This window comes from Thalia democratica, chromosome 3 (genome assembly GCF_965202585.1).
Source record: "Thalia democratica chromosome 3, ktThaDemo2.hap1.1, whole genome shotgun sequence".
NCBI lineage: Eukaryota > Metazoa > Chordata > Thaliacea > Salpida > Salpidae > Thalia > Thalia democratica.
The window spans coordinates 4980799-5052887 of NC_139167.1; the positions used below are offsets into that span (position 1 = coordinate 4980799).

The 72089-nt window shown below is 23.1% G+C and overlaps 1 protein-coding gene across 1 annotated transcript; it reads left to right on the forward strand.

Moving 5' to 3' along the window:
* The first annotated feature begins 30054 nt into the window (after positions 1-30054).
* On the forward strand, positions 30055-36476 carry LOC145831687 (uncharacterized). The gene is made up of 3 exons (XM_082939000.1): positions 30055-30081; positions 32510-32935; positions 36387-36476. Exons 1-3 carry the CDS (start codon positions 30055-30057, stop codon positions 36474-36476), a joined length of 543 nt encoding a protein of 180 aa, XP_082795126.1.
* The last annotated feature ends 35613 nt before the right edge of the window (positions 36477-72089 follow it).

The window sequence follows — 72089 nt, forward strand, 5'->3', positions numbered from 1 at the left end:
CTTCAATTTCAAAGAGATGGTCGTTAGAAACGGAATGAATTATCAAGGTTTTGTTTCTCAAACTTGTTATGGTGTCACACGACAGCGTTTTGTTTGAAAGCAAGATATTTCTCCACGATTCTGCTGTACATGATGTTCCTACACAATTTAATTCACCCATAGTAAGGTGAGAAATTTTCTCAGTTACAATGTTTTTTGTTACCGACAATGAAGTCAGTCGAAAATTAATTGTAGCGATTGTAAGCGTAGTAAGATATCGATACCTTGGTTTCAATTGATTATTGGTGACAAGTGTCTTATCGTTGGAAGGGATAAGGCTTCCTTCCGTAGTATATCTGGTCTTTGCTGCCAGCTTACATGATTTTGTATCAACAACGAAAAATATTTGTTTTGATTCAACGCCAACTTGAGATCCAAAAAATAATAAGTACACTCGTTAATAATGGTTTCTTTCCCACAAGTAATGGCTGGAATTTTAACCGTGACTTTGTGTGGTTTGTAGATTGTGATACCATCAATTCTCGTAACATTTTTCTCGGATTACATCATCCTGGAATATCCAACTTGTAATTTCGAACAATCTCGGTTGTGCACATTGGCTTTAACGACGCTTCAGCTTTCACTGACATCGTTAACATGAACAACGATAGTGCTACTCTTATCATGGTATTGATGAACAAATAAATGGGGTAACTGAAAATTTGACGTTATATGTGAATCGATCGAGAAGAAGAAAGATTTCCATGTTGAGAGAACATGGGAGTGTTGATATGACGTAATAATCCATGTTGTATGTTTATTTAATCATATGCAAACAAAAAGCGTTAAATATAGCATAAGTATTAAAATAGTTTAACACTATCGTCTAGTTTATAAACTAAACAGTGTATTTATAATGACATTTACTATTTTATAATTTAACGTAAAAAGATGAAGTAAGCATTAATGTCAAACAATAACTGAAAGAATGCTTCAACTGGCCGATACAATTTTTGTTTTAAAAATTAAATCGTAGTCTTATTGTTTTTGAAATAAATTCAGTTTCACCTTTTCAATAGTTATCTAAATATCACAACAATAATTATCTTTCAATTTGCTTATTAAGGTATAATATTTATTTAAAAATTGCATCCATCATTGCTACATGTCGTAAAAACCAATCCGCTGAAGCATTCTCGCAATAATATTATACAAGAAAAGATAATATTTACGGACAAAAAAGGTTAAGGATTTACAACTCATTTCCTTTACTTTGAACTAAAACAGAAAACAACTCTGACTGATTGTCTAATAAGCTTAACAATTAAGAAAGTGATTTGTTATTCAAGAGAATAAAAAGTTCAATCATTGTGTTTTGCTAGAAACACTGCTCTTAATTAATTCAACCAGAATTCTCATCGATCGCAGTTCAGAATTGTTGTTGCATAAACAATGTATAATAAATTAATTTTTTGACTGAACTTATTAAGTTTCAAATAGATTTTCATTACTTAATTCATAGTGCGTTTACATTTAAATATGTTTCCTTTAATTAGAAGTAAAACAAAAATTAAGAAATAAATTGTCAAAAAAACATATCAGTATATATAAAATGTGGGAGTTAAAATCAAAGCAATCGTTCTGCATTAATTTTAAAACAAGTACAGGAAATAAGTTATTTTGAAACGATAAATTAACAACAACTCCTATTTATTTGAAAATATATCAAAAGTAAATATTTGATTTTTGAGCAAAAAAAAAATCTCAATGTATGCTTGTTTACTTACGTACATAGACTTGTCATATACTTTTTAAACATGACTTGTTTAACAATTTCTATCTATATTATAGTATAAATTTCAAATATTAACAAAATTTGGTAATTCAAGGTAAAGAAAAAATTCTTATTAACTACACTTGAAAATTGTAACAATTTCAAACCTATTTAAGGCTTAATTCCATGTTAAAAAGTATATATCGAATAAAAAAATAACTTATAACGTTTAAACAAGAAGAAGAATATAAACACTAATGTTTAAAAGGTAGAAAAAAAGTAACACAAAACAATAAACAATACTGGTTTATTAAAAAAACTTGACCCTTTATTCAAGGAGAATGAAAAAATATATATAGCGTTGATTTCGTTAAGACTAAGCTGTTAGTAATGCTTGTTTGTAAGAAATAATTTCAAGTGCGTTCGATGTCACATGTTTGAGAAACGAGTGTTAAGGGTGATTTATAAATTCGAACGTGCTTATTCGATCTATGTTTATTTCAACTAAAACTCGTTTTCGCTCGATTCGTCAGCGTAATTTATATCAATTTATCGCTCTCGTAAGTTATAATCATGCTGTAAATTCGTCGAAGAATCAATTGTTGTTTCATTATAAATTTCTTCATGCTTAACAAATGCTTTTAAATTCATTATATTCTCTTTTACTAGCCTCGAATTTTTACAAATTATTAAACTCTGATTATGTCTCGCGTGAACTTTATAAGGCCCGTGGTAAAGAGGCTTTAACTTAGTCCTATTATGCTGCTTGACCCAAACATACTGACAATTAAAAATATTTGGTTCATAGTATACGTTTTCACTACTACGTCACTGAAAATTTCTAGAAATTTTAGACATGTTATATAGAAAGATTCTTGTGTCGCTATCGTCGGTAATTGGATTTAGGTCGTCTTCGTTGTATGTGCGATTAAATGATACTCGACCCGACAAGTTCGTACCTGTACCATAGGTATACTGCGATGGTGTAAATGGAGAACCTTCAATGAGTGTATTATTTATGTTAGCCGTCAACAATGGCTAGTGCGACGCCCACTCTTTTTTATTTCGCAAGGAACGCAAATAGACATTTATTACGGCATGCTGCCGCTCGATAAAACCGTTACACTGCGGAGTATACGGCAGTACAGGTCTATGATCAATTGCGAACATATCAAAAGTTTATGTTAAAAAAGTATTTATGAATTCCCTACCATTATCGGAAACCACAATCTGTGGAGTTCCTAAATGACCTACCCAATTTTGTAAAAACGCGTCTTTTACTGTACTAGCTTATTATTCGCGATGGGCACGGTGGTTACAAAAAACCCTGAAGCCCTATCTTTAGCTGTTAGTATATATTGAAACCCAGTGGATTCGATATTTAACGGGCCCATGAGGTCAATATGCACGTATTGGAATCGCTGCGTCTTTCGCGGGTAAAAGCCAATACTTGGCTTATTATGTCGCTTTACTTTCGATGCCTGACAAATAAGGCAACTACGGACCCAGTGACTCACGTCTTTAATTAACTCAGGCCACCAATAATTTTGCGCGAATTTCTCAATTGTTTTATCAATACCTAAGTGGAAACGGTTATGAATACTATCGAAAACGCTAAATCGTGATGATTTTGGGACAATTACTCGTCGATTGTTATCATCTTTGATGACTGCTATTTTTTGTGGACCGACATAATCGATTACTTTATTTTGCGTTTCGGCGCAGTTAATAGCTTCCGGATCTTCGGTTTGTAATTCTGTTATTGCGGCAACGTCACAAGTTAAAAATCGATTATCACTCACCACTGCGTCATCCTTTGTGTTTATTATTAAATTTTCTTCTGTCTCTCCTATAGTGTCGTTCGCCGAACTATCTGAACCGTTATCACTTTTAGAAGTATACGCTTAATCACTATCGTAACTGGCATTGCCGAACATTATCGATACTTGTGGTGGTCTGCTTAAACAATCAGCAACTACGTTCATTGAGCCGCTAACATGTTCTGCGTGCGGACTATATTCTCTTATTACGCACAACTAATCTTGTTTACTCGGGGGTTACCTTTTTGAATTGCGTTTACTACCGAAAAACTATCTGAAAAAATTGTTAACTCTCTTCCTATTATTCTGTGATGGAAGTGTTTTAAGGCAAGGTGAATGGCACGCAACTCTTTCTTTATAAAAAACACTACGGCTTCTTAGAAGCATATTTAAATTTTTACTGTAAAATGCTAATGGACGCATTACGCCTTCTTCACTCTCTTGTTGTAGGACAGCCCCAACATGAGTGTCTGAGGCGTCCGTATACAAGGATATATAAACTTCTTCAGTAAAATAACTTTTAATGTGAAATTTTGATAGTAATTAGTTAAACAAAAGATTTTTTATTTTTTTCAAAACTATAGTAGCTTGATACATTTGAAACTCTATATGATACAATGCTTTAAAATTTAAGTCATAGTAAAAAAACAAAAATGTTCTTAAGTTTTATTTTTTACGTTTCACGACTTTTCATATTTATGTAATGAATAAAATTTAGTACTTTTTGTTAAACGTTTAATTAATTATTATCAGGAATTGTTATAAAATTAATCTTGACAATATCAACTGTTTCAAACATTATTAGCTAATTTATATTTTATGCAAAACAAATAAATAAAACACTCTCTCAAGTTTTTTTCTGTGATAGTTTATACGTATTACACTATTTTTCGTCAGAACTTAACAGCAGAACAAATTTAAAATTGTGAAAAGTTTTTAAACTAAAACACAAAAAGTTAAAACTAACAAAGTAATAAGCACAAAAAATAATCAGTGTAAAGTAATAAATAATAAAACTCAAATACTACTAACGGATAAAAAAATAAATAATTTAACTAAATAAAGACACTTTGTAATCAAATTCCTAAAACTAAATAAAGACACTTTGTAATCAGATTCCTTGATTACAAAGTGTCTTTATTTAGTTTTAAATTTCGATCCTTTAAGTCAAATTCACAATGATTTTTTGAAGATAATTCTACTAACGTAAATCGTCAGGGAACGCGGAAGTTTAGTTCACAATTGCAACCTATTAAGTCGCCAAAAGAGCGCAATTATTTTATTTTTTTAAACATAAAAACGTAAAATAAGAACCGCATTAGAATTTAGAATTACAACAGCAGAAAAGTTGTTATCGATGACGTCTGAGTTTTAGTTTATAAAACAAATTTTCCTCTGTGTTAACATATACTATTTTATTGTTTTGATGTGCTAAATGATTGATCTAAAATGTAGATTGTATTTTTTAAATCAGAATGTTGCTGATGTTTAAAAAATATGTTTATATGGGTTTTTATCTTTCTAGTCGTAAAATGGCAAGTCATTTTCCAATTTTTATTACTCGATTCAAGTTCTAGTACAAAAAGTTGTGTTTAAGTTTTTCCATTTGAAAGAAATCAAAACGAAATTCTTCAAATTCAAACTATTATTTGTCGTTTATAAAAGAAAAGCTTTTAAGCACACCTAACACCTTTATAAGTACGACGATGGACAATAAAAAGGTATAAACTTTACGTTTTTCAATTTATTTTATGAAGTCATAATCAAAAATTCCTGCGGTCTTTGTTTTAAAGTTAATCAGTTTCATTGTTGCTGATTTTACAAAACCAGTTAGAAAACAGGAAACCAAAAAGTTTCTAGAAAAATAAGATCGTTGTCCATACCAATGAACATTGAAGTTTCACAAAAAAATCGTTCCCTCGTTGATATATTGTATATTAATCAATAATGAGTCTTTTGACTTTGATTTTATGTTTTGTAGAAAAAATTATCAAGTAGACGCATTATAAAAATAGATTTATCTATTAGATATGTTTTCGTTTTAGTGTATCAGTACTTCTTAAAAATATTTTTTAGGTCTACTTCTTTTTAGTATGAATATTTCTCAAACTAGCTCAAAGTCTATGTGTGATATAAAGCAGCATGTTTGTGAAACTTGTGAAAAAAGTTTTAATTCTAAATCGCACCTGATTCGCCACGAAAGAATTCATTCAGGAGAGAAACCGTACATATCTGATGTTTGTAACAAAAGTTTTGCATGGAAACGTAGTTTCAAAAGACATCAAGTTATCCATTCTTGTTTGAAGATTTATCAATGTGATATTTGCAAAAAATGTTTTGCTAGAAGACAAGATTTAAAAACACACGCAGTAATTCATACAGATGATAAACCGTTTAAATGTGAACAGTGTGATAAACATTTTATTTATAGGTCCAATTTGACATCACACATGTTGATACATAGTGGTAAGAAAGACTTCAAATGTAATGTCTGTCAAAAGAAATTTACTAGAAACGGTCATCTAAAACGACATATGATGATTTACACAAAAGAAAAACCTTATGAGTGTGTAACGTGTAAAAAGAAGTTTGCACTCAAACATCATTTAAGCACTCATAATAGAATTCACACTGGGGATAGACCTTTTGGATGTGATGTTTGTGGAAGGAGATTTACAACAAGTTCAAGCAGAAACAGACATTTGCGTATTCATTAACAACAAAACTGATATATTAAAGTAATTGCTGTTTTTGAGAAATGCCTGCCTATATTTTAAAATATATACTTAAACTAAACTTTTTTTTATATATTAGCTTAAAAACTCTTAAGTAACAACTGTATGCTAAAAAAAAAAATTTAAACAAACTATTAAATGCTTGTTTTTAAATATATAATATATAAATTTTGTCTATAATTAAAACAAATTTTTAAAGACTTCGGTATAATTTTTAAGTTTGACTAGAGTAAAAATGAGTAAAATACAAACAATCATTAACATTATTATATTAGTCTTAATAGAAAATTAGTATAAAGATTGTGCCAATATAAAGAAAATGCCAATTACTTTGCACTTATTCATTTATAAGTATTTAAGTACAAGTTTATTCATTAGTTTAATGGGTTTTTCAAACTAATAAACTGTGTAAGGTTTTTTTATACATTAGTATGGTTTATTATTAATTCTTGGTTTTATTTCTATAGTTTAACTCATCAGTTAAAAAAAAGTATTACTAATAATCAAAAAATTGAAAAAAAAAAATTTAAAATTTTAATCTCGCTACAGTTTTCAACGATTTAAGATGTTAGCTGTAAAAACATAATCTTATAATAAATATAAAATAAATTACTAAATTAGTATACAAACGTATACGTAAACACACTAAGTTCTAACAAAGTTTTGAAATAAAAGTTATACATCAAAGTAAATATATTTAGTTGGTAATTTTTTATTTATTCCATAAGTTAAAACTCGTAAAATCATAAATATATCTAATACCATTAAGGTCTTTAAAAACTAAAATTATCATTTTTCGTTAACTTTAAAATATGTTAAAAAAAGTGTTTAGGGGATGTAGAGTTAAATATAATAGATTAATATAAGTTATAATAATAATTAAGTTATATTAAATAGAATTTGTATCCACATATATGCATTTTCGGCTTTTTAAGATACTACTAGTAAAAAATACTTATAAATACTCCGACCAATTATAATTATTTTTGATAGCTAATGAGCTATGTACAATATATTTTATTTATGCTTTTAAAGTAACATTAAACAAGTATTACTGTATTTCTTTTACAATATTTTTACTGCTTATTTCTAATTTATTTAAATCTAAATCAATAAAAACATAGTTTGTTGTTTTAGTTAAGTTATTTTTGTTCTTTAGATGATCAATGGAAATTTTATACTTTAGGTGAAACACTTCTATAAAAAAATTTGAATGATTTGATCTTTCTCATTTTCAACATCAAGGAGCTTAAAAAAAAATTAAGTTTGTAACGTCAGATTGCTTTGAATAAATTAAATTATTTTCATTCTTATATAAATAATTTTTGATAATAAATAAGGGAAGAATTAGGATAAAATAAAGTAATTACATATTTATTAACAGTTTCATTTAAATTACAATTAGCTATAAAACTTTAGCATAAAAATAAACAACTAGTTTTGAAAAATAAAATGAGTATAAGACTTAGTTTTTAACAAATGTTAAACGACATGAACAGAACTGATTATTCACACCAATCTCGTTTCAGTATAATATGACTCATAAAATTTTTAAGTTTCATTCTGAAAAATTTACAATTTAGCTTGATTTAATTGTTTTTAAACAATATTAACTAGTTTTTGTATCTTTTACATCAACTTTGAAGTATTTTCAAGTTTTTAAAATGTTTAATTTGGTGTATAACAATTAACTAACTGAGCTATATATTTTATGATTTCATTTTCCTTTATATATATATATATATATATATATATATATATAATAAGGTTAATGTTTAAACATAAACACTTTCAACTGAGCCCACTTGAAGGGCTTTTAAATAATTTATTCAAATGGCGATTTTAAAAAATTCTGGAACATATGTTTCACAAAGCTTTAATTTTTCATAAAGCTTTGATCATCAGCCAGTTAAATTCAAAATACAAAGCACTGTACTAAACAAAGATACAAAAGTTATGCAAAAAACAAAAAACAGTATGACGTAATATTGTACATTACAAATATTCAGTACAAAAATCGATCTACCTTCTAACTAATTAAACAACTAAAATTAACGAAAACAACAGTTAATTGACTATAAAATGCTTTAAAATTTGTTGTGTTATATATATATATATATATAAAGGAAAATGAAATCATAAAATATTTAGCTCAGTTAGTTAATTATATATATTTATAAATATATATATATATAAATATATATATAAATATACAAAAGTGTACATAAAACATATAATACAAGTGTTTTTATTCACTACATTTTTATTTAACTTTAGTTTATTTGTAATTTATCAAAAACAACTTTCTAATTATAGTATTTTTAAGTATGAATTTAGCTCAAACTAGTTACACGTCTTTTAATCACGTAAAGAAGCTAGCTTGTGATATTTGTGGGATAAGTTATAAATCCAAACATTATCTAACTGTAAACAAAAAAGTTCATTCAGGGGAAAATATGTTTAAATGTGATGATTGTAACAAAAGTTTTCAATGGAAATGTAGTTTGATAAAACATCAACTTACTCATTCTGGTTTGAAGATTTATCAATGTGATGTTTTTAAGAAATGTTTTTCTCAAAGAAGTCATTTAAAAAAAGCATGCAGTAGTTCATACTGATGATAAATACTTTGCATTTAAATGTGGTTTGACACAACACATGTTAGTACATAGTGGTAAAAAAGATTTTCAGTGTAATATTTGTGAAAACAAATTTGGTCAAAATAGTAGTCTGAAACGGCACATGTTGATTCATACTAAAGAAAAGCTTCATGAATGTGGTGTTTGCAAGAAGAAATTTTCACCGAAATCAAATTTAATTGCTCACATTGGAATTCACACTGGGGATAGATCATTTGGATGTGATGTTTGTGGAAGAAAATTTACAACGAGTTTTAATAGAAATTCACATTTGTGTATTAATTAAAAATAAAACTGATCATGAACAGAAACATAATTGTTTATGATATTTGTCAAGTAAATATTTAATCAAGTTTTCATTTTACTCTATTTAAGATTTTATAAAAGAAGTGAATAATATTATAGAAAAAGAAGTTTTAGTTAAAGTTGTTTCTACAGTAACTTTTATAAAAAACAATAAGGTAGAATCAATACTATAAATTTCATCAACTAATAACGTGTAGAGAAAACAATGCTTCAAATTTATCACTTGTTTTGGATAACTGGTTTTCAACTTTTTAAAAACTTTTTCTTATTGTGAATACTTATAGTTCAAGATTAATAATTAATAAATTGGATATATAAATAATTAAGTTGTTATTTATTAAATTTTTGAAGTTGTTTCTTGTCTTTTCGAAATTACTTAACTACTCGAGAAGTAACTAAGGTTCCTTAAAATTTTCTAGTAATTAAAACAGTAGTTAAACATTTGAAAAATATCTTTATACTAGTACTACATATTTTATAATAAGTATTTAAAAAACAATGTTATTCACTAAAAAAGGTAAATAAATAAGCAAAATAATTCTAATTCTTTCAGCAGTAGGCAATGTTTTAAAAGTTTACTGTAGACACAATGTGTGTAGGTTCGCGAGAGATGACAAGTTAAGATACTAATTGTAAACTTTTGACACAAAAACTTTTTTTATTACTGTAATTACTTTGTGTTAACAAATACCTTGCAAGTAGTGTTTAGCCAGACGGCTGTAATTTACGGACCACTGCTCTATACTAAAAGATTTAAATTAATTATGTATTAAAAATATTTACTTTTAACTTGTTCGACGTTTATTTTTAGATTTTTATAAAACGCAATCATTCTTTGACAGTTCAATATTTTAAAAACAAAATGTTTATATTAAATTTTCCTAAAAACACATTAATATGAACTAAACCTTATACAAACGTTGATTAATTTTTTATTTGTGATACTTTTTCAATCTATAACATCTAAAAATGTACACAAAATGAACTTTATTATAGCCATATTTTCAAAAAGTACAAATTAACTTTAATTACAACTAGTAAATAAATAAAGTTAAACTGTTAAGAATATAACTAATTTGATGGCTTTCACCGAAATAATTATAATAAAACTTAAATTAAATGTTTGAAAATTTAGGTCTTTTACAACTTAAAAACTTCAACTTATTAAAAGATAGAAACAATAGTCCAACTAGTTTATCATATATATCAAAGGTAGGAAACAGCTTTCAAAATAATTTTTTTTTAAGAATAATTTTTAATTAAATTAATAAATGTAATAAAATTTACTAAAACTGTCGTTTTTTACGGAAAAAATTAAATTATAATTTTTTTTTAAACAATTGTGATACCAATGGTAAATATTTTACATTTTAACTTTATCTTAAAACTGTTAATTTGTTTTGCATGGTTTATAACTCTTAGAAATTGACTTAGTTATAAGCAAAAAATAGTGTTTAACTGCTAGCGTAGCACTAAAGATGACTTACAAACTCAAAACAACAATCTAGGTTGAAGTTAATTAAAAAGTCTTAAATACTGCATTGAAACTTGATTGTATATTAAAAATAAATAGCTAAAATAATCAAGGAGTTATTTATATCCACATAAGTTTTTTTAAGATATGCATTAGTACTTCTCAATCAATACTAAACTTTTTTATAAAAATTGTAAAACAGTAAAACTGTAATAGTTATGAAAATTTAAGTATAAATAAATCTTTTTTTTTACATACCAACTTTGTTTATTTACCCTTACAGTATATAGTTATACATTTAGTGTACAATAGTGTACAATGTATTTGAACTAAAAATTGTTTGTGTTTTGCATGACTTGTTTCAAAATAAAAAGCATTGTAAAATTGAGTCTTAAAATAAATACTTTTAACTAAGCACAAGTTTTTTTTAAAACTGGTAAACAAAATAAGTAAAAAACTATCTCTAATGAATATTTTTGTAATTTTATAATAGTTTTTAACACATAGTAAGGCATTTTTCTATGCGCACTAATGCTTAAACTTAAAAAAAATTATATTGTTTACAAGTTAATTCTTTTTTTTAATGAAAAGTTATGAAAGTCAAGTATGTTAGCATATTAGATTACCATTTTGTTATATATAACTAAATATTTAATAAGTTCAGTTTTGACAAGCAAGTTTTAAGTTATATGAAACAACAAAAAACAGATGAGCAAAAAAAATTGTAGAAAACTGATTAAAACTTGTTGAGTTATAAATTTGTAAATTATAAATTTTTGGTCGAATTTCTAATTAAGAGCGCAATAAAGTTTCATAAAATTTGGCCTAAAAACTTTTACTAACATAACAAATTTTAAACGTAGAATTTTGCAAAGTAACGAAATATATATTCAAAGTAGAGTTTGCGTGATTAAATTTCATTATGACACGTTAAAAATGAGAGAATTTATTTTGATGCCGTGTAAAACGGTCATCCAAATAGTATACACCAGGGACGAAGCTAGCTCATAAAAGTTACAAAACTGCAAAAAAAGAAGTCAAGAATAATGTGAGAACGTCATAGCGAGAATAGAGTAGTTTTAACTACCTTTAATTTTATATGAATGTGTGCAGTTTTGTTAAAAATTTAAAATAAGTTAATTTTGAATTATAATGAATAACTGAATACAAGGCAATTTATACTGCTCTTGACCCCCTATAATTCTTAATGTGTTGCATCTTTTATGAACCTATAAAACCTTTCATTTAAAATAAAATATTAATAAAGAGTTTATTTTTAATAGTATTACTGATAGGCCTAAATTATATAACTTTGAAAACAGTTTCCCCAATTTAGAAAACATTTGCAAAAATTGTTGCTTTTATTAGATAAAAATCATAAACTTTAGGAGTTAAAAAAACAAAGAGCTATAAAATAAAAAAATTCACAACATTAGAAAAATTCAGATATACAATTACTTTATTATTGTCAACAATAATTCAAAAAGAAATAAAGAGTACACGTCTTTGTAAATGTTATTTTTAGCTTTGGCAGCAATTTAAAAAAAAAACTATAATTTGTGTATATTATTCTTGAAAAAATGTTCATATGTTTATATTATTGAGTTTTTCAGTTTGTCTTCTTGTTGCAAGCTATATGTCTTATGGTGTTATTTTTTTTCTGATTTAATAGATTCTAATCTCCATGATAAAACTTCAGGAATTTATATTATCATCACTGTCCTAAAAGGTTTTCATTTTTATATATTTTTCAACCACAAGGATTTAATCTTAAAACATTCAACTCAGAAAGTCAATTTGATTTAAAACAAAAGTTAATTTTTATGTTAGTTTACTTTAAGGTTCATCTACTTTAAAATTCATCTTGTTATATATCTTCAATCTGTATTTGCTCTTTTGTAACACAAAAAAATAATATAAATTAAATAAAAATAAGTTCTTTTTGACTCACCACAAAAATTTCAATAGTACAAGATCCTCTCTCAAATTTTTCAAATCTAATCTAAAGCTTTTAAATTGATTTTTTTAACAATAGTTTGCTATTTGATAACAGAAAGCTACACCATGCAACTTGCATACAACTTAGATGTATTCCATTTGTTTACTTCGTACTAAAGCCCGCTTGTTTAAGATCACAATAGCGGTTTCTCGCGACTATTCCTGCCTGATGAGTCCTAATAAGGACGAAACCGGTCGTAGGATTGTCTCGGATGCTGTTGTTGTTGATCTTGCGGTAAAGTTCATTGTTTATTATCGATTGCATAAAACATCTCAACTTCGTTGATGATGGCCGAAATAAATACTGGCTAAAACTGATCAAACGAGTGCAGACTACAATCTCACAACAAGCTGACAATGTCTGAGACGTTGGGCTGTGAATGATTTAGCTGTGTCATTTTTTCAACTTTACCCACAAACGATCGCTTCAGTACTTCGTACTAAAGCCCGCTTGTTTAAGATCACAATAGCGGTTTCTCGCGACTATTCCTGCCTGATGAGTCCTAATAAGGACGAAACCGGTCGTAGGATTGTCTCGGATGCTGTTGTTGTTGATCTTGCGGTAAAGTTCATTGTTTATTATCGATTGCATAAAACATCTCAACTTCGTTGATGATGGCCGAATTAAATACTGGCTGTTTACTTATTAGTGATCTTTTTTTGCTTTAGGACTAAGTATGAATTTGTTAATGATGTGAAATCAAAACGGTCAATCGACGTAACATATTTTTGTGGTTTGTTATATGACACATCTAATTAAGTAGCTAGGTTACATCTAAAATTCATGATTTTCCACTTAATATAACAAAAGTATTTGATTTCTCCTAATGTTTGTTTGAACTCCGTTATCTAAATAGGCCTATGCAAGTTGGAGAATAGTTTGTATAATAGAATAGAATGGTTTTTAGAATTTATCAACAATTTTGTAGATGACAATAATATAAGATAAATAGACACATATTAATTTTACTATGGCTTTGTTAGTGATTAAACCAAGTTTTGATGTATTGCAACTAGCATCAATATGATCACAAAGAATTTGTTGATAGATTAAAGCACTAGTAAATATCAAAAAGCACCCTGTGTAAAGTTTCAGATGATTTGAAGAAACTTTTATCTTGGCTGAATTCGATTATCTAAAAACCACCCCAATGGGACCCAAAGAATGCGACCTTAGAGTTTTAAGTTGGTTTTTATTTATGCGTCAACTATCACATAATACGTGAGCCCAATTAGAGACAACTCAAAGAAAGGTTTATGATGAAACGTTTTGATTAAAAAAAAAAATAAGTTGAGCCGTTTTTAATTTTAAATCCTCCGACTAGGTTTTGCTCATCCGGATGACTTTTCCGCTCTGAAGAGTGGTGAAAAAAGCTTGCATGTATTTCTTAATCAATTCGCATTTTTGATTTTATTATACGTAAAACTTTAAATCCTGAAGGTGCTATGAATTTAAATAATATTTATATTAGCTGTATACATATAAGTTTAAAAAAGCGCACACTGGCTGAAAAGGCAACTGAATTTAAGCCTGAAACTTTTTTTCAAAGTATTCTAATAAAACCAGGCCGATTAAAGCTAGGTTTAAGTCATTAAGAATAATTTTCCTTTGCCTTAAAAAAGTGTTATTCCTGATCTTCTTAAAATTGAATTCAAATAATGCATATTACTTTACACGAAAATTTTATTTTATAGCACAACAATGTTATAGAACAACAGTTTCTTGCTTTGTAATAAAAGTATACGAAACTAATTTTACGAATAATAAGAATATATATTAACACAATTTTAATAGCATGCTTTTGTTTTTAAATTCTTTTTAAAGGTTTAAAACAGGTTTAAAAGTACGAAAAAAAAATTATTGTAAATATGTCATGGTTACCACATAGTAAAAAAAAGTTTTTACAAAATAAATCAGTAAAAAAAGATGATACAACATAAAAAAAAGCCACTTGTTTCTATGTTTAAAACTAATACAACTTTTAAAATTTATTATTTTTTTATGGTTTTAGTGTATAATCATGTGAAAATGAATTTTGTTTAGGATAACTGTGTAATAGATATAGTATATAAAAAAGTCATAGTTTTTAGTGTTGCTTTACACTTAGACAAACTCAGACTTGGGCTAAGTTTTGTAGAAATATTAGTTTGAACTGAAGGTTTTTTTTTGAAATATTCAGGATTTTTTATTACTTAAATAAAATTAATAAAACCAGTTTTCAACTGAATAGTTATTGGAAATTGAAAGTAAATCATGCTTTTGTCTTTCTTTAGTTAATAAAGCATTAATATTCTGTCGTTGGGTCGCAATCAAATATTTAATGTATTAAGTTTTCAAAATAATGAATAGTGTAGTAAGACTTTTGTTAAAGTAAATTTTAATTCAATTAATGTGTAAAGTTCAAAAAAGCCTTCTGTGTATAGCTAAAAGTCATTTTAATTAGTGAATAAAATTGAATTAAACTAAAACAATGTTCTCTTGTGTGTGATAAAACTAAAATATAAAGATTAAGTTTTTAAATGTGACTAAAACTAAAACTGCGACCCGCGAAAGTTTTTAAACTTAAAATTTGGCCTGCGATCACCATTTGCCTGCCGACCCCTGCTCAAAATTAAACTTTATTATCTACGTTGGGGGTAAATTTGTTAATAATCTTTCAAAAAAAGATAAACTATAAAAAATGTTAAAAACCACTGTTCTTAAGCAGATGTTTTTACTTTAAAGTAAAATGTGCATTACTTTTTTGTTTTGCATAAGTTAATATACTTCTTAATTAATATTGGTCATTTAAATACATTTTAAAGAACTTTATCGGAGCTTCACTGCTATTTCACAGATTTAGATAGGCTGTAGAGAATATATAATACTCATATACAGCTTATACTTGTTTTGTTAATTTTTAAATAAAACTCACAAACGCCTCTAGTGGGTGAAATTATTAGAAAAAGTTTGAATTTAAATGTGAATTACTTATATAAAATTTTTTTTTTATAATTACCTTGAATTTGCTGCATTAAAAACTTCAAGTTTTGAATAGTGTTTTGAGCTTCCTTATTAGGGAATATATTAGAAATATTTTGATAAATACAATAAAAAATTTAAATACTTTCAAGAAATTTTTCTCTTAACAAATAATTAAAAAGAATTTAGTTTTGTTTCTTTAAACAAATAAATTTTAATATTTTTTTTTTCTAAAAGTAACAATTATTTTACATTTTCCATTCAATGATGTGTATAAAAGAATAGAAAAGTTAATTTTTACATTTAAGTACAGTGTACATTAGGGTGCATCTGTTTCCCCTTAAAAATATTTTTTTTTAGTAGAACTTAGTTTAAATTGTTGTGAAAATCACATAAAAAACAAAACAAAAAATATCTTTTCTTGATTTAAAAATGTAAGTTGAGCAACTTACATTTTTCTAAAATAAACCTTTATTTAAATTATATAGGACTTTACAAACTCGACCTTCAAGTTTTTGGTTGAAAATATTTGCACATGTAGCAATTACCAAAAAAAAAAAATTATACTCGTTTTTAGATAATTTGAAAAAATTTACATTAATATATCTAAGATTTTCTGTACTTTTTTTAATTGTTCATTTTTTTTATTGATAAAAATCAAGAAGTTTTCCATAAAACTTTCTTCAAATCGTATTAAAACTAATAAACTGTGTTTTTGTGATGATTGCTTCATGTGTAAAAATATTCAGCCAAAAGCTCGAAGGTCAAAAACTTTTAGGGTCTCATTGAAACGAACAGAGTCGTGCTTACTAATATATAAAAAAGTTTATATCTAATAGTAATGCTCTATCTTATATGAAAGCTAATCTCAAACAATTTTTTAAAACTATTTTCGTTATTTAATTTTAAAGATTTGCTAAGTATTTATTAAATGCTTTCTTGACTTATATTATTGCTTTTTTTTTATTTTAATTTGATGTCACATTTCTACGTGGCTTTTATTGATACTATATGTACTACATCAAAACATTGGTGAATGCCCACAAAATAGGGTTATCGCAAATATAATATACGCTTTTTTATATGTATGTTTTTGTTTATAAATAGTTTGAAAATTTTTAAGTTACTTATAACACTAGTTTACTTAAGCTAGCTATGCAGTAAAACTTATTTTTTCAGACATTTTAGTACAGCAGTAAGGTTGAAAAACAGAAAATAAATACTATTTGCTTGTTTGAAACTTGCTTTGTTCTATTAAATATTTTGGTAATTATAAATAATCTTTCTTACCATACCAAAACATGCTAAACTTCATCTTGTACAGTATTGTTTTATATTGTAACCATAAGTAAACATTAAAAAATAGATTAAAAATTAACTAAACAGGTCTTTATGAAAATGATGAAAATTTCATTGAAGTTGAATGTTAGTTTAAGCGAAATACTATTTGGTTTTGCTGGTCTGTCTGTGGCAGTTGGAGCTTTACATTATTTTTCTGCAAATAAAAACAAGCATGTTTGTTACAAAGATGAGAAAAGAGTTTCTGGTGATGAGGAAAGCACAAAAGTTGTTGAAATAAAAGAGAGCAGTGAAAATAAAAGCAATACTGTAAAAAGCATGAGAACTGCTGATGACAAATTTACAGTATTTAGTGGTGGTGACAAATCTTTAGTATGTAGTGGTGGTGACAAATCTTCAGTATTTAGTGGTAATGAAAAGTCTTCAGTATGTAGTGGTGGTTATAAATCTTCAGTATGCAGTGGTGATGCCAAATCTTCAGTATTCAGTGGTGATGACAAATCTTCAGTATGTAGTGGTGATGCCAAATCATCAGTATATAGTGGTGGTGACAAATCTTCAGTATTCAGTGGTGGTGACAAATCTTCAGTATTCAGTGGTGACGCCAAATCTTCAGTATTCAGTGGTGGTAACAAATCTTCAGTATTCAGTGGTGGTGACAAATCTTCATTATTCAGTGGTGGTGACAAATCTTCAGTATGTAGTGGTGATGACACATCTCCAGTATTTAGTGGTAATGACAAATCTTCAGCATGTAGTGTTGATGCCAAGTCTTCAGTATTCAGTGGTGGTAACAAATCTTCAGTATTTAGTGTTAGTGACAAATCTTCAGTATGTAGTGCTGATGCCACATCTTCAGTATTTATTGTTGATGCCAAATCTTCAGTACTTAGTTGTGGTGACAAATCTTCAGTATGCAGTGGTGATGACAAATCTTCAGTATGTAGGTGTGAGGACAGAAATGATTCTTCACTTAATTCTAATCTTTCTAACAAACATAATTGTGAAGTAAAAATTATTGTCAGTAGCGAAAATAAAAACAATAATAATGAAAATACTTTGATGATTTCGAAGAAAACAGACCAAAACGCTTACAACAAGTTTGGGGACTGTGTGAAAACAGAACGTTTGAGTGGTGATGCTGAAAGAACAGCAAAAAAGAAAGATGCGAAAGAGAACACTTGTGGTAAAAGTAAAACATCTGAAATAGACAATCTAGTTGCTTTAAACAATAATGTAAGCAGACAACAGTGTGAAAAGATAAATGAAGAAGTACCTCTAAAAATAAACGAAGAAGTTGATAATATTCCAATAACTGCAACAAATAAAAAATCAGAGTTTGCCACTAACACCATTTCAAATAGAAATGAATACAAAAACACAAATACAGAAAACTTAATTGAAGAAGATAAGAGTAAAATAAGTGTGAACAGTAAAAAAGCTGATGTTAAAAAACTTGTACAGAATCTTTAAAATGTTTAAAACATCTTAAACAACTCGTAGAAATAGAGTACGGTTTATTAAAAAGTGTACAAGATAGTAACAAACCAGGTATAACGCTTAGAGATCTGTGCAACGCAATTGAGAAAAGACTAACTCACATAGAGTCTAGCAGTAATGAATTTATCACAGAAATGTGTCAGATTGAAAAATATGTTTTGGAAGAAATAAAGAAATATATGATTAATAATAGTTTTGTTAGTTCGGAGAGAAAACTTTATGAAGCGATAAGTTTTAAAGGCTTTTATTTGATGGACAATATTTACGCTAGTATTTGTGCAGTTGTAGAGCAATTTGAAGAATTGTTTATTCTTTTGTTAAATGCATTAGAATGTGAAAATATTAAACAACAGATGATGAATGTTGTCAAAAAAGAATTTGTAGAAAAAATCAAAACTTTGAGCGAAAATTCAAAAAACGTGTTTGATATACTAAAGACAATGCAGCCTGATTTCAATAACCATGGTCAAAAGTTAGTTGATGATACTGTAAAATGTTTAAGAGACTTTATTAATAAGCATAAAAGATATGCAAAATGTGCAAACAATCTGATTTGATTTTCCAAATTTACAAAATTTATTTGTTAAATATAAAGAATTTTTTTTACTTAAATAAAAAAAAAATTTAAGTTTGTTTGATGAAAATACTTTTGTGTTTGTCGCAAATTCTATAAATATTTTGTTTTTATCTTTTTTACGTTTATAAAGTATCACAATTTGTTAATAAAGTCCTAATGTTATGCAATATGATCTATTTTTATTTTTACAGTTTTATAATTATAAACAATAACCGTGTCTATTTATTAAGATAAATGAAGTAAATTAACTTCGTTTTTACAACAGCTTATGAAGAAAACACAAAAAACTGATAAAATTCTAAGCAATGATGGTAAATGAATAATAAAAAATGTTATACATAGGTTTATTTTTGATATTTATTTTTGTTGTAAGTTTGCTGTTCTTCGCTAAACATAGTTGCACAACTTTTTTTTTAGAATTAACTTAAACGATCCTCAATAAAACTAAAACAATGTTCTCCTGTGAGTGATTAAAACTAAAATCTATAGATTAATTAAATGTGACTTAATTTAAACTCAGGCCCCCGAAGATTTTAAAACTTGATATTTGGCCTGCGAACATCATTTGCCTGCCGACCCATGCACATAATTAAATATTATTTTATACATTGGAGGTAAAACAAGAAAAAAAAAAGTTAAGCACCACTGATTTAAAACGAGTGTATTTCATTTAAAGTAAAATGTGCCTTCATCTTTCAATTTTTAAAAGTTAATTTATTTTTTGAGTTGTGGCTTTTAATTTTTTTAAAGAACTTTGTCGGATTTCAATTTTCATTTTACTGTTTTGGACAGACCGTTGCAGATATAGAGTACTCCTACTCAGTATATATTTGAAATTGTTTTAATATTAAATGAAACTCAAAAACGCCTCTTGTGGCCAAAATAAGTACAAACGATTTCAATAAAAAGTTGAACTATTTATATAATTAAAACATTTCTTTTATACCAACCATGAACTGCAAACTGCAGACAGACCAGCAAAACCAAATAGTATTTCGCTTAAACTAACATTCAACTTCAATGAAATTTTTATCATTTTCATAAAGACCTGTTCAGTTAAATTTCGATCTACTTTTATGTTTACTAAAATTTACTATTTGTAAGTAATACTAAACAAGACGAAGTTTAGCACATTTTGGTATAATAAAAAAGAAAATTTGATAGAATAAAAAAATTTAAAAATATTTTCAAGTGACAAGTTAATAATTATTATAGTAGCTATATAATACAAACTGAGTGTTTTTTTTTTGAAACAATTAATTTTAGAGCTAAAGTAAACTAGTGTTATAAGTAACTTAAGATTTTTAATTAATTTTGTAGAGAATAATACAAGATAAAAAGGCACATAAAAGTTGCTATAGCTATACTTTGTTAGTTATTAAACCTAATTTTGATGTAGTGCAGCTATAAAACCACATAGAAAGGTGTTGATGAAAAAACATAAAAAATCAAGATTGGTATTTATTAAATCAGGTACTTTGGTAAATTATATTTATAGAGTTACTATATTTAATCATTTGATGTTATTATAAAAATAAAAAAATTGACTAGGTTTTATCTTAAATTTAGAGTTTTTACTTTTGTGACTTGGTTTTGCATTAATCAATCTGAAATGTAAATCAATCTCAATTAATTTTTAGATTAAAAACATTTTTTGAAACTTGCTGTAACAAAAATAAAGTACAGACTGGTTTTAATAAATAAGCTTTTGTATTTTATATTTTTATCGATTTTTCTTTCAGTTTGCTTAAAAAACAGTTTAATTTTTTTGAGAAATACTGCAACTGACTGTAAAAGCTTTAATTTATTTATTTTTAAAATAAAGTATAAGTTTTTACTTTATTTTATTCAAACTACATATGAGTTGCTGTCTAAATTGCGTGAGCGTACAAAATTGCACGAAAACACAAAATTGCACGAAGACTAATTTGTACAAGAGCATAAAAAAGCACAAAATACTGAATAGTTTTTAAAAGGTTTTTCAATCAGTTTTGTACATAACTTGTATATCTAAAAAATTTATAAGTTAACAGCTGAAAATAAAAACGTTATTATATATATAATAGTAGAATATATTATGATAGTATCAAATATAAGTTTTTTGTCATAAGGGTTTTAAAAATGTATTTTTCAGTTTATTTTTTTTTTATTTTATTGTTTTGTTGTTACTTGTTCAGTAACATTGTTTTTACTAATAACAGTGTCTTAACATTTTTTACAAATTTTTTTTTATAAAAACAAGTCCATATCAAGTAAAACTCAATACTTAATTTTCTTATTTTAGTATATTTAACTATAATTTTTTTATTGTTTGTAAACTGTTTTTAAAGTTTAGTTTATAATTTTTAGTTTTTACAAACTAAAAATTGTATAATTAAATCTAACTTTACTAAAATGAAATGTATAAAATAAAATAATTTGTTAGGTTGAATTGGTATGTAATTCTTGTGTAAAAATTATGAAGGAAATCAAAACCAATAGAAGATTTGTTATTAACTTTTAGTAAATCAACATGTTTTCTAAATAAAATTTGTTAGTCTAGAAATAATATGTTTAAACATTTAATAGTGTTAAATATTTTCTGTAAATTAAATAAAGGTTTATTTTTGGTTTTGCATTATAGTATAAAACTTTTTCTAATTTTCTTAAATTATTTTAAAACCATAAAATAATTAAGTTAGTAAAAGTACGCATGAAAATAAATTATTCAGCAACTAACGTAAGTAAAAGCTGTTTATTAAGCGAGTTTTCGTGATCCTGAACATATATAAATTCTCGTATAATTCGTTTAAACTAACTGTATGATTTGATTAAATAATTTAATTTAATAAAATGTAATCATCCTATGTGCAAATAGTAGCTTATTAAAAGTGCCTAAAATATAAATTATGTTATTTCTATCGATTAACATTGAGCCATTAAGTTTATAGTAACTAATAAAATTAAAATGAAAGTTTCAAACAAAATAACTAAACTTTAGTTTATATTTAATCTCAAACTAATTTACTATTAAAATATTTCCTTTTTGAGTTTTCTTTTCTCAGAGAAAAGTTTAAATATAAGAACTAAATAACCAAACTTTAATATTGACAAATACATTTGCTTATAGTTTTAATAACATTTTATAATATTTTTTTTATTTTATGAAAAATGAAACTAGCAAATTTAAGAACAACTTAAAATATATTCTAAATAATTTTGTTTTCTCATTAAGTATACATAACTAAGGGACGTTAAAAACCTTGAACTAGTTTGTGACATCCGAATTGTACGCATAAAAGTTTTCATTTTTTAGAGTTTTTTTACTAATCTTTTCTAAATAAGATAACTAATAAAATATTATAAACACCCTTTTTTCCTTTAATAATGTTTTTTATATAGCATTAAGCTATAAACTAAATATCATTGAAATAACTTTTTTATTAATGACCAAAATTAACATAGAATGCGAACAAATTTTTGTAATTGTTGTATAACACAAAAAAAAAAACCGCCATTAACAAAACACATCCAAAGTATTCAGTTTTTAGAACTAATCTTGTTTTTGAGAAAATTAAATTTTTAAAAACTGTGCAAGTTTAATTATGCTATATTTGTAATGCGTTTGTCAAACAATAATAAAAAATACTTTTTTTTTTTCATATTTAAGAATAGTTTTATAACATTTTTCATTTTTAAGATGTTTAAATATGGTTTTTTGATACATTGTATATTAAATCAATTAGGAGTCTTTTGACTTTGGTTTTATGTTTTGTATAAAAAAATTTTAAGTAGACGCATTATAAAAGCAGTTTTATCTATTAGATATGTTTTCGTTTTAGTGTATCAGTCTTTTTAAAACAATTTGTTTAGGTCTAATTCTTTATAGTATGAATAATTCCCAAACTAGCTCAAAGTTTTTGTATGATATAAACCAGCATATATGTGAAACTTGTACAAAACATTTTATGTCTAAATCTCACCTGATTAGTCACGAAAGAATTCATGCAGGAGAGAAACCGTACATATGTGATATTTGTAACAAAGTTTTGCATGGAAAAGTAGTTTTAAAAGACATCAAGTTATCCATTCTGGTTTGAAGAGTTATCATTGTGACATTTGCAAAAAATGTTTTGCTAGAAGACAAGATTTAAAAACACACGCAGTAATTCATACAGATGATAAACCGTTTAAATGTGAAGAGTGTGATAAACATTTTATTTATAGGTCCAATTTGACATCACACATGTTGATACATAGTGGTAAGAAAGATTTCAAATGTAATGTTTGTCAAAAGAAGTTTACTAGAAACGGTCATCTAAAACGACATATGATGACTCACACAAAAGAAAAACCTTATGAGTGTGTAACGTGTAAAAAGAAGTTTGCACTTAAACATCATTTAAGCACTCAAATTAGAATTCACACTGGAGATAGACCTTTTGGATGTGATGTTTGTGGAAGAAGATTTACAACAAGTTCAGGCAGAAACAGACATTTGCGTACTCATTAACAACAAAACTGATATATAAAAGTAATTGCTGTTTTTGAGAAATGCCTGCCTATATTTTAAAATAAAATCTTATACTATTGTCTGTACTAGTAAACTTGACTATTACTATTCAAGAGTGCTCGATTTACAAGTGTAAAGAGCTAATAATACAAATAGAGTGCTATAGTTTATTTTGTTTAACAACAGCTGTTTCGAAAGACAGATAGTCAATCTCTTCAGGCTTCAACAAAATAAGAATAAGCACGTTTTAGGCAACTATTAATATATACAAAATAACTATTCATGCGTAAAAAGAAAGTAAATGAAAGTAAAAAGAGAGAGAAAAAAGAGAGAGAAAGTAGAAATGCTTTTTGTTATTTATTTTGATTAGATTAAGTTAGCAATTAGAAAAATATATTGTGTTGTAATTATAATAATAATAATAATAATAATAATAATAATAATAATAATAATATCAGAATGTTTGATTATAGTTAAAGGTTTTGGCAAAAGGATTGGCTTTAATTCTTAATATACTTCGAAATAAAACAAAACATTTAAAAGCAACATATTAACTAGTAATGGTTAAACACAATGCATGAATTTAAGTTGAAACGGAATATTTAACATTTAACAAAATAATAAAAAAAATAATAAAAAACAACAAATAAAACTCAAAATTCAAAACCCTAATTTGAACATTTGTTATACTAGCTAATTGCTTGCTTCCAATTCATCAACATAAATTTGTTCCTATGTCTGCAACTGCCCATAAGTTCGGATTTTTTGTTGATACAGTTGTTGCTTGCTTGTAATATCTTGAGGGCTTCTTTCAAGCAAAGCTTGCATGTTGTTTTTCCTGGTTGGTGTTTGTTTACTCTTTCTAGGATCTTCCAATTTAATTTGTAATCCTCTCCTTCGTTTTTTAATTTGTGAATTAGTTTTGATAGTTCTGTTGAATTTACGTATTTCTTGTAGTTTCTGTTATCAGGTTTGCAATTGATGGTTGTATTGTGCGTTGAAATTCTTTTCTTTAATTGGTTTGCTGTTATTCCAATATATGTTTTGGTTTCGTTTTTTGCGCTTACTGAAGCTTCATATATGGCGTTTTCAGTTCTACAATTGCCACCTTTCAGGGGGCATTTATTTTTGTCCCTACAATTGCACGTCTCATCTGTGATTTTTTCTTTATTCAACAGTTTTTTGTTGTGGCTTTTGATTGTCATTTCGATATTTGGCATACAGCTGTAACTTAGCTTTATGCAGTTGCTGTTGACATATTTATTTAGTTTGCTTTCTTTGCTAAAATGCTTCTTTATTATTTTTAAGAATTTGTTTCCCACATTTGTTTTCATTGAACAGCAAAACGGTGGGTTGAACCATATACATTTTTTTTTTCTTTTTCTCTTATTCACAGTTGTTTCATTGGTTATTTTTGTATAATTTATGTCATGACTGTATCCATTTAGTTTTAACGCTTCATTTTATTCTTTTTTTATACTTTATGATTGACAGTATAAAAAAAGAATATAATGAAGTTGGCGAGGAAAAAAAGTGTTTTTATTAATCATCTGACTATTTAAATATGAAACTTTATCTATTTTAGTTATATTTTGTACAAAATTAAAAGCAATTCAGAAGAAAATTTCGGTAAAACTAACATGGAAAACAGAACGTTTTTAAAACAAACTTTTAAGTAATTAACATACAAAACACCTAAATGACTTAATTAGTTAAGAAACATGTCTGACTAAAACTATTATTAAAATGGTTAACACAAATTTCTTAGATATCTTTTTATTTTATTAGTTTAGTCTTTTTAGTAATCAGTATATAAAAATAAACATTCACTTATGAACTTCTTTTTGACTGCCGAAAGCTATTTTTATGACTAAATAGATTAAAATTTTCAATTGATCTTCTTTTACATCAACATTATGTTGAAAATTCAAATTTGCCATAGCGCTACTATTTGCTCTAAAATTTTGATATTCAGTTGCCCTAATGTCTTTGAAAAATGCTCACAATGAAAAATGTTACTACTTAAGAAAATTTTAGATAGTTTTGGAGTATAAATTTCGTAGGTTTTAATGTGTATTATTTGTGCTACTACTGAAAATACTTTACTATTTTACAAAAAAATGTACTAACACAAAAAAAGTTCTAAATTTTCCCCTGCTAGTTCCCCAGCTGAGAACGGAAACTTTACATTGTCTATTATTTGTTGTAAGAAATCTAAATTCAAGTTTAATAACTAAATTTTATTTGATAACTGTCCTTTGTTACCCTTAAACTATTGTATACCGACAATAAATATATTACTTTTTTTTTAATGATGAGTACTACAAAATGAATTGAAAATTATTGATTGTTTTTGGATACTTCCAAGCTTAAAAAAGTTGTAAAGCAGTATTAGGTTTATCATGACTGAAATTTTAAAATTTATCTAATTGCAGTAAGACTCGTTAAAACGTTTTCTAATTTACCAATTTAGTACAGTTTTAGTATTGATATATACTATTTTTCAATATAATTATGTTAAAAGTAATTGAACTTATATTAGTATTAACAAAACTGAATAGGTAAATTTTAAATATTTATCGTAAAGACTAGTAATATTATATTAATAATTACCATTTTAGGTACTAATCAAATAATGTTAGTTCATTATTACATGTAGTATATGGAAAGTATTAATTGTTTTTAGCAATTAGAACTAAATTCCAATTACTTTACACTTATTGATTTATAAGTATTTATTATTATATTACTAAATTAGTATATAAACGTTTACGTAAATACACTAAGTTCTAACAAAGTTTTAAAATACAAAAGCAATGTTTATTCGATTCAATATGTTAAAACTCTTAAAGTTATAAATATTTATACTGTCACTAAGGTCTTTTAAAATTTAAATCATCATTTTTGTGAACTTTAAATTTATTACATTTTATGTGTTGCATGTTTGGAAAAAATGTTTAGTTTTGAAAAATTGTATATAAAAGATTAATATAAATTTAGAATTTGTATTTACATGTATGCATTTCATGCTATCTAATATAATACTGGTAAAAAAGAATTTAAAATATTTTAACCAACGATAATTATTTTTGATAGGTAATAAGCTATTTACAATTCATTTCACGCTTTCAAACTAACACAGTACATAAGTACTACTAATTTCTAATACAAATCTTTTACTGTTTTTTTTTTTTTCTAGTTTATTTAAATCTAAATCAATAGAAACACAAGTTATTATTTTAGTTCAGTTATTTTCGTTCTGTAGATCATCAGTCGAATTTTTATACTTCGAAATGACTTCTATAAATATTTATAATTATTTGTTTTCTCCTTTTCAATATTAAGGAACTTAAAAAAAGTTTATAAGTTTGTAACGTCAGATTAATTTTAATAAATTAACTTATTATCATTGTTATATTAATAACTTTTGATAATAAAAAAGGGAAGTATTAAAATATAATACAGTAAATAAATATTAATAAACAGTTTCATTTATATTATGATTAGCTATAAAATTTTAGCATACAAATAACCTACTAGTTTTGATAAGTTAAAACAAATGTTATACGACATGAACAGAATGTTACTGAATTTGTTATTCGAACCAGTCACGTTACAGTATAATATGTACCTTTAACATATTCAAGTTTCATTTTGTTAAGTTTACAATTGATCTTGAAATAAATGTTATAGAATAATATTAACTTGTTTTTGTATCTTTTACATTTACTTAAAACATTTTTATTTACTTTATTTGGTGTATAACAAATAACTAATTGAGCTAAAATTTTTCTGATTTCAGTTTCCTTTATATATATACAAAAATAGTATACTTGTGATCATCGCACTAGCGTGAAACAATTGTTAAGCAATAAACTTTTTAACAATTTAACTTTTGTCATAATTGTATAAAGGCTCCTTAATTGTGAAGCTCTTTAAAAATTTATTGTTAAAACAACTTCTATATACAAAAATGCACATAAAACAAATAATTCAAGCGTTTTTATTTACTACATTTTTGTTTCACTTTAGTTTATTTGTAATTTTTCAAAATAGTTTTCTAATTACAATCGTTTTAAGTATAAATTCTGCTCAAACTAGTTCCACGTCTTCTAATGATGTAAAGAAACAAGTTTGTAAAATTTGTGGAAAAAGTTATAAATCCAAATATAATCTAGTTGTACACAAAAAAGTTCATTCAGGAGAAAATATGTACAAATGTGATGCTTGTGAAAAAAGTTTTCCATGGAAAAGTAAATTAGAAAGACATCATCTTATTCATTCTGGTTTGAAGATCTATCAATGTGATATTTGTAAAACATGTTTTTCGCAACGAAGTCACTTAAAACAGCATGCAATAGTTCATACTGACAATAAGCCCTTTAAATGTGGACAGTGAGAAAATTTTTTACTGTAAAATCAAACTTGAATAGACACATGTTGATACATAGTAGAAAGAAAGGCTTTAAATGTGTAGTTTGTGGAAAAGATTTTATTCAAAACAGTAATCTGAAACAACAAATGTTGACTCATACTAAAGAAAAGCATCACGAATGTGATGTTTGCAAAAAGAAGTTTTCAGAGAAATCAAGTTTAAATGATCATGTTAGAATTCACACTGGAGATAGAACATTTAGCTGTGATATCTGTGGAAGAAGGTTTTCACAGAGTTCAAGTAGAAATTTACATTCTCGTACTCATCATCAAAAACAATGACTTTCAGTTGCTTGTTTAAGAATTTATAAAGGTCATGATTAGATAAATTCATGAGTATTACTTCAATTCTCGTGATTTAATTTATTTTTATATGCGTGATTTATAAATTTTGGTATGCGTGAAACATTTTTTATAATTTTTTTATCGATAAAAAATTCTAAATACAGTTTTTAAACTCGGATATAAATATTTTTTATCCGTGAGTAAAAAAAGTTTATCGTTTATATAAGTTTTGTTTTATAACTTTAGTATGTATTTATATTTACTCGAACTAGTTAAACTAATAAATTTTTTTTTATTATTTGTTGTTTAATTTATGTCTCAATAAATTTCAGAAATTTATGAAATTCTTAAAACTTAACCTGTACTACTATTAAAAAACTTGTTCGTTAACAAGTAAAAAGTACAGCTGAATATTAATTTTGTAAACTTATCATTTCAGTTAATCGGGTTTCATATATTCGAGTTTTTTAATACGGTAGATCTTTTGTTTTAATATAATTTTTATATTGTTAGATTAGACGAAGAGCTTTTTTCTCAATTAATAAATTTCTACTTAGTGAACAAAATAAATAGCTTTCAGTAACTAAAAAACTATTATAACTTATAATATAGTTATAAGCTTGAATTTTTGAATATGCAACACCTCAGTTTTTTTGTTAAATTGTTCATGCATGAGTAGGTTTAAAATTATCATTTTAGATGAGCAACATTGTTATGTGCAGTTTACAATTTTATTTACTTGAAAAGATTAAATATTATGACTACCGAAACCTGGTAGTATTGTAAAATTTTAAAAATGAAGTTTACATTCCAGTAAGTTAAGTAATATATTTTAGTTGAAAAAGATAAATATTAAAAAAACTTTTTTATAAAATTTTTTCATGTAAAAATATTTCAAATTTAAAAGAGTTATTCCTTATGCTCTTACTAGTGATAACATTTTTACTTCAATATAAAAAACCTGTTTTAAAATAACAAAGGAATTATAAAACTTTAATGATCTAAAAAAACACTTTAATTAGAACTAAATAAAACATAAAAATAGTATATAAAAACGAAAGTAAAAACATTATAAAAACTAGTAAAATTTTGGTTGTCGACGAATTGTAAAAATGTAAAATTATAGTTACTTTATAAATTTGGTAGCATATAATTAATATATGGTTAAATTACAAAACATAAATAAACTTTTATCATTAGAGGCAGTTCGTAAACTACTATAACAGCTTTATTTTCTTACTTTAATACTTGAAATACATCTAATTAATAAAAAGGAATCATAACTGAAGTTTTCTTAAGCTCCACAATAAATATTTCATATATTCAGTTTTCTAACTTTTAAATCTAACGTTTACTACAATAAATTTAATTTTTTGTTTCAACATTTATAATAAAAAATTCGATAAAATAGAAAAGTTTACTATTTTGCAATATATTTAATTGCATGATTATTAAAACTCTATTAGAAATATTAATGAAATTTCTCTGTAAATTAAACAGTTATTTTCAACAAAGCAAAAACACCGACTTTCAAACTTAAAATTACAGTGATGATTTAAAAAACTCAATAAAAATATTTAAGTGGATTGGAAAAAATGTTACTTAAAAAACAATTTAATGTAAGTAAACTTGTTTTAATTTATTAATAAAAAAATCACTTGTAATAATACATTTCACTTAAATTCACTTGTTTAAAGTTAGAATACAACAACTTGTACTTAACAAATTATTCTTGAACCACTACAAATCTGATTGTTGATAAATTATTCACTTAATTACTATGATATGGGATCAAACATTCAACACAGTATTGGCAAAACATATTTCTTTAAAAATATTTAAGAATAAAAACTTTAAAAAATGTATCAAAATATATTGCAAATAAATAATCTCTTACTCCATACTTTTATTTAGAAGTTACTTATTATTCGTTCGTTTTTATTCTCTTTTATAGTGTTTGTAACTCGTTTCAAGCTTATTTCCAACCAAATTTAAACCATACATTCTTTTTCTAAGCTTGTTAGGTGATTAATTAAAATGATTATTATTTTTTCTATTTTTAATTATATTTAATAGTGATTTAAATGTGACATTTAGACTAACAATAATTAGACAATTTTAAGTCTTTATTTTACACAGTGTTTCATGCAAACGCAATGATCATGATTAAAAAAAAAGTCTATAAAGTAAGGCAGACAAAGCCATATATACTACTATTAACAGCTAGTAATTAGATTTAATTATATTCTAATTAAAAATGATTAACTTAAATGAGTTTGTTAAATTACTCAAAAATTCCAAAATGCTTAATGGCATGAAAGATCTTAGTTTCGTCGGTTCTCTCAGATTTTTGTTTCTGAACATATGCATAAGCTCATTAAGTCTTACTTTAAAGTTTCTTGCGGTGGATCCAATATAATGATGTGCTTTGTTATTATATGTGTCCGTAGCTTTGTATGTTACAATTCTACAAAGGCATTTGCCTTCCACTGGGCATGAGGTTCTAGTTCTGTAATTGCAATTTGTTTCATTTTTCTCCTGGGTTTTACTTTTCTCTGTGCTTTTAAGATTTGATTTGCTAACTTCGGATTCTAGTTGTACATACATGAGTAACTTATTTTGATCGTGTTCTGTTTAGAATTATAATGAGAGGTCCCTTTTAAGGGGAGTTTTTTTCTATTAACTTTAATTACTCTTATCCTAATTAAGTTTTTAATGTTGAGCTGAATGGGGGGTTGTAGTATAATACTTGCTATTTTTTTTTACTGACCATGTCATCTTCTTAGTTTGAGTAATCTTAAACTTTATTAAAGCCACTGCCTTTGAACGCTTTCTCTCACGGTTCCTTGAGTTCTAACTTTTGTGTTCTACTTATATATATAACTTTTATCTAACGTACATTATTACTTGAATGATAGCTCTTTAATAATTGTTTATTTACCCATTAGGCATTTTGGAATTTTTGATTAATTAATCAATTTAATTTAATCAGTTTTAATTAGAATATAGTAGTGCTGATTTTTAGCTGCTAATAGTAGTATATATCACTTTGTCTGTCTTACTTTATGGTGATTTTATAAATCGTAATCATTGCGTTTGCATGAAACACTGTTTACAATAAAAACCCTCTATTTGAACATGTCTAATTAATGTTTATTAGCTTTTTTTCAGTTGAACTCTTTTTTGTGGAATTATAACTCACCATAAAATTAAGACATTTAGACTAACAAATTCAAAACCTAGTTTTGCTTAGTTTTAATTAAGAGTAACCCTTATACAGCAAAATAATTAGTAGATTTTTTTGTTTTACCGGAAATTAAGTTGAATTATAGTTAAAATAATTGTAATTTGTTTGTTTTAAAGTATAAAGAACGTAAAAGGCAGAAATAATTCTACATCTGTTGAAATTAGCAATTAAGCTAATAAAATACATATTTCATAAAGCAAAAGAAAATAGCAAAACATAATTATACTATTTTCAAAGTACAAAACAAGTAAAATGATAACAAGAAATATTTTTTGCGTTGTTTATGAATTGAAAAAAAAACTTGGTTTAAATAACTTAAATGAAATACTTAGTTATATTTAATTGTTTAAAAGTTTAGATAAACGAACATGTAACGATTAAATTCTGATTGTTTAAATAAATACTTACAGCTTTAACTGTACTTAAAAGATGATATTCCACTATTTGAAATACCACTATTTGATAACAAATTGTAACAGAACAATAAAAACTACTATTGACTTATATAATTTTACAACATTTTACTTCTTTAAAAAGTTTGTTAGTATGGTCTATAAGAATTTAAATTAAAAATTTATAAAAAAAAGAACAAACTTTTATTTTGTTTAAAAAGTATCCAGCTACAATTACTTTATCGTTATTAAGAATTAAAAAATTTTAAAAGCTGCGTTAAAATTAAGTTAAATGGAAATTATGAAAACTAGCAACACAAGATATAGTTTCTAAACATTTAAGTTATATATTTATAAATTACTGGTTAAATTAAAACACAACTGAAGTCGAACTAATTTTAAACAAGTTAATGATATTGTTTAGCAATAAAATAAGTGGTCTCTTTTAACTATCATTACTGTAACTTTGATAATGAATACTTCTCAGCATTTAGAAAGTAAAAAGCATATATTTGTGATTTTTTTGGAAAAAATTTATGTTCAATTCAGCACCGAATAACCATAAGAAAGTTTATGTAGATTAAATATCTTTCAAGTGTGATGTTTGTGATAAAAGTTTTAAATGGAAGAGCAATTTGACCAAACATCAATTAACTCATTCTGGATTGAAGATTTATCAGTGTGATGTATGTAAAAGATGTTTCTCATTTAGAGGTAATTTAAAACAGCATGCAGTAGTTCATACTGACAATAAACCATTTAAATGTGAACAGTGTGATAAACGTTTTAATCGTGAAACCAACTTAAAAAGACACCTGTTGATACATAATGGTAAAAAAGATTTTCAATGTAAAGTTTGTCAGAAGAAGTTTACTCAAAATAGTAATTTAAAACAACACATGTCGATTCATACTAAAGAAAAGCCCCATGAATGTGAAGTTTGCAATAAGAAGTTTTCAAAGAAATCAAGTTTAAACACTCACATCAGAATTCATACCGGAGATAGACCATTTGGTTGTGATGTTTGTGGAAGAAGATTTAGAACAAGTTCAAATAGAAATACACACTTGCGTATTCATTAAAAAGCGTAAAATGTAAAATGAATTTGTCCTACAATGTTTTCTTTAAGTTGACTTTACTTTATATGTTTAAGTTTTATATACTAGGTTGAAATAAGAAAATACAGTTTTGAATTGAAAAAATACATATAAACTACGTTACAGCCTTTGATTACCAATGTGTTAATCTAATATTAAATACTGATACCGAACAGTTTTATAAATTTGAAATATATCCGATTTAGAAAGTTGTTGCTTGTTAAATAGTTAATAAAGATAACTTTTAAATTTGTTTTTTTCTTTGTATAAGTTATATTACTAAAAACTATTATTTTTATTTATTTATTGAGACATTACTTATAGTTATTTTAAAATTTTCAAATAATAAAAACTATTTGTAATATTTAAATTGATTAATTAAGTTTTGTTATTAGCCTTATCTTATAAAATTTTTAATTAATACTTTAATTTAAATCAGTTTTCACTTAAGTAGTCTGTGCTCGAATAAATCAAAATAAAACATATACTGATAAAATGATGAATATAAAGTTTGGTGATTGAATTTGATGAAAATAATCTATTGTAATGGGAGCAGAAATCTATTTCCGGTTAAAAGTTTTAGGGTTAAAAATAATATGAATCATGTTGCATTTTAAAATAAAAAAGTTTATAGTAATTTTAGATATCTTTCATAAAAGATCTTAGATATAAAAGATGAGAACAAGATTTCAACTAGATCACTTCATATTAAAGATAAGTTTTTCAAAAAAATAAAGAAAATAGTTTTTAAAATACTTTTAAAAATAATAAATGCAAAAAAGTAAACTACTAAGTATAACTAAATTAAATAAAACTGTTTTTTTACGATAATAATTGTTTTTTTTTTACAAACTTGTTGATTGAGTAGGTTTTGAATGTGGGCTGATTTTGATTCGGGTAGATTTTGTCCGGGTAGATTTTGAAAGCGGGTGTATTTTGACTTAGGTGGATTAAAACGCGGGTGGATTTTGATAGTATACCGAACTTACATAGATAGCATATAAATTCATATTTGAATTAAACTTAGTTGAGATTTTTATTTTTCTTTACAGATACAAAAAAAATATGTAAGAGTTGTGAATACAGGGGTTTTCTTAACTAAATAATTATGTTTTTGTATATATCTAAATCAAAAAATGAACTTCCGCGTAACATCACGCTTTTATATATCTATAGCTGTAATCTTTTAGTTTTTTAAGTCTGTAATAAATTATTAAAAACAAAGTAAACAAAATATAAATTTGCATTTAATTAAAATGTTAGGTTTAATATCCTTTATTTTTTTTATGTATAACTTCATTAAATTATAAATTTTTTAATCTATTAAACTGTCTTAGTAAAACCTCAGTTTTAAAACAAAAACAATTTTTTTATACATATTTCAGCTAAAATCTGCTATATAAAAGGTCATACTTTAGTGGAAAGAAATAGTTTATAATATGTTCTTTGAAAAGTTTGAATAAAAAATATTTCTTCTATCGTATATTTTTCAAAAACTAAACTTGTATTCAATACACACACATATTTTTAACAAGTCGGTTTTTTTGTTTAGATATTTACTACTTAAACAAGTTTTTATTTTAATTGCCTGGTACTGAAGTTTAGTTTTATACAACAGTTTTTTGGTATGCAGTAATTTTTAACTCTTTTAGGTGAACAATCTAGTTTATTTGTATTTAAATTATACTTGATAGAATACAATAAATAAACTATTACAACAATATAATTTTCAACATTAAATAAAATATGTTCCAAAGTGATTTAAACATTAATAACTTATAAAAATGGTACAAATCCCTTATAAACACAACAAAAAAAAATCATTTCTAAAAACTAAACAATGCTTTTGTTACAATCCACTAAGGAAAAAAAAAAGAAAACAATAAAACACATGGTAACGCTTTTTTATTTTATAATTTTTAAACCTTTAACTAACTAAAACTCTTGTATTATTTAACTATATTATTTTATATTTTCTCTGCGGTTAGCTAGAACAAGCGAACTACAATTTTAAGATTTGTATTTATGTTTTACAATGATAGTTTCAACAGTTCAGAAACAATTTGCAGTTTCAAATAAACTTAGTAGTGAATTATATTGTGCAGTGAGTTACAATTGTGTTGAATGTTTTATAGTTGATTGAAAGTACGTTTCTATTGCACATTTGAAAAAATAATTTAAATAATCGTTTTATTAGATTGTATCTTTTGTTAGTGTTGTAGTTACAATTAATGTAATACTACTTTGGTATTAAGGCCAAGTAGAGCTACATAAAAGTTTTTATATTCAGCTTGGCAAAATTTACTAGCTCCTTATATTTTTATTTAACTTTACTATTTTTAATTGCTTAAATTAAAAATATTAGAACATTTTACAAATGACTTAATTTAAATTATAAACTTAAACAAACTTGTATAGATTAAACAAACTAACTTTACTGATATTTTAATTTTGTAATTAGGTATGAGTTTAGATATAAATGCTTGAATTCTTAAGATAAGTACTAACACTAATTATGAATTATTAACATAAAGTATTAAGACTAAGTTATAAAAGCTACATAAAATGAATGTACTTCAACTCAATTATTTTTTTAAAATATATTTAAAATGCTTAAACATAAGTAAGCTTTTTAATTGTTTATTAATAAATTTATTTTAAGATTTTTGAACAAACTGAAACTATTTTTGCCCGTTCTAGTTATATTCTTACTTTTAGCCCGTATACAAAAGATGATTAAAGTTTTAAATCAATAAAAAATAAACGTCTAATGTATTTTGTAGTAAGTAAAATAAAGGTAACCTTTATAACTAAGCATACATAGGAAAAAAATTAAAGTTTTAAATGATTTTTTTTCTCTTATATAAATAAATGCCTATAACAATTGTTTAAATTAAAGTTCTAACTAAGACAGTATTTTAAATTAATAAGCTTTTAAAGTTTAACATAAAACTAAAAAAGGTTATTTTGAACTTTATCTAAACATATGATAAGAAAGTATTTATTATGTTAGTAATAAACTTAATGTTTATTTTTTATCAAGTTTTTAATTTATAAAGGATGAATACTGATCAAACTATCTCAGTAAGTGTAAACGATCGAATCCGGCAAGTGATCTTTGGTGAAAAGCCATACAGATGTGATGTTTGTAACATGAGTTTTGCAAGAAAAAGTAATTTGACACAACATAAGCTAACTCATTCTGGTTCAAACACTTATCAATGTGTTGTTTGCTAGAAGATAAGATTTAAACCGCCATGCAGCAGTTCACACTGATGATAAACCTTTTAAGTGTAAACAGTGTGATAAAAGTTTTAATCAAAAATCTAATTTGACAAGGCACATGTTAATACACAGTGGTGTAAAAGATTTTTAGTGTGAAGTTTGTGAGAAGAAGTTTGCTAGCAAATACATCTTGAAACAACATATGCTGACTCACACTAAAGAAATGCCTTATGAATGTTAAGTTTGCAAGAAGTTTTCATAGAAATCTCATCTAATCACTCATGCTAGAATTCACACTGAAGATAGATTGCTTGGAAGCAATTTTTGTTATAAAAGATTTCAGGTATATCAAATAGGAACAAACACTTGAAAACTTACCACAAAAAATCTAATTGTTGAAACTGGATATTTTTTAAACAGTTATAAATATTAAAACATTTTATGTTTTTTAATTTTGTAAAAATTAGTAAAATTTGACTTATAATTTAATTTATTTTCTAATTTCACTATAAGACTTTTTCTTTTTTAGATTAAAATCGGACTTAAATTCTAAAATGAATTTAGTTTATAAAAAAAACGTTAGATATTGTAATTTTAATTGTGTTACACAGTGACTATTTATTGCTCTAGACTTCAAAAGAATATATATATATAAGTAGTTGAGTAACTAAAAGTTATAGTTCACTCCAAAATATATCCCATTTCTTCTATTAAAAAATTTTCGTCCTATTTTATCTTTATTAGTTCTTAGCGAAATGTTTAAAGTTTTTTGTTTTCGCTACTAATATCTATAAGAAAATATTTTAAAACTACAAAATTTTGTATACATAAAAACTACATTATGACATTAAAAATAAAAGGACTAAAAAATCAATTTTTACTAGATTTTTGATAGTAAATTTTTAGTGCAACTATTTATATAATACTACAACTTTGTATAAACAAATAAGTTTTAAATGCATTTTTGAAAACTTAAATAACTAAAATTTATATTTTTTTTTGTGAAAGAAAATTTATAAAAATAATTTAAACAGTTTTTAAAATTAATTAGGTTTTTTGCATATTTTAGGATAAGATAAATTATAACAAAGAAGATATTTATACACTTTAATTTGTTTAGTTAAACTTATATTCATTTTAATTAATCCTTTTGGTTTATAGGTATTGATGAATACATTATAAAATTTATAGTGTTGAAAATTTACTATATTTATAGTTTTTTTATAAACTTAATAAAATAAATAAATATGTTGTCAAAACAAAGAACTATTTATTTAGTATTATGACACTTGTTTAAATTATAGAATAAATAAAACAAACAAAATGACATTTACGTACAAAACAGTTTAAAGTTTAGTAGTTAAAACTGCAAGCTTATTTTAATTGAGTGTATATACGCCAACAATTAACACTCCTTTGTTAAAACCTAATGAACGCATGATACTTGAATGTAGTTTTTGTAATGTTTTTGATAAATTTATATGTAAAAGCAAAGTAAACTTTATACACAATAAAATTTTGATACTTTCTTAATTAACATTCCATTGGTCAAAGCATGTAAAGTGCATGGTATAAGTGCGTGAGAAGAAACTTATAATTATGAAGATGTATTCAAGTATAATACTTTGTACATAAAAGTTTTATTTTTAGTTTTATGGTCGTTGAAATTATTTAGTTTATGTTTTTATTAAAATTTTAGCATATTTCATTTACAAGCTATCTTCTCATATTTTTACAATGCATGAAACAATTACTTTTGAAAAAAAATTTGAAGGTATTTTATACAAAATAAAATTTTAGAACACGTTAGTTAAATATCTGCATAAAAACCTTATAAATTCGTAAATCCCTGAATGAAAACCAGTAGTTGAAAAAGAAAGTTTGAATTATTTATTGTTTTTTCAAATCACAAAATTTATACTAACATTTATTGATTTAACTACAAGTAAACTTCTAAAAACTTTTTATAACATTTTATACACAAAACTTTTCGTATAAAACGTAGACAAACTTAAAAACATAATTTTTCACAGATTTTAAAACTGTAAACTACACTATAAATATTGAACTTATCAACATTATAGTTTTTGTTAAGATGAAATTTTTGTTTAACTTAAAAGTTTTAAATCTTAATTTTTTTTCGAAAGAACCTACATAATAAATTATTTTTTATTGTTTTTTAGAATTCAGCAATTCATTACTTTATTTGCTAATTAATTTAATGTAAAAAGTTAATTCAAATTCTAGGTAAAATACTAAACTACCAAAAAGTCTGTATAGAGATAGACTGTAAAAAGAGTTCAGAAGGAGTTACTTTACATGGTAAATTTTTTTCAATCTCTTACACATATATAATACATGATAAAAACATACATTTGTTGTAGCTTGAATATTACGCAGGCCTGTTACTTGAAATATATAACTATTAATTTTAATAGTGAAAATAATAAGTTTATAGTAAATAAAACTCTAAGAATATCTTTTAAAAAACATTAAAAAAAAGCTTCCTAGTTCATATGTAAACTATTACTTACTGAAATCTGTAATTGTCTATTTTATAATTTTAAAATTATATAGACCATAGCTTTGGAATGAATAATTTTTTTTTGAAAATTTAAAGTCTTTTAAGGGTCTAATTACAAGGAACTATAACTATTTTAAAGAAACTATCAATAAGCTATGTATACATAAATTTTGAAGTTATACAATTATTTAAGAGAGGTAGTAATTTATTTTTATAGTTCTATTAATTCATATTCTGTTAATTAAATCGTATGATACTTTCAAAACGCCTGAACGAATTCTTTATCAAACTCATTTAAAATATATTTTTGTTTAAAGTATTACTTACAGCTGCAAGATAAAAAAGTAAATAGCTTTTGTTTTAGATTAATAAAATGTTTAATTTTACTGTGTAAATTTTCAAATAAAAACATAAAGAAAACTTATGATCAATTAGCAAGTCGTAAGCCATTCACATGTAATTTTGATCATTGAATTTATTTAGGGTCATTGAATTTATAAATTTAAATGTATTTTAAAATTAGTTTATAGTTACTTCAAACATACTTGTTTTTTTTACTCTATTGAAACGCGTAGCTTACTTTAACTGAATATTAAAGATCAAAACAAAGCCGTGAATAAAACTAAAAATTTAAAATTCTAAACCGAAATCATAAAATATTAAATTAAATTTTTTTTAAATCGATATCTATATTAACTGTACTAAAAACTTATAAAAATGTTTTTCAATAACTAAACTACGTTTTATAACACATAAAACTTTTGGCTAACATAACTTCTAACTTTTACACAATACTCACATTCATAAAAAAGTTTTGATTAAATTTAACATTCCAATGCTTAAAGCGTGATGTCTGCTTAGAAGGATTTTAAAATACACCACTATTACTTCAAGTTTTCAATAAAAAGTTTCTAATAATACTTTACTTTATTAGTTTACAAACAACCATTTAAAATACTTGCAAGAAAATATTACTCATAAGTTTTAAAGATATAGTATGTTGTTAAAATGTTTTCTAAATAAAAATTAATGTTTCCAAATTTTTATTTCTAACATATTGTTAAATAAAACATCTTATTTAATATAAGAGTATTTTTTTTTATTCAAAAACTTTAAATATGAAAGGTGTTTATTAAACAATGAATTTAAGTTACTATTTACAAAATAAAATCATTTTATGTTATTGTTGTGGGTTGTTTGTGTTTTTATTTTAATGATTTTCAGAAATTAGCATAAAAAGTAAAAATTATCTAAAACTTAAAGAAATATACTTTTTTAAATTCTTTTTTTTTAAACTCAACAAAATGTTTTTTTTTTTAATTTAATTTTTTTAATTTCAATTCTATTGTTTTTAAGACTTTAGAAATTATATTTTATTAATGTTCAATAATAATGCTTTTCATAATTAACCAATGATTTTTTTCTAATTATTTAGTTAGTCTCTGGAAATACTATACATTCGTAAAGTTTAAAAGTTCTTAATTTTCTAGTTATTGTTTTTTATTGTTATTTTATCTACAGATTACTTAATCAACGACGCTACATTCCTTCAAAATTTAAAATGCGTTTTTTACTGTATGTTTTATTACCGTTTTTGTTTTCATATTTTTTTTGAAAAATATTAATATATTGGCAACCGAAAGTTTACTAAATATGTAAAAATTTAAAAACCAGAACTGGTTTTGAAAAGAATAAAACCGATGACTCTAAGAAGTTGGATCGTACAAAAACTTATTCGATACAAAATAAAGTACTTATTAGTTGAAGTTAGTTGTTGTGCTACTTAAAGTAATACGTAAAATAGATCACTGATATTAAAAAATGTAGTGATGGTTCAATAAAAATAAAAAACAAAGTGATTTATTTAATTTAATAATTGCTCATCCTTTTAAATCATATTTTTAATTTAGTCTTTTTTACTTATAGTTATATATTATCTTACTATTACAGATAAAAATAAACAAATTAATAATAATAGATAAAAAACTTAATAAACTAGATTTGTCTTAAAATCTACAAATATTTTTTTTGTTTTCCATCTTAAAAAGATGACTATTCTAAGGGTCCTTTTTTGGGAACGGGTCAAAATTGCACGAGGGCACAAAATTGCACGAAGAAACAAAGTTGACGATGAAAATTTTGCACCAAGGGTCAATTTATCATTAAAGAAAAAAACAAATAAAAAAAAACAGTAAGCAAATTAAAAAATTAATTAATTTTAAAAAATGGGAAAAGAATTACTGACTAAAGGTAAGAGATAACAGTGATAGTAAAAAAGAATAATAATAGAAAACTAAATTAAAGATAACAACTTAAATCAAAAGCTATGTTGGCATTTTATTTTCACATTTTACATAACGTAAGTACTGAACTTTACACACAAAAACGTTAATGTGCAATAGATCCGTTTCACCTTTTTAGTCAAGTTTAGCGCGTGGTTTTATTGATATATTTCTAAATTAGATTTATACCACATCTATAGGTTACAGCAGTAATTATTATAATTTAACTTAAGTTAAAGTAACATTTTATCTTCATATTTTACTTAAGGTACGTACAGAACTTCATACAGATAAAAAATTTCGTATCCTTTGAACAAAAGCTCATTTACTTAATTATCTATTTTTAATATTTCAATTTTCTAATCATGTTTCACGCATGATAATATCAAAAATTTATAAATAATTACTTATCACATATGTGGAGTACAGCCGTATAAATTTAATCAATGTAATTATATATTATTAATATTTTTATTGCAATATCTATTTTTTTAGTTATATGTTTACATATTTAGAAAAAAAAATTCATGAAGATAAAGCACATAAAAATATCCATAAATATTTCTTTTTATTCTTTACTTAGTTACAATCTTCTTTATGAACTAGATTTAAGTCTTAATACTTATAATTATAGAACTTTTAGTTTTCCGAATTGTTTTTATTTCACAAGTTATATAGTTATTCGTCTTAACTCAAAAAGATTGCTCAATTTACTGAAATGAAAAGAGCCTATTTAAATATATTTCTTTCACATGTAAATAAAAGTAGTTTTAAACTTAAAAAAATTTAAAGTTCTCTTCCGGACAGCAAAATTAAAATTGCTGATTTTAAAATCTATTATAAAGCAGTGTAATTTTAAATACTTTAAAGTATGTTTTTAAATCTTTTAAATAAAAACCATTTCTGGTTTCAAAAATGAGAGACAGATATTTTCCAATTGTCTTTATATTTAAAAACTACTTTGTGATATTAATATTAAACAATTCAATGTTTGCGGTAATAAATAAATTATGTAAGCATTAAATTTTAAATTATTTTTCTCAAAGTAGTAAATTTTTTTTTGAAATTGACTGGATATTTTGCAAACTTCATTCTTGTATGGAAATGATAAAATAGTATTATTAACTAAAACTGCTGAAAAGGTCTTAATAAATAAAATTTTGATAGGATGAGTAATTTATTTTAAACTTTTTTTAGTTTATGGTTTTAAAAATTATAAAAATTGTAATTTTTTTCTAGTTTAAGGGATCTCTTTTTAATTTAATTTACAATAGGCTCTTAACCAGTTTTATAAAATAACTGTCAAGTTAAACTTAAAAATCTTAATCTTTTTTAAATTCTTAACAATACCTATATAATACTCTTACATTCCTGTATTAAAGTACGACAATCGCTTTATATTTCTTGTGGTTAAAATTTATATTTACCTAAACTTTAAAATTTCAAAACATCGTGTAAGTACAAATAAGTTAACTTCATACAGAAAATATTTTTGCTCTTAAGTTCCATTGTATAAAGTATGTAAAGATACAACATTTCGTTTTTATTACTTCTGATAGAAAAATTAAATTATAAAAAAAAATTTTAAATCTATTTTTCACTTGTAAACTTTAATCAGAAAACATAAAATTAATTTCTTGTTAACAATTTTTTTGAAGACATAAAAACTACATAATGACATAAATAAATCTAGGAGATAAAGAAAAACAAATAGCTTTTTGCAATAAAACCAACAATTTTAGCTAGTTACGAGGCAAAGATGGAAATTAAATTAAATAAAGTTTGCAATAATATTTACTAAATTAATAAATATGCTTAAAGAATGACCGTATAGAGTAAAAAAAAACAAGTTAAATTGAACTTTGTGCATAAAAAACGGTTTAAAGTTTAGTAATTAAAACCGCAAGCCTACTTTTACTGAACGTATATACGCCCACAATTAACACTCCTTCTTTAAACCTTATGAACGCGTGGTATTTTTATGTGGTTTTTGAAATAGAGAGACAGATATTTTCCAATTGTCCTTAACATATGTAAAGTACTTTGTCATATTATTTTTAAACGAATAAATGTTTACGGTAATAAATAAATTATGTAAGCATTAAGTTTTAAATTATTTTTCTCAAAGTAGTAATTATTTTTTGAAATTGACTGGATATTTTGCAAACTTCATTCTTGTATGGAAATGATAAAATAGTGTTATTAACTAAAACTGCTGAAAAGGTCTTAATAAATAAAATCTTGATAGGATGAGTAATTTATATTAAACTTTATTTAGTTTATGGTTTTAAAAATTATAAAAATCGTAATTGTTTTCTAGTTTAAGGGGTCTCTTTTTAATTTAATTTACAATAGGCTCTTAACCAGTTTTAAAAAATAACTGTCAATTTAAACTTAAAAAAACTTAATCTTTTTTGACTTATTAACAATACCTATATAATACTCTTACATTCCTGTAATAAAGTACGACAATCGCTTTATATTTCTTGTTTATATTTATTCAAATTTTAAAATTTCAAAACGTCGTGTAATTACAAATAAGTTAACTTCATACAGATAACAGTTTTGCTATTAAATTCCATTTATTAAAGTATGTAAAGATACGACATATCATTTTTAATACTTCTGAAAGAAAAATTAAATTATGAAATAGTATTTTAAGTTTCTTTTTCACTTGTAAGCTTCTATCAGAAAACATGCAATTAAAAGAAATGTATTTGTAAACATAAAAACTACAAAATGACATAAATACATCTAGGAGATAAAGAAAAACAAACAGCTTTTTGCAATAAAACCAACATTTTTAGCTAGTTAAGAGGAAAAAATGTAAATTAAATTAAATAAAGTTTGCAATATATTTATTAAATTAACAAATATACTTAAGGACGAATCGTATAGAGTAAATAAAACAAGTTAAATTGAACTCTATACATATAAAACGGTTTAAAGCTTAATATTTAAAACCGCAAGCTTATTTTAACTGAACGTATATACGCCACAATTAACATTCCTTCGTTAAACCTGATGAACGCGTTGTATTTTAATGTGGTTTTTGAAATATCTATGATTAATCTAAATATCAAAGCAAACATGCAGTAAACATTATATAGATCAAAATTCTTTTATCGAACGCATGCAAAGCGCATGGTGTAAGTTCGAGAGAAAAAACTTTAAATTTAAAATAGACTCAGGTAGATTACTTTGTACATAAAAGTTTTAATTTAAACTTTATGGTCGTTGAAATTATTTAGTTTATGTTTTTTTATAGCAATCCTAGCATATTTATTTACCAAACTAAATTATCATATTTTTACTATGATTGAAACAATTACTTTTGATGAAAAATTTGAATGTATGTTTCACAACATAAAATTTTAGAATACATTAGTTAAATATCTGCATAAATACCACATAACTTCAAAAATCGACAAAACAAAAATCAGTTGTTTAAAATGAAAGTTTGAAATTTATAGTGTTTATTAAAATCAGAAAACTTATACTTACATTGATTGATTAAACTAACAAGTAAACTTATAAAAACCTTATATAATATCTGATACACAAAACTTTTTTTACGTACTTAGACAAATCATAAATAAACTATAAATATGAAATTTCTCTACATTTGAGTTTTTTTTAAGATAAAAAAAATTGTTTAACTTAAAAGTTATAAATCTTAAAAAGTTTTTTTCAATAGAACTTACATAATAAATTTAATTGTAATGTAATTAGAGAATTCAACAATTCATTACATTATTTGCTAATTAGTTAAAAGTAAAAATTTTAACTCAAAATCCAATAAAAATATCAAACTACAAAAAAGTCTGTATAGACTGTAAAAAAAGTTCCAAACAGTTATTACATACGATGAATTAGAAATAAATCCCTTACACTTAAATATAACATGATACAAACATACATTTGTTGTAGCTTGAGTATTAGGCAAATCTGTTTCTTTAAAAATTTAAGTTTTAACTTTAATGGTAAAATATAATATACTTTTACCGAATAATACTTTAAAGATATCTTAAGAAAAAACTTTAAAAATTAGATATCAAATTTGATATATAAATTATTACTTACTAAAATTTGTAGTTGTTTCTTTTAAAAATCTAAATAGTATAGACAAAAACTTTGTAATGTGTAGTTTTTTTAAACTTTTAAGTCTTTTAAAGGTCTAGCTACAAGGAACTCTAAATATTTTAATAAAACTATTAATAACTATACAAACATAAATTGCAAAGTTATATAAATTTTTAAGAAAGGTACTTATTTGTTTTTACTATCCTGTTAATTTACATTCTGTTTTTTTAATCGTATGATACTTTAAAAATTCATAAGACAAATTATTTATACAATGCATTAATTTTTTATGTAAAAAGTACCTTAATAAATAAAAAAATAAAGTAAATTACTACTAATCTAGATAAATTTTTTAACTTTACAGTTTAAATAATAAGTTCTTACTTAAAAGATTTAATTTTTCTCTATTATAAAAATATTTTGAAATACTTATCATCAATTTGCTAGTAGTCAGGTAATAAACAAGTATTGTTTTATGTATAATTAATAACGTGTTATAATTCAATTTATAGTAACCTTAAATACAGTTGTGTTAATTTACTCTATGGAAACGCCGTAGTTTATTTTAGCTTAGTTTATAAAATTAAACCATAACTGTGCAAACAACAAATAATTTAAAACCTTAATTAATAAAAATGAAAGTACACTTTTTTTAAACTGATTTCTTTATTAACAGTACTAAAAAGGTATTATAAAATTTTTATATCACTATACTAAAATTTATGCACATAAAAACTTTGACTTACATAACTTATAGATTTTAACTGATTACTGACATTAATAAAAAGCGTCTCATTGAAATTAACTAATTAATAGGGATAATTTGTGAGTATCAGTTAGATACAACTAAAACAAACCAAGTTGTTAGTTTTCTAACAAAAATCAACTTTAACATATTGAAAAAAGTATTATACTTCTTAAATAAAGGATCATTATATTTTTGTCCGTTTAGTTATTGTGATTAAACATACTATAAACTGCTATAACATTACATACTTTTGCTTTAAAATAGTAACAAAGTTTACAAAAAAAGTAATTTTAAAGCAAAACTTGTACTTAGTTAATTTGCTGTGATTAAAGTACATAAAAGAATTATAATTTATTAAAGTTTGTTTTAAGTTGTTAAAAATCATGTTTGCGTCGTAGATATGAACTTAAAAGGAAAAAATAATAAATTTTAAAACTTAAAATTAACAAAACTGAAAAAAAAAACTATTTGGTTATAAAATCACACTTAAGTTTATGGTCTATAATAAATAAATAACTTTTCAATTTTTAACTGTACATTATAGAGATAGTGAAACAATTAATAAAATATTTTTACTAATAAATAACAGACAACTTCATAATTTAGAATTTTAAAGGTTTCTTTGAAATGATTACTAAGTTATCTGTTTAAGAATATTACTGAAATATGCTTTATCATTATTTGTTATTTTTTCATTAAATATAAAAAACAAAATTTAATGTTTTTTCTTTAAATAAAATTCTGATATTATATGTTTTAAAACAATAAAATTTACACAAGAGTGTTTTTGTAGTTTTTATTTCTAAACCCTTGTATCTTTTACAAGTTTCTAATATGGTTACTATAAAAAACAAAGTGCATAGAAAAATGATAAAACAAGTTTGTAAAACAGCTTACGTATTATAACTTTAAAGGTTAACAATTAACGTATCATAATAAATTAACTTATTAAAAAATAAACTGCTCTCTATAATATTTTTACATCAAACTTAACGTTTATTCTTTAATTAAAAAAAAATGAATCATAAAGATAAAGAAAAAGTTAGGTGTGGGAAAAAAAATTATTTTATTGCATCATTAACTGCTTAATTACTGTGAAATATGTTGTTCTGTTAAATAAAAGCAATTTGTTTTATGATTGTGCTTTACCATTAACTTTACTATTGAGAATAAATGAATACATTCTGTAAAAGATTGCGAGATAGGTTTTTATGTGAAACTCAACTGTTTTTTTAAACTACTTAAAATTTAAATAAATCTTTTTAATTATGAATTTAAAAACATTTTGTTTAAATTTTAAAGACTTTCGTTCTTAAAAAACAACTTTTAAGCATTTTATTGATTGATTTTTTTAAGTTATTTACCTAATTCCAAAATTGAGCTGTGCTTCTATATTAATGTAAATTTGTTATGCCTAGTTTTGAAAAACCCGTTTTTTTAAACCAAATTTCTTTTTAAAGTAGATATATAACTTTTTATTTTTTTAAACACTTGTAAAACTTGTTTCTTTTTCAAACTTAATTTTACTGATTACTTTTTGAAAACACTTTTACTTTTGTGGACAAAAAAATAATTTGTAAAATTTTAGATTTAATTGAAAAACTGAGCGTTTTATTTGTTCTTGTTTTATAAGTTGAATGGAAAAGTTTGGATGAAAAAACAAAAAAAAAAAGAGTTGATTGATATTAAAATTTGATAATTGCTATTTTTTTATTACTTTTATATATTTATCAACTCCTTTTTTTTATCTCACAACTTTTTTACTAATAATAACATTTTATAGTTATTACTTTTTAACGTAGTTAAGATTTTATTGTTGTATATTTAAATTTTGTAGTTTAGAGACAAAAATATTTAGATTATTTGCTTTCGTCTTATACTATTAAACTTTTCTAAAAAGAAAAGCCTAACCATTATGGCTGCCTTAGCAATAGTTAGTAAAATCAAAACAAAATTGTAAATGAAAAAGTTTTTGGTTACTTACGTTATTAAAGTACCTCTAGTGCTAAGTAATTGTCTAGTTTGTATAAATCACGGAAGATCAAAAAATATTTATTTAATGACATTATTATACTTCCTCCGTTCGTGACTACATAACATATTGGATTTTGAAGTTGTATTTTGCAACTGAAACTAAATATAATAAGAATTTAATTGGTTAAAATTGTTAGAACAAGTTGGAATTATTAAATAAAATTTTTTATCGGCTTTGTGCTTCTAGTAAGAATTATGAGTTATTAAACATTGAGTTTTTATGCAAATTAAAAAAAAAAACTAATATTCTTATAAAAACAATGAGAATTCAAATTCTATATATTATCTAAATTTAAATACGTTGTCATGTTATTTATAAGGTTTTTAGATTTTTAACTTTTATTTTTTTAACAGAAAAAATTTAAATAACTAAAATATAAGCATTAACAAAATTCTTTAAAACTTTAAATTCAGTAATAATTATTTTAATATTTAAATACACAGGTATTATATTATAAGTTTTTTCAATAATAACATTTAGTGAACTTTAGCAAAATTTTGTGTTTTATATAATTGGGCTGTTTTTTCTGAAAATTATTGTTTTTACACATCTTTAAAATATAAATTCGATTGCATACAAACAAAAGTTACTTTTAATTTTATTTACAAACATCAAAAGATATTTAAAACTGAAAAAAAAAAAATTCTTTTAAGTGTATTATTTTCAAGCAGTCTAAACAGTTATAAAAATAATAAAACAGCATCAAATGAAAACTGCAGATATAATAAAAAGTTAACAAAAATATATATTACAGTCAATAAAAGTGTTATAGAATAAATAGTAATAAATTGTGTAAACATTGACCTATGTATAAAAAGCAATTGAGAGAACAAAAACAATATTTACATTGTTTGTAGAAAAACAGTTGTTTTAGTTGCAGTATAACTAACTATAACGGTTTAAACTAATTTGTTATTCATACATAGTCAACAGTTATGGTTTTTGTTTGTAGAAACCTTACTCAAACGCAGCTACTTAGTCATTACATGCATCATTAGTTACATAATGACTTGTTGAAAATTCCATCAGTTACTAAAGTTTTGTGCGATTTAAGCTCTTGTAACAACTAGATTTTTAAACTATTAAATTACCGTACAGACTGTTTTGATAACTCACATATGTAGTAGCGAGTTGCACAAATAATTTATTATATTTATTACTTACCTAAAATTTTCAATCTAAGTTAACTGCTTTTTTATTAACTTGGTAAATTTTGTATTTTATTTTAAATAAATTAAAAAAATAATGACCGGATTATATTTTAGTTGCATCAGTTTTTTAAAAGCATTTGTAAAACATTTTTTTTGACTTTTTAATTTAATCATTAGAAAATTGTAATTTTTTTTTATCCAATTTTATATAAGTATGAACGATTATGATTTTTGTATTTTAAATTTTTAACTATTTTTAAATACTTTTTTATAACTTGTTACAAGTTCTCAATTTAACTATTATTTTTAAAACTTAAATTTAAATTAAAACTATAAAAGAAATTTTTAAATCAAAAGTATTTGCTTTTGCTGTTTATTTCTTCTGTTTTTTGCTTAAAAAAAATAAAACTAATCAATAGTCATAAAAAATTAATATTCTTCTCTTTAACTTTTTTTTCATATAGTTTCATTTTAATACATTTTATGACAAACTTTTTAGCTATAAGTAGAAAAATTCATTCAATTAAAGTTTACTAATTTTTTTAAGCCCATGTTTTATTGTTTTTACGATTAAAATATTTTTGAAAATCTTTTAAAAATTACTTTACCGTAATTTATCCAAAAAAAGTTTTAAAATAGTTTTGTAGTTTAGTTTTTGAATCATTTAATTTTTTTTTTTTGTATTTTTATTATGTGGTTTAGTTTTATTTGTTATTTGCTGGTAAAATCTAATTACTAAAATAATATATTTGTTTAAGAGCTTTTTTAACCACAGATCATTAACTTTGAGTTTTATTTGGTCAACCAAATTGAACCGTTCTCTTTTGTTGTTAACTATAACAAAATCGTGCTAAAAAATGTAGTATAATTATATATATATATATATATATATGTATATATGTATATTTATTTTAAGTAAAATTTGAATAAATTAAACATAACTTTTAAAACACTCAAATAACGATTGATATAAGCTAAGTTTATAATATCGAAAAAAAAAAAATAATGATCAAGTTATACTTAACAAATTTTTTACTAATTTAATTCTTCTCACAAAACTTATTTTACTAAATTATACGATTTTAATTTCATTGCTGTAATTACAAATAAATGTAGCATCTTAACAAATGTAAGACCAAAAATTTTAAAATTAGCAGGTTAACTATATAAATTTAAAAATAAGAATAAAGTTTGCAAGTCGCATTGATGTGACTTTAAAGAGTTAGACAACATACAGAAAATTACAAATACTTCACAAACATTGCTATTTAAAATAAAAAACAGTGCAAATAGACCTATCCATTGACATTAGTTAACAAAACAAATGCATTAAGTTTTATATTGAAAGATGTTCTTTATAATCTAAAAAATTACAGCTCTAATATATATGTCTATATTTTTAGAATAACCTCATAGATATTTGAAAAAAAAAGTGCTATAGAAATACTCATAATTACTGTTTAACATTTTTTTTTATTTTTTTACATGTAGAGATTGAACACAAAAGTTTTCACGTCATTTTTTGAACTGCTTTCATAACACTTGAAGTTTTGTTTTATATAAACATTACTCACATACAGCAACAAAGTAATAATTACTCTTCATTTGTTACTTAATGACTGTAATTAATTACATTTAGTTTAAGTTTGTTCTCAGCTTTAATAATATTATAATTCTTAATTTAAAAACTAGATAACTTTTCTAACAAAAATCATACGACTATAGTATTTAATCTTATCAATTAAATGTATTGTTTATGTATCTTAAGTTTGTGTTAGTTTTTGATGATAGAAAAATTAAATATTTTAATTCCTTAATTATTTCAACTTTTACAAAAATGTTTTAATTATTTATTAATATTTTTTTTGTGAATTTTTTTTATCAAATTTACAACCTAAACTAAAATAACTTCGAAAAAATGTTTTGAAATTAAATACTTATGTTTTTTTTTCCTCATTTGATAATTACAAGCAGTTTTACAACATTTTAGTTTAACGTATATATGTTCAACGAGTAGTTTTAAATCTAAAAACTTTTATGTTAAATCCCCTTTTTTTTCTACATCTTTCGATTGTACATATAACTAGCCAAAGTTATAAACTCAACCTTTATGTATATAATTTGTATACAAGTAGTTTCAAACTTTTCTTTCAAAAAACCCTACACTCACTGGTCGCTGTATTTTTTTTTTTGACGTTGATAGCTATAATTTTTGTTAATGATATTACATTGAACAAAAATTCTATAAATTTAAATACTCTTGTAATAAAAACAAATAAACTTTTTGCCACATTGTTGTGACTTCAAATAGGTACTGTTGCAAACATCTATGTTACAGTGAATCAAAATAATAGCTTAAATTTGTACTTGAAAATAAAACTAAAGTTTGCGGGCCAACATTCATGACGTCAATTTGAGTTCAAAATATTTTAAACTACGAAGTTAAATAAGCAATGGCTAGTAAACAAACTTTTATTTATTTTTAGTTTTATTTAATGTTTTAAACTGACGATTTTTAAGTTTAAATGTTGTAATATGGTTCTATTGCAAACAAAGCGCTTGAACAGAAATTGTTATTTTTTATTTAAAGAAGTTTAACAAATTCTGTGGGTGAACGGAAACTTTTAAATTGCTCCCAAAACTACCTGTATAGACATATAAAAATAATAGAACTTTACAATAGATAACAAAATTAAAGTAGTTAAGTTCTATATACAGTTTTATCTATCTATTAATTTAAAAAGACTAAATTTAAAACTTTATAACACATGTCCTTATAAAAAACTCATGTATATCATAAAAAACGTAAAGTGTTATAAAATTAATAATCCTATTTTTACCTAATAAAATGTTATTTTTATCACGGATTCTTTTAATGTGAAAGATTTGATTATTTATAAGTATAAATATTTTTATATAACAGTATGAAAACTGAATTGAATTACCACAATTTCCTCTGATACAACAATCAAAAGTAAAATAGTAAAAGGTAAGTATACTGTATCTCGAGTAAAATTTTGCTCTATCAAAGATTTGTAAATACATACGCTTATTCAAATTATGTAAAACTAGATAATTACATAATTTAGTTAAAAATATGTCATGTTATGTAACTTTGATTAAAATTTATTGAAAACTTCATTAACAAACTAAAATTATTATAACGAATTTTAAATTGGAATTTAAGAGTTATTCTTTATATTAATACGTATTTTTATAGTGTAAAAAAGTTTCTTTTTGTTTAAAATTTTAAGCAATACTTTATTTATTACTTTGTTAATTTTATTTTATTAATTTTTATTTAGTTTAAAGCAACTAAACTTTTCTAAACAGTTTTATATAAAATTTACTCTGGCTCTTTAAAAATTAAATTTATAATCTGTAACTAAAATTGTAAATATGTGTTAAAACACTTTAAATTTCAAATTAATACTACAAAATACCTGGTTTAGTTTTGTAGTTTTATGCTTAAAAAGCTTTAAGTTTATAAATTCTACTTTTTAAAAAGAATTTCATTTAAGAATGAAAATACAAATCTATATACTTAAAACATTTAATCTAATAGATAAAATACTAGAAATTAATGATTTGAATTATAGAAATTAAAGATAAAGTTACTAAAATTTACTAAATGTATTATTTAAAAATTTATTTACGGTAGGCTAAAAAAGACAATATGTGTTAAATAAGTGTTATAATAATAAGTTATCAAATACAAATTAAATATAAACATAAATAAGAAAATAGTTTTCATTTTAACAGTAATTATTAATTTTAGTTTCACTTAGAATTTTTGTAGTAATTACGGTTTAAGTTTAAACAAAAACGTTTTCACAATAATGTTTTTTTAACTACTTGCCAAACAATTGAAGATTTGTTTTATATAAACATCACTCATTCCCAAAACACAGTAATCATTATGCTTCATTTGTTACTTAATCACTGTAAAATTTGCATTGAGTTTCAGATTGTACTCTGCTTTAATGTTATTAGAACTTCAAATTTAAAGAAACAAATAGCTATGATTTCAATTACCGTCCTACTATTTAGTTGTATTATGTAGCTTTATTTTAATCTTTTAAAAGATATGTTGCAAAACCTAAGGTTTAAGTTTTTATTAATCTTCGAAAATGAAACTAAGACTAAATAATTTTAATTATGTCATCAGGATATAAAAAAAGGAAAATTTACATTGTTGACATCTAGGTTTCGATTAAATAACCTACATGTTGAATATTAGTTTTTTAAATTATTTTTAGATATGAAACTTTTCTGAAAATTTATCCTGATGCTCTTTAATAAATGACATCAAAAAGTTTTCATATTTTTTTAGTAAAACATTTTGACTTTAAAAATCTTTTTTTAAAACATCTTTTGTGTCTGTTTATTTTTGGTTTGTTACAAACTTCTGTAAAATACGAAAGTTCATTCAAAAATAGCAAAAGCTTTACAGTAAATGTAAATTTTGTAGAAATTTGATGTGTTTAAACTTAGTACACCAAATTATTAGTAAATTTATAAAGCTAAACTTTAGTCAATTAGGAAAATAGAACTATATAAAGGTATTTTATATTTCATAGTTTATAAACAAGATTTATTAAGATTAGTTTTTGTCAAAATAATTTTTAAGTTATTTATTATACATTCTCTATTTTAAATTTTTCAATCTTCATATTTATTTTTAGTCTTTTATTAAAAACTAGTTGATTAAACATTTTTTTAAGTTCTCAATACTTTTTAAACTAGAAAATTTACAATAAAATAAACTTGATTGCTACTGAAAGACTTTTGGTCCGAGATATTGAAGTTAATAACCATTAAAAATCATATTAGATACATTACAAACATTAATTGTTTTATAGATTTTTTTTCATGCTTGAACATAAATTCTAAACTACTTTTTTGTAGTATATTTTAAAAATAAAATTTGTATAAAAAATTAAATGAAACTTAAAAACTTTTTGATTAGAATTAAAAGTAGATAAAAGTATGAACATGTTGCAAAAAAAGATTTACATATTATCAAACTACCTCAATATTTCTGTTTTTTTACCATTCATTTTATGACTTGAAAAAAAAATAACTATAAACAAAACAGAAAAGTTAAAATTTTTTGTCAAAAAAAAAGTAATTGATATAGTTTCAATAAATGAGAGAAACATTAGTTAAGTACAACGTTTTGAACTGTCAAACGTTGAGCGTAAGAGTATTATTAAGTACAAAAATCAAAAAATAAACCAAACTTAAAATCATAGAAAACTACCGTGAGAAAAAAGCATGTTTTTCATCATTAACTGACTAATTACTTAAAAATACTCCGTTTAGTTTAAATTATTTAATATTCTTTTTAACCAATTTTGTTTTAATATTCTACTCTTTTTATACTTTTGTATAACAATATAATCAAGTTTTCTGATAATTTCTCTCTAAACAAAAATTTTCCTAATTATTTTTTTATTCACAATGATATACATTTGTCAATTGTTTTTTGTTTATTGCTTTTTAAAACTATAAAAGCAATGATTAACATTTTTATACATTTTTAATTTTTGTTATTCTTACTGATACTTTCAAAAAAGAATTTCTTAAGCAAAAAATTTCTTTATATATATGAAAACAACTAGTCAAATTCAAAAGCAAAAATTGCACTAAAATTTAGGAATTTTTAATTTAAAAAATAAAACTTAAAATTTAACTGTCTATAGATAACACAATTTATATATAACACAATATAGACAACTTTGTAAATAATTGTTTTTACTTTTTCAATTACATACAGTACGCACGTAGTTTTTAATTTAATCAATCTCTTTTTTCATTAAAAAGATAAGTTATAAGTAATATCGAAATTCGTTTCAATAGAAACAGTTATAAATTTATTAAGAAAAAAAAGTCATATAAAATTTACTTAATAACTTTAATGTTTATATAATGTACATTAGTAATATAATTAAACGTTAACATAAAAACATATAACAATGATTTGAATTATTTAATAACTTAATAAAATTGATTCAAAATTCTGGTTTCACTTAAACTTGTGTGCGTTTAAACAAATAAAAAATTTACATAATTGTATTTGATTTACTTTAAAAACACAAAACTTTTTTTCGTTAACTTTTACATGACTTAACTCAGCTGCTTAGTGATTATTTACATCATTAGATACATAATGACTCAGTAAAACTTCACTCGGTTATCAAAATATAATGTGATTTAACATCAAGTATCTAATTTATGAAAAACTATTGAAACTAGTAAAACATTCTCTGTAAAAGCATATTCTGATACAAAAAATTGTAGTTTATTCAAGTCTAAATTTGATTTTCTCTTTAATAAATTTAAATGTTTTATACGTATTTGCTTAACTTTTACTCACTATAACATTTAAATGAAGTTTTGAAGATATTGTTGGTAATTTAATTAAGTCTAGAAATTTAACATAAAGTTACACTGTTTTGAAAAAGGTTTTACAAATTATGATTTTAGATTATATATCTTTATTTGTATAAAACTTTTCAATTCATTTTCTAGCAACAAGTAGTTTTTTATGCAACAAACAATAAACTGTAGTACAGATTAGTTAAATTGTTTTATAACATCTCAATTTTTTTTTACTCTTTGTAGTTTTAATATTTTATACAAAACTTTTTAACGCTTTAATTTATTCTTTTAAAATGAGCGAAAACATTTATACATTGGTTATTTTTTTCATCGAGATTTATTTTACTGTAAATCTATTTTTCTATTTAATAATACAATAAAACATTATAAGTTTCAGAAAAATTATTCTTTTCATTTATCTTAAGTATCAAACTTGATTTTTTTTTACAAAAATTTTTGTGTAGTATCATGTAAACTATATATCAGTAGTATATGTTAAAATCTTTAAAACAAAACTTGATATTCAATAAAGTATACTTTAAAACAAGTTCAGTGGTAGGTAATAATAATATTCAGTAATGAAAAAATCACACATTTACAAGTATTATAAATAATAAAAATTTGCTATTGTGATAAGAAAAAATAAATGCTGTGTATACAAATTTGCTTATTCTAATTATAGCTTGCGATTAACAAAAAGTTTTTATTTTTGTTACAGTTCTGACAATTTTATTTTACAAAAGTAGTTTATTAACTAATTGCTCAACACTTAAAGTTATGTTTTTTAAAAACATTACTCACACACAACAACATTGCAATCATTATGCTTCATCTGTTACTTAATGACTGTAAAATTTACAAACAAAACACTAAACGAATTTATTTTGTGATAAACACTTCTTGGCTTTAAATAAACTTCATAAATCACTTAATGGCATAAAAACTTCACATTCAAAAATTTTTCTAGTCTAATGTCGAACAAATAGACAAAAGTAAAGTTTTAAGTGTATTATAATACTTAGTAACTTTATTAGTTTTATATAAAGTACTTTAGTGAATGATTAAACGCTAACGTAAATAAATATAACTATGTTTGGAATAAAATGGTAATTAGATAAAATCTATTCAAAAATAGTACTTTTAATAAAACTAGTGTATGTTTAAACAAAATAAATTACTTAATTGCATTCGATTTACTTACAAAGCACCAAACATTTATTGTTTAGCAAATACATTACTCAAATACAGCTGGCTAGTAATTATATGCATCATTAGTTATATAAAGACTTAGTAAAATTTCACCCACTTATTAAATTTTAACGATTAAACATCAACTAACTTTTTCTTGAAAAAATATTTAAATTACATAACGCTTTTCCTAAAAGTTTTTTCTTGAACAAAAAATTGTGTTTAATTGAACTTTAGATTCTTTTTTGTTCTTTAACAAACTTTAATGTTTTATACTTATCTACTTACTTTTTACAACATTTTAAAAGAAGTTTCGAATTCCTGTTTTTAATGTGTTTAATTATTTAATTAGGTTGTAAATATAAATTCAGCATTCTACTACTTTTAATAAGGATTTGAATTTAGTATCGTTAGAATTTGGATCTTTATTTTACTTATAAAAATATTCTCTTTTTTTTACAAAATTGTTTTATCTCTCAGCTCACAAAACACGAACTCGTTTTTGAAACTATTCTATAACGTCTTTATTTTCCTTTACTTCTCAAAATTTTAAGGGTTTTTAAAGAAATTTTAAATATGTTTTTTCTTCTGTTAAAATGAGTTAGATCGTTTAAGAAATTATCCTATTTTTCTTAAAGTAAACAGTTTATACAGCATTTAAGTAATAAATGTAAAAAATCAACAATATTATTTTATCGAATATATATACTTTAAAACAAAAAAGCATTACGTTATAAAAATAATCAGTACAATAAAAAGTTTACATTTACAAACTATATAAATAGCAAATGTTTGCTTTTATAACATAAAAATTAATTACTGTGTGTACAAAGATTCTTATTCCAATTACAGTTTAAGTTAAAAAAAAAAGCTTTAAAAAATGATGTTAATTAACTAATTGCTGAACACTTGAATTTTGTTTTATGTAAACATTACTCACACGCAGCAACAAAGTAATCATTATCATTCATTTGTTACTTAATGACTGTAAAATTTACATTCAGTTTAAGTTTGTACTCTACTTCAATAAAGTCATGAGTGTATAATAATAAAACAAACAAATTGTATTTATAAAGTCTATTAATCTTAGTTTTTATTATATAGAATTAACTATCTTCTGTAAATATTTAAAAAAAATGTTTTTTTAGTCTTAATATATTGGTTATGTTGATAATTTTTTAACGACTATCATATTTATAAAATTGTTTTAAAATTTTCTCTATTTTCTTCAGCAAGCTTATAATAAATAATAATTAAATTTACTACTTAAAATATTTATAAGCTTATCCAAGATTTGTAACATATTTTATTCTTATAGTTTTAAACAATAACATAATACATTAAATTATGTTCAATACATAAACTACAACTAAAATTACAAATTTAAAAATAGTAATTAAATTATAACTTTCTGATTATAAACTTTTAATATTGTAATGAAAAAAAGTTATGTAAAACTTGTCAAAGCTATTAAACTTTTTTTATTTAATAGTTCTAAAAATTAATCGATTTTTTGTATAAATATAGAATGTAAGTTTGAAATTTTTTAAATTGTCAAATACTCAAAAGCTCTATTAAAAAAATTATCAAGATCGACTACTTAAAAACAGAAATGTAAGAAAATATTTAGAATTCATGTAGTTTATATTTTGTATTTGAAGATAAACTTTGAAATTAGGTCAAAAACGTTAACGGTTTTCCTATGTATTTCTACTAGTTAAAAGTTTTATAGTATTGGTTTAAATCGTTTCAATTATATAAATTTTTTACAAAACAAGTTAATTTTACTTTATCATAAACATGAACAGTTTTGATTTTCAGAAGTAAACTAAGTATAAAACTGTTTAATTTAAAATGCACACATTGTAAAAACAATCACCATAAACATTTGTTAAAAATAACTTATTTTAGTTAAATTTAAATACAATTTTTTAAATGAGATACAAAATGCAGTTAAGTAAATACAAATCACTTAATAAATTAATTTTGTGGTAAACACTACTTGACTTTTTGATAAACTTCTTTAATCGCATACTGGTTTTAAACTTTACTGTCAAATAACTTTTTTTAAGATTATTTATAATCTAATGTCGAAAATAAATAATAGTAAAGTTTTAAATGCGTTATAACTAGTATCTTATTTTAAACAAACAATCGTTTAACATATATTTATTTCACTTAACCAATAGCTTTAGAGGACTTTTTAAATAAAAAAATATTTCAAAACAGTAAATTATTTAATAATTATAGATATAGATCTAAGATAGTATTTAATTTCAGCTACTATAATACTTTTACTTTTATAGCTGTTAAACTAAACATTTATACTAATTTTACTTATTGTTTTTAGTAATCATTTTGTAACAATACTTTTACTTTTTCAACTTTTATTTTAACTGCAGATATTGCCTACATAAAATACTAGTATTTTAAAAAACTAAAAAATGAAATAAAAATATTTATTAACAATTTGTGAATTGTTTCAAAACTATAATATTAAAACAGACAATTGTTAATACTTGACATTAATGTAAACCTATAAAGTGTTTATATCTACATAAATTACCTTACCAAATAAAACAATAAAAAAAGAATAAAAATTAAATAGTTTTTTTACATCTAATTACTTTAAATCAAAAACACTTTTAATTTTTTTTAATATTAGTTATAATAACTGGTTAATGTATAGTTTAAACTTTAGAAAGGATTATTTCTTGTAATTGTTTATACTTTCAAAACGTCGCTAGTGTTAGATAAAAAACCGGAAAATAAAGTATTTTCTGAACAAAAAGTACTTCAACAACTCACACAATCGTCTTTCGGGAAACTTCATTCTTCCTATTGTGTTATATGTTCTATTTGAAGTTGCTGCAAAGCGACAAATGCAAAACAATCTATTGTAACAAAAAGAAAAATTTTTGTTAACAAAAAAAACAAAAATTTTCGTTTTAAGAAATCTTTTTTTTTTTTTAATTATAACTAAATTACACTTAATGTAATTTGAAAATGAACATCTAGCTTGAACTTTTAGAAAGCACATTTTAAAACTATAACACGTTGTTTTGCTTTAGAGACAATAATCTACAATTAATACTGTAACAATCTTTAACAGACAACAACTTAAAAGTAAAAAAATCAAAAAAAAATGAAGTAATTAAATTCTTCTCTGGCTAAAAACACTTTTAACTTTTGCGAGGCTGAGATAGGAAAAACCTAATATAAAACAAATAAAGTAATAATTAAAATACTGTTTTATGATTTTAACTTCTGCTTGTGATTTTTTAAGTTATTGGTTAAAAAAGTTTTTTTTGTTTAACTCTATTAAGTTTGAAATAAAACTTAAATTAAATCATCATAATTTACTCTATTTAAAGATGTTTTTTTTTCTAATTAATGTTTTTTTATTTAAAATGAACATAAAACGTTGTGGTAGAAGATCTTAGGATTTAGTTTTTTACTAGAAGTAACTTTTTAAATAATAAACTAAGATCTTAGAAGTTTTTAATATTAAAACTAAAAATTTTAGTATATTTTAAATTTTTTATGGACGAAACTTAACACTAAAATGTTTCTAACTTTAAGTGTAAACAAATCGTAAAAATAAAATAAAAACAAATCTATAAAGGTAATCGTGCGACAACAAACCTTAATATACATAATTAATTGTTAAATTACTGTAAAAACACCAAAGTTTAAAATTGAACATTATTTTTTTACTTTTTCCATTTTTATTCTACTTTCTAATAACAAATTGTAAGCAATAACCATGGGAAAAAAAGTATGTTTTGCATCATCAACTGACTAATTACTCAAAAAAAATTCCGTTTAGTTTTAAGTATTAACTACACTGTATAAAAAGTTTAAATTTAAAATTTAACTGTTTTAAAACTTTTGTATAACATTATAATCCAATTTACAGAATAATTTTCTCTAAACTATAGTTTTCCCAATTTAACTTTCATTTAAATAAACTTTCTTTTGTCATTCTTTTATGTATATATATTGCTTTTTCAAAACTAAACTATTTTTCAGTGCAAAGTCTTCAGTGTAGTTTGTTATGAAAATATACTTTTTCAAAAAAAAAAGTAATCAAAAACAGTTTTAACTTCCTATCAAAACTAAAACTTTAAGTTTGAGATTTTTATTTTTTAAACACTCTAGTCTGCAAAGTTACCTTCTACACGGAGATCAATCTAAAAAGAAATTATTTATATTATAATTGTATAAAAACTGTAGATGCAACTCAAGAGTTTATCTATGTAGACTGTGAATTTAATTTGCTTCTTAAAAACGAATAGATATATATTAATGACTCTAAAGAGAGTAGTAAAAGTTATTAAAGTGTGTTTAATATTTTTATGTATCAGTTCTTTATTACCAATAACCTGAGTGTATTTTAAAAGTTGACTAAGTGAAGTTAAAATTACAGTAAAAAATATAAGTTTATATGTTTCCAAAGTCTTGAAAGATTTTTTCAAAACCACTCTTTGAATTGTAATAGTATTTATTTGTTTAAAAAAATAAAAAAAAAAAAAGTCCCAATAAGTTATAAGTTATGTAATTTCTTTCTATAACATTTTTTAACACCGGGTTTTTATTTTACTTTATAGATTTACATACAATACAAATATTTTTAAAACAAAGTTATATTGTGTTACAAATTTACAACAATTTGCTCTTTCATACTATTAAGAGGTAATAATTTCAAAGTTTTGGTAACAACACTAAAATATGATAAGTTGTAATTCGAAAAAAAATTTCTTCTAAAGATTTTAAGATACTTACGCTTTTTCAAACAATGCAAAATATTTATTAGACATTTTTTAAATGAACTAAAATTACATTATCTTGTTATAATAAAAAACTAAAACGATGTTTTATATTGACTAGATTTATTTTTAGCAGGCTTTAGAATTTTTGTTTAAGTTTAAAAGAAAGGTTTTCTTTATTTCATTTTTCTTTGTATTTTGCCATTTTTTGAACAACTACTAAATTTTTAATAGTTTTCAAAAAAATTAGTCGTTTTCTTTATAGAGTAAACGAAAGTACAAGTTTAAGAAATGTTTAAACTGTGTTATTTATTTTAATAATAATTTGTGTCAAAACTCTTTTTTAAATATAATACTTAAAGGCTCGAATGCCATATACTAACTTGAAGATTAAAAACCTTATTGAATCACAATACAGATATAATGTGTGTATAGTAGACTAAAAGTACTATTTAAAACAAATGTATATTTATATCTAAAATAATACTTTAAGACAAGTTAAATAGTAGTTTATAACAATGTTAACCAGTACAATAAAAACTTTATAAGATTACAACAATAAAAAAAATGGTATTATAACAAAGTAATTACAGTATGTAAAAAGATTCTTATTCTAAGACAGTTTAAGTTTAAACAAAAAAACTTCATAAAATGATGTTAATTAACTAATTGCTGAACACTTGAAGTTTTGTTTTATAAAAACATTACTCAAACACAGCAACACAGTAATCAATACGCTTCATTTGTTACTTAGTGACCGTAAAATATTACATTCAGTTTGCGATCATACTTTGTTTTAATGAAATTTTAACTTTTATACAATATATATAAATACTATTTCTTTATTATAATAGATACCATATTTATTACTCAATATTTTAATTAACTATATAGCAAAAATTAGTTACTGTGTGTAAAAAGAATTTTTATTCTAACTATAGCTTGTGTTTGAACAAATATGTAGACAAAAGTATTTAATTAACTATTTAGTAAATACTCGAAGTTTTGTTTTATATAAACATTACTCACACACAACAACACAGTAATCATTATGCTTCATACGCTACTTAATGACTGTAAAAATTACTTTAAGTTTAAGGCTGTACTATGTTTTAATAATCTCAGACCTTTAAGTGAAAAACTAAATATAAATTTTTAACGTCTTACGAATATGTTGTTTGACTTGTTTAAATGTTTATGTATTTTCTATAATGTAACTATATGTTGCCTTTTTATTTGTAACAAAAATACCTGAATAATTTTTTTTACTGTCACTTTCATAAAAAAAATGTTTTAATATTTTTTTATTTGATGTGAAAGATATTAATAAAATTTAAAAACAAAATAAAAATAATCTTCAACAAAATCTTTTTAAATTAGAAACAAAATTTGTTTGTTTTCTTCATTTACAAACTGTCTTTTAAAACTTTTTTTATGTAATAAACATTTACATAAGGTTAATTCTAAAACATTATAAGTTAGCAATTAATTATGGCTTATATAAATTTAAATAGGCTTAACTTAGGCTTTAAAATTAAGTTTTTCCGAATATCTTTTTTTTTTTCATCCGAAGCTCCTTAAAGTTGTGTATTTAGGCGTTTTAAACGATTAATTATTCGTTTTACAAAATTTTTCAGTTTTTGTGATAATAAAAATAGCTTTTTTCTGGTGCATAACTTATTTTAAAAGTATAACAAATACAGTTCATTTTTCTTAAATTTATTTCAGTACTTTCGTAGTAAAGCTCATCAGAAATTGTAATTTACTAAGTTAAGGTGAATAAAAATTGAAATAAATTTCATACTGTATTTTAATTAAAATATAAAATGACGTAATGATCGAATTTTAAAAACTAACTAAATGCTTATGCTGTATACTTTTGGTATACTAATAAAATAATCTAAAATAAACCAGCAATAAAAATTTAAACTATACTTTGAAATTAAACTTAACAAGAAACTAATCATTTGATAACTAAAACCTATAATACATTTAGCTCTGTTTGTTAATTTGTCAAATTCTTAAAAGCTTCATTAACAATAAAACAATTTATGTATCAAGACTAGCTTTTTTATAAGCAAGTTTCCTAAACTAATAGTAATTTTATTACTTATATTAAAATTAAACCAAAAATCTACGCAATTTTATTACTTAAAAGATTTCATCGTTATTGTTTTACATTTTAAAATGTTTATAATTACTACAATTATTTTGTTTTATCTTTATAAAGTATTTTGTTTTTAATAAGTAAAACAATCTAAAACTTTATGACTTTCATAACTATCATAGTTTTCTATCAAAACTTTTATAAATGTTATGCCGCAAGTAGGAAAAGATGAAAATTAAAGTATATGAAACCGATTCGTACTTCTAAATAAACAATTTGACATCATACATTTTTATTCACTTCGCTTCAGAGTTAACCAGAGCAATTAATAAATAAAAAAGACTTTAAAACACTAAAGCTTAAATTTATAGATATTTAAATGTTATATTTAGTTTTTGTTGTAAGTGAAAACTCTATAGTTCAATTTACTAAATTAAACTTATACAGTATATAGTTTACCACATATGATTTTGTGTCAAAACTTTAGTCCGACTAACGGTGTTTCACTGCTCTCAAATAAATTTAAGCCGTGAGTCGGAATAAATTTTTGACACAAAAACATCTGTAGTAAATATTCCGGTAAGCTTAGCTTATCAGGATCTCCAGGATTTAACGCCTATTAACGTTACATCTTATCTTAGTATGTAATTTATATATTTTATGTTTTATAACTCTAATTTTACTTATTTTATTTTAACTTTAATATTTAGATAATAAATACACGTAGTACTAGTGTTTTCAAAGCTAGATTAAAAATAAAAGTTTTAAAATTAAAAACATTAGTTTGTTTTTATACCATACTTTTACAGTCATAAACGTTTGGCTTTAATGTAAATTAAAAAGTTATATAACTTTTTGTTTTTACATAAACAACTTGATAAATAGCACGAAAATAACAAATTCAAAATAAAACTCTCTATTAGTCCTCCTTTTTTTCAACTCGTTGATTTAGGTCAAAAATACTGTAGACATATTGTAAGTTTAAAAACATTAACTCGTTTAGCAAAAAATATATTTTTAAAAAGTATTGTTAACAAACTATTTTCACTTACCAAACGTCTCTAGCGTTAGATCTTAGTCAAGAAAACAAAAATTGTTCTGAAACTAAAACTTCTTATATAATTAATTTTCTTTAAATGCTGTTCTGAAGATTTTTATGGTCGTAGTTATTTAAAGTTGCTATACGCAACCAAAAAAATGTTTATCAAAAATAAAATTTTTTGTTGGTAAAGTAAAAAGAAGTGTGTATTGAAAACAAATTTTCTGAAAGTTTAACAATGGAGTCTATATTATACTTCAATCTATTTAAAAGTTAAAATCTAGCTTTAATTGATTTTTTAAAATAATTTTAAATGTTAACACCTTGTTTTGAAGTGTAAACAACAATCTACAATACAAACAGTACTAAATTATTAAACTACAAAATTTCACTTAGTAAATAATAACTTTAAACAATAAGATTTTACCTTATTTTATGTTAAATTATCATTAAAAACAGGTCTAATTTTAAATATACTTAGATAGTAAAACTGATTATTAAAAAAAAAGCGTAGTGTTAAATAAAACTTGTTTTATTCTTTAAAATTTTGAATTTGATTATAAAAAGATGTATTAACAAATGTTATTAAAATACACTAAAACTTGAACTAAATCATCTTAATTTAACTCTAATAGGACATGTTTATTTTAAACTATTGCTTGTTAGTTATTTATAAATCTAAAACGTTTCAAAAATTTTATTATTCAAGACTTAGACTTTATTTATGTTAGCCATAAAATGTTATATTAAAAATATCTATTTAAACAAAGTTTGTAATGTTAACATTTAAATAATAATTGATTTTAACTTTTATAATGTTTTTCTATTAAAATTAACTTTGATACAATTTTCATTTCAATTAAGTACAAAAAACGTCATAAAAACAAAAATAAACATTAATTTATAAATCTATCGCGTGGGAAAACAAAGATTTTTATGCATCATTAACTGATTAATTACGGTGAAAACAACATCAAACTTTTAAACTTTTCTATGTCAAGTTACAAAAACCTTCTCTCTAAACTAAAATGTTACTTTTTGCTTTTCGTTTTAAAAAAATTTTATTTTTATTTATAAATTTAGATCTCCGTTTTAATTTTTATCTTTAAAATTTAAAATGTCCAAATACACAGGAATATTTAAACAATCTTTTTTTTTTACTCAGTAGTATAAATAAAATAATAACAAAACAAGCAAAAAGTTTACTTGAATTTCAACCTAAAAATTAGTATTTATTAAACTTTTTAGAAAAAAAAAGCTTAAAAATTACAGTAACTTGATAAAAGAAACAGCTAAATAAATTTTTGTTGACGAATAGTTTTTCTACAACAAATAATTGATCTCAAGCCTTAAAATATAAAAATAACACTAATTTTTCTTTAAATTCAGAGCTGTTATTTATAAATTAATTGCTCAACACTTAAAGTTGTGTTTTATAAAAACATTACTCACACACAACAACAATGCAATCATTATGCTTCATCTGTTACTTAATTACTGTAAAAGTTAAATAAAAAACACTAAACGACTTTATTTTGTGGTATACACTTCTTGGTTTTAAATAAACTTCATAAATCGCTTAATGGCATAAAAACTTGACATTCAAAAATTTTTCTAGTCTAATGTCTAACAATAGACAAAAGTAAAGTTTTAAATGTATTATAACATATATCTAAATTTAAACAAACAGTTTTATTAAATGAATTTATTTTACTTAAACAATAGATTAAGAGGGCTTTGTAATTAAAACATAAAAAAAAGAAGTAAATTATTTAACAACTAAAGATATAGATCTAAGGTAATGTTTAATTTTAGTTACAATATAACTTTTACTTTTTATCAGTTAAATAAACCATTGATATTAATATTACTTATTATTTTATAGTATAATTTCGTAACATTACTTTTCCTTTTAAACTTTTATTTAACTGCATATACTGATTACAAAAAGTACTAGTATTTTATAAACTAAAAAAATGATATAAGAATAAATACTATGAATTTTTTAATTGTTTTGTAAGTATAATATAAAAACAGACAGTTGTAGATTATTTATTTAAAGTAAACCTAAAAAAATTATATAAACCTTTATTTTTAATTACATTACCCTGCTATGTAGACCATAAACGTTAAATAGAAATTAAAATATAAAAAAAAAACTAATTACTTCTAATAAAAACTACTTTTAATATTTTTAATATTAAAATAAAAGTTTGTTAAGTTTAAAGTTTAAACTTAAAAAGGTTTTTTAATTGTTTACACGTTGTTCAAAACGTCTCTAGCGTTAGGTAAAAAACTAGTAAATAAAATTTATTCTGAACAAAATTTACTTCAACAACTCGCACAATTGTTTTTCACGAAATTGCATTTTCCCTATGAGATTGTATGTATTTGAAGTTGCTGCAAAGCGACAAATGTAAAATATTAAATTTAAAAAAAAAAAAGTTTTTGTTGAAAAATTACACTAAAATTTTCATTTTAGTAATTTTTTTCGGAAAATTGAATAATAATCATACTTTATGTATTAAAAAAAAAACTGGCTCGAATTTTTGGAAAGCACACTCTAAAATATCAAAATGTTGTTTTGCTTTGTGGACAACAATCTACAATCAGTTCTGTAACAATATTTAACAAATATACTAGATTGTAAAAGAAAAACATCGAGTTGAAAATTTTAAGTAATTAAATGCTTCTATGGCTCAAAAAAGTTTTAACTTTTGCTAGGCTGAGTTAGAAAAACATAATTTAAAATAAATATAGTAGTGTATAATATACTATTTTATATTTTCAAGTTGTGCTGGTGATATTTGAAGCTATTGGTTAAAAAATCTTTCTTTGAATTCTTTTTAAGTTTGAAATAAATTTAATTTGAACAATTTTAATTTACTCTGATGAAAAATGTTTTTTTTTTCTAATCCAACTTTTTTTATTTGACATAAATTTAAAACATTTTGTAAGAAGAACTAAGGTTTTTAGTTTTTGCTAGCTGTAACTTTTTAAATCAGAATCTAAGAATTTAAAAGTTTTTAATATTAAAACAAAAAAGACAATATATTTTCAAGTTTTTTTTGGACGAAACTTAACACTAAAATTGTATTAACTTTAAGTGTAATATTTAAAACAATCGTACAAATAAAATAGAGTTTTAAAACAAATTTATAAAACTTAATTGTGCCACAACAAACATTTTTATGCGTTGACTGGATATTTACTGTAAAAAATCAAAGTTTAAGATTGTACATTAATTTTTTACTTTTAAATTTTTCGTTTTATTTTTAATAACAAATTATAAGCAATAATCTTAGGAAAAAAAGTATGTTTTGCATCATCAACTGACTATTACTCAAAAAAGTCCGTTTAGTTTTAAATATTGACTAAACTGTTTAAATAGTTTCGTTTTAAAATTGAACTCTTTTAAAACTTTTGTATAACAATATAATACAATTTACAGAAAAACTCTCTCTAAACTAAAAACTTCCTAATTAAATTTTCATTTAAAATAATGTTCTTCTATGACATTTCTATATTTATTTGTTGCTTTTTTAAAACTAAAATATTAAGATTATGTTTTCTTACACTATACATTTTTACTAATTTTTACTGTCATTTTAAAATAAGCAATAATGTAGCTTAATATTAGATTTTTAACTATAAAAAAAGTTGGTTAAATTTAAAAGCTAAAAGTGAATTTAAATTGTTTTTATTTTAGAAAAAAACCTAAAAATTTACAACCTATACATAACTTTGTACTAACATGCTTTTCGATTGTGGAAATTTTTATACATAACAAGTTATTACTAAGATGCTTTTCGATTTGTATACAATACACTTGTAGTTTTTATTGAAACACAAATGTTTTCCACTAAACACAAAAAAATAACACAATAAGTTAAAAAAAAGTATTAGAAATAAGTTATTTTAGACAACAGTTATAAATTTACTAAGCAAAAAATTAACTAAATTAAAATATACTAAATAACTGTATTAGTTTTATATAAAGTACATTAGTAAAATATTTAAACGCTACCATAAACAAATATAACAATGTTTAAAAATATTTGACAATTAAGTAAAAAAAAATTCAAACTATCTACTTTTAGAATGAACTAATGAATGTTTAAACAAAATGAAACACTTAATTGTTTATGAATCACTTTAGAATTACAAAAATTTTTATTAACTTATACATTACTCAAATACAGATGCTTATTAATTATTTGCATCATTAGTTATATAATGACTCAGTAAAACTTCACCCACTTATCAAATTATAATGTGATTGAACATCAACTAACTTTTTCGTGAAAAAATATTGAAACTAGAAAACAATGTTTCTTAAAAGTTTTTTCGTAAATACAAAATTGTGCTTAAATCAATTTTTAATAGTTTTCTGCTTACATTTTACCATTCTCACTATTTAAAAAGATGTGTTTAAAATATTTTTTTTTATTAGGTTGTAAAGTTAAATATATCATTATGCTACTTTGAATAAGGTTTTAAAGTATAAATTACCGTTAGGATTTGAATTTTTTCATTTACTTATAAAAATATTTTAAATTTTTTTTAACAATAAACGTTTTATCTCTCAGATCACAAAAAACTGGTTTTTGAAAGTATTTTATAACATCTTTATTTTCTTTATTACTAAAAATTTTAAGAGTTTGTTAAAATTTTCTAACGTCTTAATTTCATCTTTTATAATGAGTTAAAATCGTTTTAATATTTATTATCTTTTTCGTGAAGAGTAAAAAGTAAACTTACTGTAAATTTTGTTTGTTGTCAGTGTAAATGCTCAGAAGCTTCTCAAAAAAAAAAACTATGAAACAATTAAAATAATTTTGCGTAAAATATATATCCACTTAAATAAACTACAATAACTAAAATATCTAATTTACTAGGTAATTTAGTTAATTAATTTCCTGTGAGAATGAAATTATAAAAATACTAGTTGTCATTTTGTACTTTGTAGAGCTTTATTTGTTATATTTAATTTTATATTTTTTTAAATATTTAGGTTATAAATTATACTTTTTTTTGCTACATTGAAATGTTAAAAATATTTAAATTTAATGCTAAGTATCGGACCTAAGTTTTTTTTTCAACAACAATTGTAATACAGTAGGCTAGATACAGCATTTCAGTAATATACTTAAAAAATTAACAATAGTTTTTAATCTAATATATATACTTTAAAACAAAAAAAGTATTACATTATAATAATATTCAGTACAATAAATAATTTACATTTACAAACTATATAAATAGCAAAAGTTTGCTTTTAAAAAAAAAAAAATATTAATGTGTGTACAAAGATTCTTATTCCAATTACAGTCTAAGTTTAAACAAAAAAGCATTATACAATGATGTTAATTAATTAACTGCTCAACAATTAAAGTTTTGTTTTATATAAACATTACTCACACACAACAACAAAGTAATCATTATCCTTCATTTCTTACTTAACCACTGTAAAATTTACATTTAGTTTAAGATTGTTCTCTTCTTTTAAATTAAAATTACTTTAAATTTAAAGAAATATTTCGCTATGATTTCAATAATCATACGACTATAATTTTTGATCTCATTAATTGAATGTAAAATTTGCGTATCATAAAATTGTGTTAATTTTTTACAAATGTAGAAAAAAATATTCTTTAATATTTTTAAATATTTTAACTTTTACAAGGCATTGTTAATTTTATTTTTACTAAATTTGGTTGTGAATTTTGAATCAAGTTTACAAACTAAATTAAAATAACTTCATAACTAGGATTTCAAATAAAGTGCTCAGATTTTTATATTTTTAATAATTACAAGCAGTTTTACAACAATTTAGATTTTGTTTATACATTCATCAAGTAAGTTGTTAATCTGAAAACTTAGATTTATTTGTTTTTTTACTATACAACTTTTGACTATTTTAATTCTTTATGTACATAATAACTTTGTAAATAAAATTTTCAATTTTTTTTTCGAAATACCCAATTAATGCCACAAGTTTTCACTTTTGACTTTAAATTAAAACTTTTTATTAATTAAACTATAGTAAACAAACATTATACTAATAAAATATTTCTAATGCTAAATAATATTACAAGTTTTGAAATTATTGTCACACTGTTGTGACTTCAAATGATATAAACTACCGAGTAAGAAGTAGAAATAAGCATACCAGAATCAAATTAGTTTCAATTTATGTTTGAAAATAAACCAAAATTTGTGGGCAGACTTTCATGACGTCACCTGGAGTATAAGGTAAAAATTGATTTTAGTTCTTAAAATAAAAACAATATTGCTGGTAAATGAACGCAGCAGCTATTGGTTGTTAGTTATATTAAATATTTTCAAGTGAAGTTATTGAGTTTAGTCTGCGTATACTGAGTAAACTTTTAATTACTTGAACTAAAAACTGTACTTCTGGTAAACAACAGAAAGAGTGGTTTACTTTTAATTTGTTAAGAAATTTTGTGTTAACTTTTGGTAAAAAAATACTTTTAAATACCTTACAAAATCTAACAACTTAGAAAAACATAAAATAAATAAATAAAATAATTTTTGAAACTATTAGTTTTCAGAAGTGTACGACATTTCACTAAAATTTTTGTTAACAGTTTAATTATTTACTGATTACAACAACTGTAAGTAAGAAATAGATAAACCAATTGAAAATGTATTTGATAATAATTTATGTATAACTTTATTTGGTGTTTTTTCACCATTCATTCAACACTTAAAGTTCAAAATACATATAAACATTACTCTCACGCGAAGCACCACATAAAGTAATGCACATAATGACTCAGAAAATCTTTTACTTATAAATTATACTATGATTTGGTCATTAGTTTAATTTTTTTGGCAGATTTATATAAACACCATTTTTAAAGTCCTTCCAGTTTAAATTTTCATTTTGTTTTTGTTTAGTTTGAATTTTCAGTTTTTGTATGTTATACCGTGTGCTTTTTCTTTGGATATTTTTGCTTACAAATATTTCTAAAAATTTTATTTTGATTGTAAAAAAAACAAATGTTTTTTTCTTTGATTTAGATAAAACCTATAGATAACAAGAACTTAATATGTTTCTAAACATTCTGTATTAAAAAAATTATATTTCAGTGTAGTTACTTTGAACAGTATAAAAATTTAAAACAAAGAAACAAATATTTATATGAAAAACAATTTATTTTATGGATCAGAATTATTTGAACTTTTATGTGAGTGATTTTTATTACGAAATGTAATTTTATTTTGTATTATACTTTGCACTATATAAATTTATACCGATTAATTCAATATAAAGTATTAATATTGCAGTCGATTTCAGAATTGTATACTGTATATATTCTTAACCAAAAATCTACAAAAGTTCATAGTAGTTATTTTTATATTCAATAAACACATACATATATACATATATATACTTTAGCTTCTGTTTTTTCCTCACAGTAGTTATTTCTTATAAAGCTCCGATGAAACATGCGTTAGTGTAATAAAGGAAGAGTGTTGTTTGAATTCGAAATTATTCAAACATAACACAAAAATTA

Coding starts and splice junctions, on each gene's coding strand:
- LOC145831687 (XM_082939000.1), top strand. CDS start 30,055: ATGATATGGGATCAAACATTCAACACA. Junction 30,082..32,509: donor GGGATCAAACATTCAACACA/GTATTGGCAAAA, acceptor ATATCTTTCAAG/TGTGATGTTTGTGATAAAAG. Junction 32,936..36,386: donor ATAGACCATTTGGTTGTGAT/GTTTGTGGAAGA, acceptor AAAGATTTTTAG/TGTGAAGTTTGTGAGAAGAA.